The sequence below is a fragment of the Cervus canadensis genome, chromosome 13 (assembly GCF_019320065.1).
Source record: "Cervus canadensis isolate Bull #8, Minnesota chromosome 13, ASM1932006v1, whole genome shotgun sequence".
Classification (NCBI taxonomy): domain Eukaryota; kingdom Metazoa; phylum Chordata; class Mammalia; order Artiodactyla; family Cervidae; genus Cervus; species Cervus canadensis.
In genome coordinates, this window is record NC_057398.1 from 19,957,406 (window position 1) to 20,029,494 (window position 72,089).

The following is a 72,089-nucleotide window of genomic DNA, read 5'->3' on the forward strand; positions in this document are numbered from 1 at the left end:
GATTGTCTCATCGCTTCAAGCAGGATTTCCACTTTAATGGACCTGGACTAGCTAACTGTAAGACACAAGGTTTCCATGTCCAAGGTAGTGTGATTTAAGGGAGATTTGGAGGTATTTATACAAGGATGATAAGAATTTAAGACATTCCAGAGTAAGTGTTGTTTGTTGATGTAATGAAAGAACTATGAACTCCCTTTCCTTAAAATCAGAGCAATGGTAGCAGATGGAGTGAGTAATGACAGCACCTTGGGCCAGACTGTGAATTCAAGAATGAGCAGAACACACAGGGAGGCAAGAGTTTTCATACACATGGCCAAGGTTCCTCTGACCTGTAAAGGCTGCTTTGACTGAATGTTCTTTGGGTCTCCCATTCACACATAAATAATTAAACTAATCCCTTGTCTATTCTAGTGTATAGCAGAAGGAACCAAAAAAAAAAAAAAAAGCATTGCTAATGTTTTTAACTTATTTCATAGCTGGATCTGTTCCAATTATTCCTGACCTATTAATGAAATAGTAGCTGTCATCGAACTAATATTTCTGATGTGGTCTGAATCACTAGCAAACAAAGAAAATACACTAACTTAATTTTTTCATAGAATACAAGAGCAGTCAAAATGATATTGTGTCTTGTCCAGGCCTAATCAGAAACTGAATCTTAATAAATACCACCTGTTGAATGCCTACTCTCATTCACATACTGCTTAGCACCATAGATCTCATTTAATAAAAATATCAGAACACCCCTATGAAGTTATTATTGTTATCTCCATTTTACAAATGAAAAATTAGGTCTGGAAAGGTTAAATAAGATGCTCAAAGCCACACAGCTAATAAGTGGTAGAACCACTTAGAATTGGGACATAGCACTTTCTGACTATAAACTCATACCTTTTCCATATGAAGCTGCTTTTATGCATGAGAGCATGTTTATGGGTGTAGAGAGGCCAAGTTCATGACACTATGTGGTTTGATATTGTATTGAGAGCAATCTCAGAATACAAATCATAATTCTTTTTACATATTTGTTAGGCATATAAACAAACAAATGTATGGGGTGGAGAGGTGAAGTCATTTTAAAGAAATAAACATGCCATGTGGATTTTCAGAGGCGCCTTTTTGTTCTTTGGTGCTTAGGTAAGTGAACTCTGAAACAGCTTTTTTTTTTCTCCTTTTGTTATAGATTTGTTTTTGAATGAGTTGTATAGCAATGACACATTTGATTGTTATTTCTTGGGCTTGTTTTGAAATGTGTATTGAAGCCTTGTGAACTTTACAGTTCCTAGGGTCACACATTTTTTCTTAATGACTGCTAAATGATGTGTTTTTTCCAAAACTCCTAAGGGAGTATGACCTCCTTTAACCAGCAGTTCTTAACATTCAAGAAATTTCCTTTATTTTTACCCTAAGCTAGACATTCCTTTTTCTAGTTTCTCTTTCAATTTAGTAGACCTTCATGGGCTCAGCCTCTGTGAGCTGGGTAGTTGTTCTATTATCAGCTCTGCAGACCCCTTCCCCATAGCTACCCTCATTATGCTCTTATTATGGCACCCTGTTTATGACTTCTCACAATCTATGATTGTGTCATTTATCTACTTGTTTATTGACTGTCGGGCCCACAGGGTGTAAGTTCTAGAGAGTAGAGACCTACCTCTTCCTCACTGTTGAGTCCCCAGCAGCTTAGCAAGATGCCTGGCATAGGAGGCTGTGAATCCACTTTGTGGGTTTGTTTGTTTGTTTGTTTTTATTGGAGAAGAGTTGCTCCGTAATGTTGTGTTAGTTTCTACCCTACAGCAAAGTGAATCAGCTAAACATACAGAAATATCCCCTCCTTTTTGGATCTCCTTCCCATTTAGGTCACCACAGGGCACTGAGTGGACTTTCCTGTGCTTACAGTAGTTCTCAATTGTTATCTGTTTTATGCACAGTATTAGTGGTGTTTATATGCCAATCCCAGTCTTCCAGTTCATCCCTTTCCTCCCTTTCCCCCTTGGCATCCGTACATTTGTTCTCTACATTTGCGTCTCTACTTCTGCTTTGTAAATAAGATCATCTACATCAATTTTTCCAGATTTCATATATATGCATTAATATATGGTACTTGAGAATAAACCTTGTTGACTGATCAAATGAACCTAGCAGTGCCTACCACGTGATAGGTGTTCCATGAATTTTTCTTCACAAAGAGTGAATGAGGCCTGAAGTGGTTAGGGAAGATGGTGGCGTCTGATTTGGTTGAAGTATAGTAGAACTTTCAATATTTTGTTCAGAACAGACATTTTTTGGGGGAAATGATCCTTAAAATCATGTGAGGGCTACTAACTGTGAAGTGCTTCAGAGAAAGGGCACATAGCCCAAGCTGAGTCAATTTCTGTTCTCCACTCCCCTGGGCACATTGGTCCACCCCTGGATAGGCACAGGGTCCCAACAAATTCAACCAGTGCCTTGTTACCAATATCTTTCAAACTTGAGTTGGAGAAAGATATTCCTTTTTCCTTTGGTCAAAGAGCTGCAAGGATGTCCATCCAAGGCAGCTATGTCTTATACTCCCATGGAGGAAGCTGGTCTGAGAGCAAGGCGCTAAGAGGCAGGAGATGGGGAGGGAGCCCTGATGGCCAGGGTCCAACTGACAGCTTTCCAAGGCTTAGCTGTTCGGCTTCAAATCTGAGTCAGTCCAGCGTTCTCTCATAAATCACCCCCTAAAAAGCAAAATGCTTGAGCAGATAGGTTGAGTCCAGGAATCCCAACTAATACAAATGTGAGTAAGTAGACAGGAATAGGGAGGGGCTTCTGGGCAAACACAGATATTAGATTAAATACGATTTTTTAGGTAAAGCTCAGAACTGAACACTTAAGGGATAGATATTTATGACCTTCAGCCACCACCACATTTTACTGCTGTCTCCAGTATGAGCCTCGTATATGCAGTTAGCTTCGGCCATTGAAATAGGAAATGAAACGTGATAACATGAGGAAATACTTAAGACATAAAAGGAAGTAGAAAAAGATGGATACAAATAAAAGCACAGCAAGAGTACAACTCCAGAGCACAATAATGTTGTGAAAGTCACACACTGGTTTGTATCCAGTTTTAATTTACTGGAAGCTTGATGATGAACAACATTGCCTAACACTTTGAGCCTTTGGTTCTCTCACTTGTAAATCACGAATAATATTCAGTCAGGGTTGTTGACATAGTAAATTTTAAAACAGTAGGTAAAAATAAAACAAAACAAGAAAAAAATAGTAGGTAAAATCCTTAGCACAGTATCTGGCATTCAATAAATGTTACTTATATTCTGTAGGTTAAAAATAATGAAAGGTTGTTGCTGAACGATAAGACGCGGGATTCTTGGCCTCCGGAGGAGACGAATTCAATCCGGGGCCAGAGACGAGGCTGGATCGCTCAGAGCTTTTGTGTAATAAAGTTTTATTAAAGTATAGAGAAAGCTTCTGACATAGGCATCAGAAGGGGGCAAAAGAGTACCCCCCTCCTAGTCTTTAGCTGTATGTTATATAGTCACTCACAGTCTGTTAATGAAATGAAAGGAATGTCATAAAATTTAGAATGGCATCAGATAATTCATTCCAGGCCATAAAACGATTGACTTGAATCTTGTAGAAGGGCAGAATACCAACAAATAGTTCCGTTTACATAGATTAGGGGAACAATACCTGAGTAAGTAAGTTAGGCCGTTTGGCGGAACCAACTTGAAGATAGAGTCTGGGGTTCATTAACATAGCTTAAGACAACATTTCCATACGAAAAAGGCATGTATTGGTTAACTCAAAGTTTGAGAGTAGTTAGCTTTAGGTGAGACCAGGTGTCATGGCAACACAGAAAGTTAAGAGAAACCTCCTTTTAAATTTGTATAGAGAAGGAAAAACAGATCGCTGGTTTGTTTCTTCCTGCCGCTTAAGAGAGATAAAAATGTCTGGCACTTACAGCCTCTTTCCTCCATTTGGAGACCCCTGGCCTTCCTGCCTGTCACCCTCTCATTCCCCCCTTTTCTTTTAGGAGAATTATGTTGCCTAGGGAAAAGGGGCGTCGTTTTCATTCCATAACTGCTTCCGAGCTGACAAGGGGCGTTGTCCCTAAATTGGTGAGGCAACATATTCTCCTAATCCTCATAGTGAGGATGTCTGATCCAGGGGCCCCAAATAGTAGTCGGAAGAAGCTGCAGTGATAGCAGGAGTTTGAGCAACCATTTGTAACTTAAAAGCTTTCATGCGACTAGAAACAAATCCAGTTACACAGTTACAGATGCAGGGAGCAAAAAGAAAAAACAAAACAATCAGAATTAAAAGTCACGTTATGTCCATAGTTAAGGTACAAAGTATTGCACCAGTCCATTCTAGGGTTGTTAGATGTCATCAGACGAAGAAGAGGCATCACATGTGATTGTTGTCGAAGGTATTCGCATACTTGGAGAAAGTCCTTTCCTTGAAGTGGAGATGTCCACCACGGGAAGCCTTTCACTGATGAAGAGGGGAGTGCTCCGCAGACCCAGCAGTTAGACCGATTGTGGAATGCAGCATAGGAGTGAGCCCAGGACAGGAAGGCATTGTCTTGAGGATCAAAGGGCAGACTCAGGATTTTTGGAGTCAGCAGAAGTAGGCTCACATAGATTATCAGGCCCATCTGAATCATACAAAGTCAGAGCATAGAAAGTAAAACATAAAATGACATCACTTAGTTCTGGTCAGGGTGCCACCTCTTGACTTGAGTGTGATGTACCCACGAATCAATTCCTGGGACTTTGACAGCTGTGGGAGAAGAAAGAATAACCTGGTAAGGGCCTTCCCAGAGGGGCTCGAGGGATGGGCCCCCAGACCCCAGTGTTTTTATGAGGACCTCGGTTCCTGGCTCAAATAGAGGCTTGCTGGATTCAGAGGCTGGGTCAGGAGTCGTCTCCCGGAGTTCTGTTAATGCCTGTTGAAAAGCTGAGAGCTGAGTTACATAATTAGTTAACTCTAAGGCCTCAGGATCTATAACAATGTCTGTGCGTAAGAAAGGCCTTCCATAAATACATTTAAAGGGGGACAGTCCCTCCTTTTTTGGGGCAGTTCGAGCCCTCATTAAAGCTATGGGTAGGACTTTAATCCAGTTGTCCTGCGTTTCTTGAGTTAATTTTCGCAGATGTCTTTTGATAATGTCATTAGCTTTTTCAACCTTTCCTGAGGACTGGGGTCTCCAGGAACAGTGTAAGTGATATTCTATTCCTAGAGCTTTAGACACCCCCTGAGTTACAGCAGCTTTAAAGGCAGAACCATTGTCACTCTGAAGGCTCCGTGGCACCCCAAACCTGGGGATAATTTCATGGATTAAAATCTTTATAACCTCCTTAGCTTGTTCACTACGACAGGGGAACGCCTCAACCCATCCAGTAAAAGTATCTACCCAAACTTGTAAGCAAGAATATCCATTAGCTTTTGGCATATGAGTAAAATCAATTTCCCAGTCTTCTCCAGGATACTTTCCCTTTCGTTGTAATCCAGATTTTGCTAGCTTTTCAGTCTTTGGGTTATTTTTCTGACATACCTCACACCGTTTGATAATGTTCTTTAAAGTTTTCATTATATTTTTACCTTCAAACAAACGAGACGCCATCTGGTAAGTACTTTCTACACCCAAATGAAAACTCTGGTGTAAACCCTTAAGAATTTTCCACTGAGCATTTTCAGGAATTATTAATCGTCCATCCTCGGACTGTAACCATCCTTTATCAGTAATCTTTGCTCCTCTTTTCTCATATCTTTCTAATTCTTCCTCAGTATATTGTGGTTTTTCCTGTCCCACAGGACCTGTCCAGATCAAAGGCGTCTGTAGGGAGGGGGTTTCGTAAAGTGCCGCTTTTTTGGCTTGAGAGTCAGCTAACAGGTTACCGGCAGCTACTTTACTCCCATCCCTGCTGTGCCCTTTGCAATGCATAACAGCTACTTCTTTAGGACAATAGATAGCAGTTAAAAGTCTCTCAATCTCTCTGAAATGCTTAATAGGTTCTCCTTTTGCTGTTTTAAACTGTCTTTCTTTCCATATTGCAGCATGAGCATGTAAAGTCAAATAAGCATACTTAGAATCAGTGTAGATATTCACTCGTTGCCCTTTGCTTAACTCTAGAGCTCGGGTCAGAGCCACAAGCTCCGCTAACTGAGCACTGGTTCCCTGGGGGAGAGATTTTGCTTCTAAAACCTGTTCAGCAGTCACCACAGCGTAACCTGCTTTGCGCTTTCCATCCCGAACAAAAGAACTGCCGTCTGTAAATATTTCCATGTCAGGATTGTCTAATGGGGTATCTATTAGATCCTCCCGAGCTGCATAGTTTAAAGTTAGGAATTGGGAACAATCGTGATCAGGTGTTTCATCTTCCTTCTCAGGAAGGAAAGTGGCAGGATTTAAATTTCCACAAACTTTAAGGTTAGTTACTGGTCCTTCTAACAACAGTGACTGATATTTAAGAAGCCTACTGTCTGTCATCCAAATATTAACCTTAGAATTTAAGATTCCACTCACATCATGAGAAGTCAATACAGTAAGGTTTCGCCCATTAATTATTTTTAAAGCTTCAGGTGCTAATAAAGCCGCTGCCCCAATTACTCTTAGGCAGTGGGGCCACCCACGTGCAATTACATCTAATTCTTTGCTTAGATAAGCAATAGGTTGCTGGTGAGGTCCCCGGGGTTGTGTCAAAACTCCCAAGGCCATACCTTTTCTTTCAGTGACAAACAGGTTAAATTCTGACCCTGTGGGCAAACTCAAAGCCGGAGCTTGCAGGAGAGCAGTCTGAAGAACCTTAAAAGCCTTTTGAGTATCTGGAGACCAAACCAGTTTGTCGGTTTGGGCCTGCTGAGTTTCAGCTATAAGTTTATATAAAGGCCGGGCAAGTTCCCCATAGCTCGGAATCCAAATACGACAGTAGCCTGTGATTCCCAAAAATCCTCTCAATTGTCTTAAAGTCATAGGTAGGGGATGGTTTAGTATAGGTTTAATTCTCTCAGGGCCTATGGCCCTAGTCCCTTCTGAGATGATTAGGCCCAGATATCTAACAGATTGTTGACAAAGCTGAGCCTTTTTTCTTGATGCCTTGTAACCGCAGCCTGCCAGAAAGTTTAAGAAATCTTCTGAGGCTCGTGAACAAGCTTCCTCTGTCTCAGCACAGAGCAAAATATCATCTACATATTGTAACACTACCGCTTCAGAGCTATTAAAGTTTTGTAGATCTCGTGACAAACTCTGTCCAAATAAGTGAGGACTGTCACGAAATCCCTGCGGCAAAACTGTCCAGGTTAACTGGGAAGCTGGCTGTGTAGGGTCTTCAAAGGCAAATAGAAATTGACTTTCCTCTGCCAAAGGCACTGAATAGAAGGCATCTTTCAAATCAATTACTGAAAAATATTTGGCTCGTTCAGGAATTTCAGACAATAGAGTATAAGGATTAGGCACCACAGGGTGTAAAGGAACCACAGCCTCATTTATTATTTGTAAATCTTGAACTAATCTCCATTTATCATTTGATTTTTTTACACCCAAAATAGGAGTGTTGCATGGACTGTTACAGGGAACTAATAGTCCCTGTTCCTTTAAATTCTCAATGATGGGTTTTAACCCTTCCTTAACCTCAGGTTTCAGTGGATACTGCTTCTTATGTGGGAATAAGTGTGGGTCTTTGAGCTTGACAACCACAGGAATAGCATTTTGTGCTCGACCCACAGATTTTCCATCAGCCCATACTCTAGGATTCACATTTTGTTCAACTAAAGGGAGAGAAAGGGAAGGCTCCATATTCATGAAAACAGAGGCATGGACTTTGCTCAGTATATCCCTCCCCAAAAGGGGTGAGGGTGATTCTGGCACGATAAGAAACTCGTGTGAAAATAGCACAGAATCCCAGTTGCATGATAGAGAATAACTGAAGTAATACCTTTTGGCTCGTCCAGACAGTCCCATTACGGAAGCGGATCGGGAAGAAAGTGGGCCAGGGGCTTCAGTAAGCACGGAGTAAGTTGCCCCAGTATCTAAAAGGAAATTGACGGATTGGCCTCCCACCGTTATCAATACCCGGGGTTCCTCAGGCGTAATTAGGACGGGAGCTTGTGTGGGGACCCCCGGGCACCTTCAGTCCTGATTGTCTTGAGAGTCAGACCCCTGAGACCTACGCCTCTGGGGGCAGTCTCTCCTCCAGTGTGGTCCCTTGCAGACCGGACATGGAGCCGGGGCGGCTTAGATGCTTGAGGGCAATCCCGCTTGAGATGCCCCTCCTTTCCACAGCAATAGCAAGCCCATCCCTTTTCACCTGGGTCCCTCTGGGCATTTTTCTCAGGCTGCTTAAGAACGGTTTTCATAGCCATTGCGAGGGCTTCCGCCTTTTCCTTCGTCTTTTTCTGCCTTTCTTTCTTTTCCTCATATTCCCTACCATAATAGACTGTCTGAGCCAGTTGTAACAGATTATCTAAAGACTGATTTGGTCCATACGCCCGTTTTGATAACTTACGGCGAATATCTGGAGCCGACTGAGTGAGAAATTTATCTTTTAAGATCACTTTCCCTTCTTCACTTTCGGGATCAATCTCAGTGAATCTGCGAAGGGCTTCTCTCAGTCTATCTAGGAATTTACCAGGAGCTTCCTTCTCCTCCTGTTCTATGTCTGCCAGTTTGCCATAGTTTAAAGGCTTAGAACGCGCCTGTCTGAGTCCTTCAAGAATACATCTGACAAAATGACTCTGATACCATCTTCCTTTAGCAGTGTTATAGTCCCAGTCTGGTTCTGTAGCTGGGACCGCCTGACTCCCAGTGGGGAGGGCAGTTATCTCGTCCTCCCTCTTTCCCACTGATTCATTACCAAGCCACTCATCACCATAAGCAACCGCTTTCCCCAAAACTCGAGCCTTTGAGTCGGGAGTCAGCGTTTGTCCCAAGATATACATCACATCCTTCCAAGTGAGGTCATAATGCAGAGTAACACCTTTAAAAGCTCTAATATATTTTTCTGGGTCCTCTAAATAGTCTCCCAGGTCCTCTTTAATTCTTTGTATCTCTTGATAAGAAAAAGGCTTATTAACTCTCATAGACTGATAATTTCTCCCGGTGGGTACTTCGTGAAGAGGCAACAGCATGAGTGGCTGTCCCTCAGTCTCTCTGGCTGCTCTGGACATATCCCAGGGGTAGATTGGAGAAACCTGCTTTTCTTTATCTCTTTGCCTCCTGTCCTCCATCTCATCTCTTACTTCGATGGTCTGAGTTTCTACTGAAACCAGAGTAGTCTGAAGTCGTACTGAGACAGGAGTTGTTTGGACCTCTACGTGAGCAATTCGAATCTCAATTTGGGTTCCCACTGAGACCGAGGCAGTTTGAGTCTCAGTTTGTGTTTCCACTGAGACCAAAGCAGTTTGAGTCTCAGTTTGTGTTTCCACTGAGACCAAAGCAGTTTGAGTCTCAGTTTGTGTTTCTACTGAGACCAAAGCAGTTTGAACCTCAGCTTGGAGACCCGGATACGGGGGCAAAGTAGGAGGACAGGGGGGAGCGGAAGGTTTCACACCCAAATCTACACCCTTAGGACATAAGTCTGGCATATTTCGCAGAGAGAAAAAGGGCAACACATACGCTACTTCTACCCATTTCCCTTGCTTTTTACAGAACCGGTCTAATTGTAAAACAGTGTTATACTTAAGAGACCCTCCAACTGGCCACCGTTCGCCGTCCTCCAGTGGGTACCGCGGCCATGCAGTATCACATAGGAAGACCAGGTGTGTCTTCTTTAAGCCCTGGGGATCAAATCTATCCCAGTTTTTCAGGATACAGTTCAAAGGAGTGAGGCTGGAATTGTTAGCTCCCATCTGTAAGAGAGAAAAAAGCGACCAGCGCCATTTTTTCTAACGGAGGCGTCCCTCCCTGCTCTAGATGGGGGTGTAGACAGACGTTACACCAAAAGCTTTTCCTTCCTGGTCGGACTTAGTCTGTCCCTTACCGACGCAGGCGTCACACTCGTCCCTCCCGGTTCTACCACCGAGACGGGGTGGGGATGCACCAGGGGTAGACCTGATGGCATCCCTACCTGACGTCCAGCCCTTCACCTCGCTTGCCTCTGATGCCACCCGGGGTGCAATCAGAGTAACCTTCCGGAATGCTTCCCAAGCTAAGACCTCTGGGGGACACATTCATCACCTGAGTGCCTGTGCACGACCCTGAGTACATTTCTGACCGCAATAAGACCGATACAAACATGAAACTGAGATGTTCCTTCCAAGCGTCACCACACCGGTATAAGAGCCTCCTCTGGTCCACTAAGAGCCAGTGTTACCAAAGGAAAAAACCATTGCAGTTCCAATCTGAGTAACCTTTAACCTCAGAGATGCTCTGGGAGTTGGAGCTCCATTTAGCTTTCGAGCTTTTTATGCCTAGCGAGGCTAGGCGCTTCCTGACTACCAATCCAAGTTTGAGACCTAGACCACAGTAGAGTAGCAACATAGGTCACAAGTCCCTTGAAAGTCTATGATCCGATAGATAAGGTTAGTACTTCTAATTCCCAAGGAGTTATGAAATGGTCAAAGGGACCGAAAAGTTTGACCGAGAAAGGAGAGTTCGGTCCACACGCTTTGCCCGTTTCTGGTCGGTTCCTGAAGGAGACATTGGTTGCCTCTTGGCATTGGCAGGTCGGTATAAACCCCCGACAGGTTTCTGCCATAAGCCTTATGAGATCACTGCGGGAACGCTGAGCAGGGCTCCTCACTTGCTTCGCGCAGGGCGTTTCATTCATTCACACAAGCACACTGTGGAGTTAGTAAAGTACAGCGGAAAACGTGTTCGCTAGGAGAACAAAGAACTAGAGCTCCAAGCATCCTTACCTTGTCCTGAAGGTTCCCGGACGAACCCCCAAGATGAAAGGTTGCTGCTGAACGATAAGACGCGGGATTCTTGACCTCCGGAGGAGACGAATTCAATCTGGGGCCAGAGATGAGGCTGGATCGCTCAGAGCTTTTGTGTAATAAAGTTTTATTAAAGTATAAAGGAGATAGAGAAAGCTTCTGACATAGGCATCAGAAGGGGGCAAAAGAGTACCCCCCTCCTAGTCTTTAGCTGTATGTTATATAGTCACTCACAGTCTGTTAATGAAATGAAAGGAATGTCATAAAATTTAGAAGGGCATCAGATAATTCATCCCAGGCCATAAAACGATTGACTTGAATCTTGTAGAAGGGCAGAATACCAACAAATAGTTCCGTTTACATAGATTAGGGGAACAATACCTGAGTAAGTAAGTTAGGCCATTTGGCGGAACCAACTTGAACATAGAGTCTGGGGTTCATTAACATAGCTTAAGACAATATTTCCATACGAAAAAGAAATGTATTGGTTAACTCAAGGTTTGAGAGTAGTTAGCTTTAGGTGAGACCAGGTGTCAAGGCAACACAGAAAGTTAAGAGAAACCTCCTTTTAAATTTGTATAGAGAAGGAAAAACAGATCGCTGGTTTGTTTCTTCCTGCCGCTTAAGAGAGATAAAAATGTCTGGCACTTACAGCCTCTTTCCTCCATTTGGAGACCCCTGGCCTTCTTGCCTGTTACCCTCTCAATAACAACACTCACTGTTATTTAAAATTTAAAATTTAAAAACACTGCCAGAAACACATCTAAGTGTTTATAGTACTTGTGTTTGGATTTGTTGATTTTTTTTTTTTGCTAACAAACACTTATTGAATACTGGGGAACAGGGATTAGAGACGACAATGGGATACAACAGTGAACAAAGTGAAAAAAGTCCTTAACTTTGTGTAGCTCAAATTCCTGAGGGATATAGACAGTACACAAATAAATTAAATAGTGGGTCACACGACCCGAAATGCTATAGTCGGTGAGTGCCTAGTGTTCATGTGTGTAGAGATGGTCGTGCAACAATTTTAAACCCAATGTCCTGAAAAGCTTCACCGAAAAAGTGATATTTGAGCAAGACTTGAAGGTGAAGGAGGATGGCAGGACTATGGATTTTTTTTCTCCTTATATTTACTTTTCTGATTTTTTAAATGAGTATTTGGCAACTTATTTTTAGATAAAAATTTTAATGGAAACAAAAGTCTGAATCTTGCTAAAAGTATTTATTATTATAACTTATCTATGGTGTTTTAGCTTTAAAAAATGTTTTTCCTTATCACTTATTCTCAAAACATCACAGCAGTGCTGGAAGGCAAGTAATATTTTTCTCCTTGTGCTACAATTGAAAATGAATTTCCTCAAGGTCATACAGTTATTAAGTGTTAGAACAGATTCTTGAAATTCAGATATTTGTGCTCCAGATTTTACACGCTAATAAATTCCTATTTCCTATAGTTCATATACACAGAATCCTCTATCTTCTCCTGAAACTTATCTATTTATATATACCTCCAGAGGTATTGATCAATAACTTCTAATAACTCCACAGTTATTTATTATGTTCACTGGAGTGGGAACTGCAATAATAAATAGTCTCTACACAAAGGGGAGTGTACATAAGTTTTTGAGTGGAGTTATATTATTGAATAAGTCATATAGCAGTGACCTATGTATTATTTAGTATAATACTTTAAAAATTATCTTTATCTACATATTTTTTTTGCTAAATTGTTTTGCTTAGAATGAAAATTGTTAATAATACACTACTAACATCAATCAAGGTTATGTTCTGAAATAATCTGCATACAGCCACTGTGGTCATTGGTACTTCTTACCGAAATGAGAGTTGGAAAATGTGCCTTGAGTTTGTTGGGAGTGAGGGGCAAGTTGAATATTCCATTCTTCTAAAAGCTTGATTCCCACTGAATAGTACTTATCCTGACTTTCTTTGCAACTTTCCTACCCACTTCCGTGACAGTTTTAGCTCAAACCCAGCATTTTTATTGCAATTCAGAATCAAAACATACAATTAAACTAAATACAGTAGTGACATTCTAACTAAAATGTATAGTTACAATAAAATATAGTTATTAAAAATATTGGCTCAGTGTTTGGTATAATTAAAGTTTGATATAATTAACCTTATAACACAAACATACTTTTTCTACTTGTTAACAATCCTGAAAAATGTATCTGAGTCTTAGAAGCATAACATTAAGATAAAGTAAGAATGGCTTGTTTCTATAATTCATAAAAGAAAAAAATGGGAGTGAAGGAGAGAGAGAAAATTTCTTAGTTGAGAGCCAAATCGTTTGCCTCAAGAAAAGAGTCACAATTTCCTAATCTACATAGATATGTGTAGATATGGCTGTAAGTTAAATGAGATAAAATGTGTAAAAACACTTGAAACAATACAAAGAAGATGTCCCAGATCTGTTCATTGCTTCTTCATCTGAATCCACATTTGCACAGAAGGCAGAAAATTTGTAAATGATGGGACTTGGCACTCATCATTTCTACCTTTTATAAAATCTCTTTCATTACTATTTCCTCAGTTATTGACTTAGGTGTCAAATTTAATAGAGTATTTTTAACTGAGTGCCCAATATATTTTCAAAGTCTTGTATGAATGAGCACCCCTTTCATTCTTTTCCTCCCAAGCCTCAGAGAAGAGTCAGAGTTGGGATGAAGACTTTTCTAAGTCAGGATCTTTTCAGAAGGGGCATGGTGTATTCGCACTCGTCATCATCACAACTTGTGTGAAAGCGTTCAAATTTAAAAAGTAAACTACATAGTTCGAAGGACAGAGGGAAAATAGCTTTGATCCTTAAGGATTTTACCAGGAGCCATTTGTATGTTCCACTTTGCAGAGCCTGCACATTTATATGCAGATCGCAAAGCATTTTGTGAACACTAAAGCAGAAAATTGCCCAGAGTGGACCATTAATGTAGGTGCATCTTCCCTGTCCAGTCTGTCTCACAGAACTTCTCTGAACTGTAATTCTTGATTCTGTGCTTTTTAGACCTCATCGCTGGCAAGCATGGGCTCGTCACTGCTGGGAAGGAAGGATCTGAGAAAAGAAGAGGCACATGCAATACTTTCCAACCAGGCAGTTTCCAAGTTCCCTGTTGCCACAGCACCCTAGTGCTCAGCTGAAGGTGGATGACCAAAATACTGGCAGAAAATGCGAATTCACATTTGAATTTGAATTCCTGCCTTTCCGCATGTGAAATGGGGAAAGCAAAACTATTCTATCGTTCATTTTAGGGTTCAAAGACTCCATTCTTCAAATCTCTGGTGGAATGATAGTGAGGTGTGTATCAGGAGGAAGGATGTCAAGAAAAGATTCTAACCAAAAAAGGGTTGCTATTCTTCATCCTTCACACACAGCCCCCCATCCCCAATAAAACTAAAAACTTAAAACCTGAGTTGGGCTTCCCTAGTAGCTCAGTGGTAAAGAATCCACCTGCCAAAGCAGGAGACACAAGCTCAATTCCTGGACTGGGGAGATCTCACATGCAGGAGAACGACTAAGCCCACAGCTACTGAGCCTGTGCTCGAGAGCATGCGGGCTGCAACTACTGAACCCCGAGCACTCTAAGCTTGTGCTCTGCAACAAGAGAAGCCACCACAATGCCCGTGCACAACTAGAGAGTAGGCCACGCTCGCTGCAACTAGAGAAAAGCCCGAGCAGCAGCGAAGACCCAGCACAGCCAAAAATCAATCAAATAATTTTTTTTAAAAAGAAATTTCATGATTAGTAGGATAGAAAAGAAAAAACTTGGGTCAAGGGGCTTTGAAACTAACTGATCCTCCATCATTTCTTGGAATGAAGAACTAGTCTGGATTGATTCCTTAGTAGAACAGTTATACTGTGGTAATTTCAAATGCAGTTGAGCCTTGAACAATGTGAGGAGTGGGGAAGGGGGATTGGGGGACTGACCCTCCTTGTAGTTGCAAATCCACCTATAAGGCCCTTCATATCCACAGTTCAGAAACCATGGATTCAACCAATGGCAGATCATGTAGCACTGTAGTATTTACTATCGAAACAAAAATCTGCATATGAGTGGAACTGCACAGTTCAAACCTGTGTTGTTCAAGGTCAATTTTATATGAACGATCCAGGACTACTCATGTCAGATGACTTTTTAAAACTTTTTTTAAGTGACAAAATATACACAGCATAAAATTTACTACTTTAGCCATTTTTAGGTGTGCAATCAGTGGCATTATTATGTTAATTACATCCATGAACAAGTTCATTCATTCATTCAATAAATTTTAATTGAATGAGTGCTATGGAGGAGCACCACAGTCTATGAACAAAAATTAAGATTCCCTGGCTTCAGAGGGTTTCTTCATTTTAGCACATAGAGGTAGAGAACAAGCAGAAAACATAATAGATAAATAGATTTTGTGGCATGTTGGCCTGTGATAAGGGCTATGGTTGAATTCCAGGTCACAGTGTTCCCAGGTTCTGAAGGCTTCTGTGTCCTTCAAACAGCTCTGAAACCTTTGCTCATTGACCTCTTTCCCCACAAAGCCCTGCCTCCGGTGATTGCTAGTGCTTCTGAAGAGTTCACTGTTTACCTGATTGGGTAATTCATAAAGAAGATGGGTTCATCTCAACCGATCACTTTCTAAATAAATATACAACAACTCTGAAGGCAGTTGGGGCTGTCAGTTAAAAAGGGTAGAGGTCTCTGCTACACATAAATATTGTGCTTTTCACAAGAAAACACTCTTCCCTTTAAGAATGAGAATCAAGGCACCAAATTCAAACAGGAGGACTTGCACTCTTCACCAGTCAAGCCAAGAATTTTTTAAGAAGAGGGGATTGTATAGAAAGAAGTATTTGCATTTTGAAAAGTCTTTCTCCTCAGAAAGTATTTGCATTTTGGAAAGTCTTTCTCCTCAGTGGGACTTCCCTGGTGGTTCAGTGGTTAGGAATCCACCTGCCAATGCAGGGGACATGGGTTCGATCCCTGGTCTGGGAACTAAGATCCCACATGCCGAGAGGCAACTAAGCCCATGTGCCCCAACTACTGAGCCCACGTGCTCTAGTGCCTTCTTGCCACAACTACTGAAGTTCACAAAACTAGAGTCCATTCTCTGCAACAAGAGAAGCCACTGCAGTGAGAAGCCTGCACACAGCAACTAGAGTGTGGCCGCAACTCACTGCTACCAGAGAAAGGCTTCGAGCAGCAGCGAAGATCCAGCACAGCCAAAAGTAACTAAATAAAATTATATAAAGACAAATAAAAAAACTTATAGTGGCCAAAGAGGGAAGGAGTGGGAATAAAGTGGTTTATTGTGGCCTGTGATGACAGTGGAAAGGAGATCCTGAAATGCTTGCTTCTGTCAAGTGCAAGGATGCTGTCAGATGCTTTCTATCAAATGTTTAGCTTCTTCTCAGGCTTTTCAGGGCTTACTTGGTGGCTCAGATGGTAAAGAAACTGCCTGCAATGCAAGAGACCCAGGTTTGATCCCTGGATCGAGAAGATCCCCTGGAGGAGGAAATGAACAGAGGAGCCAGGCGGGCTGCAGTCCATGGGGTGGCAAAGAGTCAGAACAACTAAACGATTAACAGGCTCTTTCAGGCTGTGAGGAATATTTACATACCATAATAAATGTTTATTTTAAAAATATGTTGGGAGAGTGGTAACTAGCCTTATCATGGCGATCATTTTGAAATACATAGAAATATCTAAAATAGGAAAATGTGTAGAAATACACTATGCTGTGTCCCAGGAACTAACATAGTATTGTAGGTCAATTATTCTTCAAAAACAACCAACCAGACTCATGGAAAAAGAGATTAGATTTGTGTTTACCGGATGTGGGGGCTTGGGAGTAGAATTGAATAAAGACATTCAAAAAGTATAAACTTCCAAGTGTAAGATAAATCAGCACTAGGGAAGTAATGTACTATGTGATAAATATAACAACCACTACTATATGTTATACATGAAAGTTGTTAAGAGAGTAAATCCTAATCTTTCTTACCACAAGGAAAAAAATATATTTTTCTATTTCTTTAATTTTGTATCTATGTGAGATGATGCATATTCTTTAAACTTTCTGTGGTCATCATCTGTGGTCACCGCAGTCAAATCATTAGTCTGTGCACCTTAAACTTATACAGTGCTGTATGTCAATTGTGTGTGTAGCTTAGTCACTCAGTTGTGTCCAACTCCTTGCGACCCCATGGAATGTAGCCCAGCAGACTCCTCTGTCCATGGAATTTTCCAAGCAAGAATAATGGAGTAGGTTGCCACTTCCTACTCCAGAGGCTCTTCCCAACTCAGGAACCAAACCCATGTCTCCTGAATTCGCAGATGGATGCCTTACTGCTGAGCCACCTGGGAAGCCCATATGTCAATTATAGCTCAATAAAACTGAAGGAAAAAAAAAAAAGAATGTACAGGGAAGAAAGTAGTAAGTCCAAAAAAAACAAACAAAAGAAAGTAGTAAGTCCATGATTGTGAAACAGGACCACACCTTGCCCATAATCAAAATTAAGATGCCAATGCAGGGCAAAGGGACACTTGTGACTCTGAGGTACTCTGAAAGGATGCAACATTACTAAAATGGTACCCCAACCAGAAATGCATAACCTGGGAAAACATTAGGTAAAATCAAATGGGCGAATATTCTATGAAATAACTGAACCAATTTCTTTAAAAATGGCAATGAAAGACAAAGGCTGAGGAACAGTTACAGATCAAAGGAGACTAAAGAGTAGGGTGACCAACCATCCCTGTTTGTCTGGGACTGAGTGGTTTCCCAGGATTCAACATTTGCAAGGTTAATATGGGAAAAGTCCAGGCAAACAGGAATGAGTTTGTCACCTTCATGCTGCTGCTGCTGCTAAGTCGCTTCAGTCGTGTCCGACTCTGTGAGACCCCATAGATAGCAGCCCACCAGGCTCCCCCGTCCCTGGGATTCTCCAGGCAAGAACACTGGAGTGGGTTGCCATTTCCTTCTCCAATGCATGAAAGTGAAAAGTGAAAGTGAAGTCACTCAGTCGTGTCCAACTCTTAGTGACCCCGTAGACTGCAGCCTACCAGGCTCCTCCATCCATGGGATTTTCCAGGCAAGAGTACCAGAGTGGGTTGCCATTGCCTTCTCCTGTCACCTTCATAAGGAGACATAATAGTTAAATGCTACATGTGCAATGGGTGAACCTGAACTGGAGGGGGAAATGCTATAAAATACATTATTGGAACAAGTCACAGAATTTGAAATTTTAAAAAAATTGAGATAAAATATAAAATTACCATTTAAACTATTTTTAGGTGTATAATTCAGTGGCATTAAGTGTGTTCACAATGCTATATAATCATCCTCACTATCCATCTCCAGAATGTTTTCATCTTTCCAAATAGCAATTCCATATCCACCAAACAGTAGCTGCCCATTTTCCCCTTCTCCCAGCCTCTGGTAACCACCATCCTACTTCCCGTCTCTGTGACTGTGACTATTCTAGGTACCTCATACAAGTGGAATCATACAACATTTGTCCTTTGTGTCTGGCTTATTTCACTTAGCATCCTGTTTTCAAGGTTCATTCATGTTGTAGCATACATTAGAATGTCATTCCTTTATAGGACTGAATAACACCCCATGGTATGCATATACCACATTTTGCTTGTCCATTCATCTCCTGATGGATATTTCAGTTATTTCTACCTTTTGGCTATTTTGAAAAATGCTGCAATCAACACTGGTGTAGAAACACAGACTTTTAAAGTAGTACATCAGTGTAAAATTTCCTGAATGTGTCTGTACTGTGGTTGTAGAAGAAAATTATCTTTGTTCTAAGGCAATACACAGTGAAATATTGAGGCAAAGGAGTATGATATATGCATCCTGTTCTCAAACGCTTCAGAGAAAAAAACCGAGACACAAAGGAAATGTGGCGAAATGTTAAAAGTTGATGAATTTAGGTAAAGAGAATGGGTTCTCTCTATTAGTCTTGCAACTTTTCTACAACTCAAGAATTTTAAAAATTCATCAAAAGTAAGGGAGTGGGGACTTTATTTACCACGGCTAGGCCTCATGGAGTAAGGTAAATCTATGAAAAGCCAGCTGTCACAAAGCCTGAAATGTTCTCAGAGGAGTGGAAGGTTACTCAGGATGCATCACAGCTTAATTGGGTATCTTGTCCCTGTGAGCAGAAGTTGGCCACGGCGCCCTTTTCTAGGGCTTTGTTATGGTTTCTCAACTACTCTCTGCTGCTTCTTCAACCGTTCCTGTCCCTACCAACTAATTTCTGCAACCTGTCCTGTCCTCTCTTCCTCTTGCCTTCAGCTTGCTCATAGCTTCTGTTTCCTCCTGGTTTCCACTTCCTCTTCTCTATGTGTGTGTTGGCTGCCACTGCTGTCTCCCTTTGGTTCCAGGCAGCTGTGATGCATCATGTCGAATAGAGAATGGCAATCTTTGCATAGAAAGAGCTGCAGCCAGGACGTGTGAGCACATTGCTCAGCCAGTTCAGTCCAGCTTAACACCCCATGCCTGTAATGCTTGGTGTGGTTGGGGGAGTTGGTATTGGGGGTGCAGTGGGGAGGAAAAGCAGATCTCACCCTAGGCAATAATGATTTTTTTTTTCTTTTTACTGTGTGGCTTGCAGGATCTTAGTTCCCTGACTAGGGATTGAACCCAGGGCCACAGCAGGGAAAGCACTGAGTCCTAACCACTGGACCTCCGGGGAACTCTCTAGTGATTCATTCTTCATTCATCTTGGAAATGTGTGGGGAAAAATGGAAACTGTATATAAAAGCTCAAGAGAATTGAGGAGACAAGATGTCATTGTAGTTTAGGAGAAAATTATCAGAAAACCCTTCTTCCCTCCCTTCCTCCCACAAAAATTCTGTGAAAGGCATTATATTAATAACAGATACTTTGGGGAATCCAAATTGTGTAAGATGTGGTCCCTGCCACAAGAAGTTTACAGTCTAGGACTATGTGTCTTAAACTAAAGTTTGCGGTGGGATGTTCTGAGAGAATAGCATTGAAACATGTATATTATCAAGTGTGAAACAGATCGCCAGTCCAGGTTGGATGCATGAGACATCCAGACCTCGGGGCTGGTGCACTGGGATGACCCAGAGGGATGGGATGGGGAGGGAGGTGGGAGGGGGATTCAGGATGGGGAACACATATAAATCCATGGCTGATTCATGTCAATATATGGCAAAAACCACTACAATACTGTAAAGTAATTAGCCTCCAACTAATAAAAATAAATGAAAAAAATAAATAAACTAAAGTTTGCACCCACTTAGTATGCATTTAACTTGCATTAAAAAAAATGGAATAAGAGGGAAAATTATTAGAGTCCATCACTTTGCAATAGTCAGTACTGTTTAGTGAATATTTATCTGTGTGTGTATGTGCCCACAGGATTGTGACATTAAATGTATTTCTACTGTGGGCTATAGAAAAACTGTATGTAAGCCATTGATCTAGTAGAACTTAAACCTAGAGCTTCAGTGATCACCCATGTGCTGATTCGTATCTCCAGTATAAAACTGGTTTCTGAGCTCCAGAAATGGCTATCCAACTGCCAGCTGGACATGTCAAACTCAACCTATTCAGCATTGCCCATATCATCTTCCTCCTCAAACTGTGCCTTTTCCCTACATTGTGTGTTGTATGATATCAACATCTACCTGGCAAGTCAAATCAGAAGCCCTGGGGTTCTCTATGGCATCTCCTTCTCCACTCGTTCTTCTTCACACCCACTGACCAGTTGGCCTCCTCCTCTCCATCCTCACTAGCAGTCCTTGGCTTAGGCCTTGTGTAATTTCTCATCTGGCTTATTGCCATCCTTTGCTAACGAGTCTTCTTGTCTCCAGTCCTCTTTCATGATTCCCGAGTCTGTGTATTACATCGCTAATCAAGTGAATTTCCAAAAGTTCTAATATGGTATTTTTGTTTCTGGTTGGAAATCCTTCCGTGGTTCCCCCACTGCTTTCAGTTTAATGTCCAATCGCTCAGTTGTGTCCGACTCTTTGCGACCCCATGTACTGTAGCCTACCAGGTTCCACTGTCCATGGGATTTTCCAGGCAAGAATACTGGAGTGGGTTGCCATTTCCTTCTTCAGGAGATCTTCCTGACCCAGGGATTGAACCTGGGTCTCCTGCATTGTAGGCAGACGCTTTACCGTCTGAGCCACCAGGGAAGTCATTCATAAGAGCTAGAGTCTTTCTTGATTTGCCCCTGCTGCCTCTTCAGCCTCAGTTGCTGATCCTCAGCCCCCTCTCAGATTCTAGAGATACCAACTAAATCTGGTTCCCAAACAGCTCAGGAGCTGTCATATTTCAATGACTTTTACTCCTGTTTCACATCACTTCCTTTGCTTCTTCATTTGTGTCTAAATTCTACTGCTCTTCCTGGACACAGCTCTGGTGCCACCTGGTCTTGGGACCTGTTCTGACCACACTCCAAGACTTCCCTAGAATCCTGGGCATGCCGCTGTCCGCGCATTGACCAACCTGCATGGTCACTGCTGTCAGGATTGTCTTGGTTACGAGCTAGCTGACACCAAGCACTTTGTTTTGTCCATCTCTGTAAGATGGTCCCCTCTATAAAACATGCAACTAACCCAAAGCCTGACATGCTCAGAACTGACCATTTATTGAAAGAACAAGTGCAGATGAAATTTCCTACTGGCCTACTCCTTGATTGTAAGGATAGTATAGTGATAATGGTAAATAATTCTTGCAAATACTATAGCTTTCAAGAGTCATTAGAACCAGAAGATTACTGATTGGCCAGATGTGCTTTATCTAATTTCTATTCTATCATTCCCTTTTCCACCACCCCCTTCTCTGTCTGGAGCCCATAAAATGAGAATAGGAGAACATTACCATCTGCCTGTGGGAAACATCCAGGAATTCTCCTCCCAACATGTCTCTGTTGTTTTTTTTTTTTCAAAAAAACAAAAAAGAGGAAATATAAAGAAAAAAAGAGAGAAAGGAAGGGCGGGAGGGAGGAAGGAAAGAAAGAAATACAGGCAAGTGGGCAATGTGGATCAAGTTTATCTTAGACACTCTTTGTTGTTCTAACTGTCCATCTGCAATGCTTTTTTTATGCCTTAGGGAGGTAGGCCAGGTTCTTTTGGTGCTTACTTTGGATGGGAAACTGCTTGGAAGCAGAGTGAATTTTGAGGAAACATCCAGTCTGGACTGTGTATTGTAAATACCCAAAGCTATCATATAAATTTATTTGTTCCCCACAGATCCATCTTGATTTTCTCTTTAATCTAAGCCCTGGGGATATAGTGACAAAGATGATGTGGCCTTTGTCTATAGGAAGAAGGGACATTTTTTTTCTTTGACCCTATTCTTTTGCTGTTTCAAACTTTTATTTTCTTGGATTTTGCTTAATGTAAGTGAAATCTAGCCATTTCTAAGTTATTCAGCAATTTTGTTTCAAAGAGTTCCACCTCTCTGAGACAAGGCAGAGCTCTTTTTTTTTTTTTTAAGATAAATATCTTTATTAAAAGATATTTATTTTTATTTACTTATTTATTTGGCTGTACTGGATTTCAGTTGCAGCATGTAGGATCTAGTTCCCGCACCAGGAATCAAACCCACACCCCCTGTGTTGGGAGCAGCTGGACCACCAGGGAAGTTCCATGCAGAGTTATTCTTAACGCAAAGGTTTGGAGTCCAGAAATGGGAGCTCCAAGAGTCAATATATTCCTTATCCAAAATAAATAGACCATGGACGCAAAATATTCTCTGAGGTGTACCTTTTTAATATGTAACACGGGTGTGATGTTACCTACTGCCTTTACATGTGAGGATTCACTGAGCTAAAATAGGTGAAGCACCAGCAGAGAGATGAGTACCCAGAGATATAACGCCCACTAGATGTGACTCACTCTTCTAGTGCATCAGAAGACAAAGGGACACTGAGGCTGAACCAGGAAGTGAGTGGCACAAACACAGTGTTTGCACCACCCTTGTGATGCTGTGGTATTTACACAGCAGAGGCACAGGGAGGGATTTTTTTTTTTTTTGGATTTTTTTTCTTAACGTGCGATAAGTGGTCCAGTTGCAGGCTTGTGAATAAAGCAAATCTTAAACATCCTTTAAAGTGGTCTTTGGTGCTACATAATGTGCCTTTCATATCTTTGAGGGGAGGTGGAAGTCAGGGAACTATAACACGTTTTACAATCTAATTAGTCGCTTGATCTTAATAGAAAACTGCCTGAGTCTCTTGGGTTTTCCTGTACTCATCTAGGTCATTTCCAGCTTTTTCTCACAGTGAATCAGTTCCCCACCTCTGTTACACAACATCTGGAGTAAATATGATTTCTCAAAAGGCCAGAGTATGCATCTTTAGAGCAAAGCTAGCTAGTATTACTTTGAATCATAACAAATAGTGGTTTTAGCTACAGCAACATTATGGAAAGATTTGGTTGAAATTCTGTTGTGGTCATTTTTTGGCCGTTAAAAACCTGACATTTTCCCAACAATATCGCCAATGTGTATTCAGAATGGCCCTCATTCCCATGCCCTCACACAAGATCTGATACTCCCTGGTTTCTAGAGCATCAGTTGATGACTCCCTGACCACTGAGTAATGTGAGGTACTCTTGGCTTGGCCCATTCTCAGATTCTACCATGACCTCAAAGTTTCTGAATGTCTCAAGAGCAAAGAGCAAAAAAAAAAAATTCTTTCTGGGATTTTTACTCAAGCTATGGGAGATCAGTCCTGGGTGTTCACTGGAAGGACTGATGTTGAAGTGAAACTCCAATACTTTGGCCACCTCATGCAAAGAGTTGACTCAGGGTCATGAAAAGACCCTGATGCTGGGAGGGACTGGGGGCAGGAGGAGAAGGGGACAATAGGGGATGAGATGGCTGGATGGCATCACCGACTCGATGGACATGAGTTTGAGTAAACTCCAGGAGTTGGTGATGGACAGGGAGGCCTGGCGTGTTGCGATTCATGGGGTTGCAAAGAGTCAGACATGACTGAGTGACTGAACTGACTGACTGAAGGGAGAAATATGGTTGTTGAGCCCTTTGTCTTTTCCTAAGGCTTTGGCTGAATATTGTTCTGGTGGCAGAACTCCCCTTTCCTCCCAGTTTCAGTTTTACATGATGCCACACCTGTTACTGACACCTTGCCACCCCCTTGGAAGAGGTCATGTCCCCATCAAGTGACTCCTCTCTATGACACATTCAGCTCTGGTCTTACCCCTCCTACTTATTCAGCGTCAGTCTCTTTCTATATTTGCTCTCTGTCTCTATCAGGCTGGTTTCTTTTCATTGCCCCACAAATGCTATGGTCATATCTGGGTTTTGCTTGTGCTCTTTCCCACCTACTAAGCCCTTTCTTCTTTTTATTTTTCACCTATCCAAATCCCTCTAGCCCTTCAAAGCCCAAACAGAATCTATTTTTTTAAATGTTCCAATATTTACTATTCTCCTGGTTCCCCAAACTCCTTTATTATTAATAACCAATATCCACTCATCATTCATTCTTACAATAAAGATTTCCTAAGAACCACTATGAGTTATCACCATCCTAGAGCTCAGGATACAGTAAGACAAAGTCTTTACCCACTTAGCATTTCTTGTACACTTATTCTAGTGTGGAAGACATACATTAAGCAAGCAAGACAAGTGAGTAGTATAACTTTATATTGAGACAAGTAGTATGAGAAAAAAATTAAAAGGCAGGATAATGGCAACCCACTCCAATATTCTTGGTGGGAGAATTCCACGGACAGAGGAGCCTGGTGGGCTGTAGTCCATGGGGTCATGAAAGTGTCAGACATGACTTAGCGACCAAATGACAGCAAGGGCTAGAAGGCGACTGCAGGAGTGGAGGCCGTTTTTCATTCAGTGGTCAGGGAAGGCCTCTTTGAAGAGGTGATATTTAAGCAGAGACTTGAATTATGAGAAAGAGTCAGTCATGAGCCAACCGGAGAGAAGAGTGCTCTTGGTAGAGGGAATAGGAAGTGAAGTCCTGGAGACAGAAATGTTCTAGAATAAGAGTCCCCAACCCCTGGGCCATGGGCCGGTACTGGGTCATGGCCTGTTAGGAACTGGCCTGCACAGTAGGAGGTGAGCAGCGGGCAAGTGAGAGAAGCTTCATGTGTATTTACAGGTGCGCCCCATTGCTTGCATTACCGCCTGAGCTCTGCCTCTGGTCAGATTAGTAGCAGCATTAGATTCTCATAGAAGTGTGAACCCTACTGTGAACTGCGCATGTCGGGGATCTAGGTTGGGAGCTCCTTCTGACACCCTAATGCCTGGTGATCTGATATGGAGCTGAGGCAGTTATCACTGGGGAGAGGCTGGCACTATCTCCCATCATCCCCAGGTGGGGCCATCTAGTTGCAGGAAAACAAGCTCAGGGCTCCCACTGGTTCTGCATTATGGTGAGTTGTATAATTATTTCATTATCTATCACAGTGTAATAATAATAGAATAAAGTACACAATAAATGTAATGTGTTTGAATCATCCTGAAACCATTCCCCCAACCCCGGTCTGCAGAAAAATTGTCTTCCACAAAACTGGTCCCTGGTGCCAAAAAGGCTGGGGACTGTTGTTCTAGAAAGATGAGGAATGTTCTAGAACAGCAAAAAGATTAATGTGAGGCAGAGTGAAACAGAAGATGAGGATGTAGAGGTGAGAAATTGTGGGGCTTTAAGGGAGAGAAGAATCAAGGGTGTAGGGAAAGCCTGGGGAGGAAAGGAATAGATTTGTGTGGGCAGGGGAGATGCTGAAGTTAAAAACAAGAGTTCATTTTTAGACGTTATTAAGTATGAGATACCTTTAAGCATCAAAGTGTAGATGTTGGGCAGACAGTTGGATGTATACAAGTCTGAAACCTAATGAGAGGTCAGGCTGGAGTTATAAAAAGCCAAGGGACTAGACAACATCACCTAGGAAGAGAGTATAGATTGAGAAGAGGCCAGAGCCCTGGGGCCCACCAGCATTTAGAGGTCATGGAGAAGGAGCCAGAAAGGAGACTCACTTTGTGGTCACTGCGCTTTCCCACATATCCAAACACATCTACAGAACTGAGTGGTAGGCTTGTAGTTTCCTGTGTGCTGGACTTGTCATGACAACTGAGACTGCTAACTTTTTGTGACTGCTTTCCACAAGAGTGAAGGTAAGGATCCAAAGTGATTTATTGGTGCCTACAGTCTTGGCACGGTCCTTGTTTACTACGTATTTCTTACTGTTCCAAACCTTCTCACAGCGCTGAGTAAACACTACCAGGCTGTTGGGGGAAATATAGCTACTTCCTTTCTCAAGGACTGGATCAGTGAGTTAATTCTCACATGTTTTTTACTGGCAATAAACTGATGCACAGAGAGATTAACTAATTTACGCACAGCCTACACTGAGTCCATAGCTAGCCTGAGGCCACGCTACTGTGTTTAGAATGAGTGCTGACTGCCAGCGTCACCTGAAGTACTGGCTTTTTTTTTTTTTTTTTAATTGCTAACATATATGGGTGGTCTACTCAGTGCTTTAGATAGTAACTCTAAATCCTTACAACGTCTCCATGAATAGGCAACATCATCCCCATTTTACAGGAAATGGGGAAGCAGACATGAGAGAATTTCATATGATAAAGTGGCAGATTTGTCTGGTTCCTAATCCATGCTACTTGCCTACTGAAACAGAATATTTGGCAATAGGACACAAGAATAGTCTGTATTTAGAAAACTCTCTGGAACATTCTTATGTATATAGAAGTTTGAGAATCCAAGGTTCATGGGATCTCAGGTCTGTTCTTTGAAGTTCATGGTCATCTTAAAATTTGCTCTATTTAAGCCATTTTTAATATGTCAGTATCCATGTTTAAGTAAATTTATTAGAGTCTCATAGACTACTCTGAGTAGTATTTTGTTAAACATAGGCATAGGTAACAGCTTACTGCATAGTTTATCATCATTTCCAGAGAGGTAAAGCACATAATTTTACACTGAACCAGCTTGCATTGTCTGATACATTGACAATTACTGCTTAACAAGCCTCATGCCATGGATACTGACATAGCTTACTCTCAACAAGAATAGTTCACCTTTTCCCACTGTCTTTATGATTCTACATATTTGCCTACACAGATCCATAAACAATAATGAAACAAATCAATCATATGGCCAGCTCAAGAGCATGAATGACTCTATGCTGCAGGCTGAGAGGAGGTGGGAATGGGTTGTGTTTGCACTTCTCAGGCTAGTAAAAAGAAAACCTTTTGAGGTAGGAGATGGCCCAGAACCCTAAGAAAAATCAATCCATGGAGTGCTTTCTGACTTTTGCAGATGTTCTCAAGAGCTTATGAGATGAAAGGGAAATGGAGTCATAGAAGAATTAAAAAAAGAAAAGGAATCCAGTTCTTGGGTGAAAAAAAAAAAAAAGAAACATAGTGAATATAGAAGGCCTTAAGGTCATAGGTGACAACATCCAGTAAATTCATTTCTGTTGACAGGGAGTTGTATTTTACTGTCACAAACCACCCAGACTGACCCTCCAGTTTGCATCATTCGTACAGTGAGACTGGTTTCACCAGTTTGCACCTGTTAAACTCTTAGTCATCAGTTAAGTTGTTTAAGTCTATTTTCCCAGCAGTTTATCCTATACACAGTTTTTAATACCACAACAGAAATCAAGTATGGTTACACACTTGTTGGATATTGTCAAAGGGGGAAAAATAAAAACAATTTGGAGCAGAAATGAGGCCATTACACTAGGGAGGACTGCAATCTGAGTCTTTCATCTGAAAAGAAACAAAGAAAGAGGAACATAAATGGGCTGGAAGGTGGAGAGGGAGAATAGTGGTGGAGGGGTGGGAATTGGAATGAATTTCTAGGGTTTACATCTTGGGTATGATGTTGTCAGATTTGACAAAAAAAAATGCATGCAGAGAAGAAAAAGAAAAAATATATAAGATGCTAAAATAAATCTGAATTTCAGAAAAATAATTGATAACTTTTAGTATGAGTCTGCTTCATGTAATATGTCTGAGATACTGAAAAATTATTTGCTGTTTATCTGAAATTCACATTTAGCTGAGTGTCCTGTATTTTATCTGGCAACTTTACTGGAGTAGTGCCTTTGAATCTCAGTTTAACAAAAAATCCTTTTAGAAAACAGATGTCTTCAGGAAACTGGGTCATGGATTCAACAATATAATACTTGCTAATTATACTGCACAGCATGATGAGATGATATATTTATTTAATATAAATAAACTAGCAATTGTAATGACTGAAACTGCTATTTTGATTTGAAAAAACTTGCACTTTATTTATCTATTTGGTATGAGTAGGAATAAACTAAAAATGGACAACAGTGATTCTAAGGCTTATGGACAAGAAAACATCCATCCATTCACTCATGTACTCTTTCTTGCCTTGCTTTTTATGTATACAAAGACTTTCTGGTACATATGTTTTATGAAAGTTTATTTTAAGGGAGGGGATTTATGCATGGCTGATTCATTTTGCTATACAGTAGAAACTAACACAATATTGTAAAGCAACTATATGCTAATAAAAATTACCTTAAAAAAATAAAGATGCACCTAAGAATAAAAAAAAAAATTATTTTAGTGATCAAAATCATTATCATAAATGGACTCCTCAACCCAGTTTCTTTTTTTTCTCTTTTGTTCCTTTATTTTTTTAAAGTAATTAATTTATTTTAATTGGAGGCTAATTACTTTACAATGTTGTAGTGGTTTTTGCCATACATTGACATGAATCAGCCATGGGTGTACATGTGTCCCCGATCCTGAAATCCCCTCCCACCCCTCAGGGTTGTCCCAGTGCACCGGCTTTGAGTGCCCTGTTTAATGCATCAAAGTTGGACTGGTCATCTATTTCACATATAGTAATATACATGTTTCAATGCTATTCTCTCAAATCATCCCACCCACACCTCCTCCCACAGAGTTCAAAAGTCTGTTCTTTGTATCTGTGTCTCTTTTGCTGTCTTGCATATAGGGTCATTGTTACCATCTTTCTAAATTCCATATTGTTAACATACTATATTGGTGTTTTCCTTTCTGACTTACTTCACTCTGTATAATAGGCTCTGGTTTCATCCACCTCATTAGAACTTATTCAAATGCATTCTTTTTAATAGCTGAATAATATTCCATTGTGTATATGTACCACAGCTTTCTTATCCATTCATCTGCCAGTGGACATCTAGGTTGCTTCCATGTCCTGGCTATTGTAAACAGTGCTGCAATGAACATTGGGATACACGTGTCTCTTTCAATGTTGGTTTCCTCGGTGTGTATGCCCAGCAGTGAGATTGCTGGGTCATATGGCAGTTCTATTTCCATTTTTTTAAGGAATCTCCACACTGTTCTCCATAGTGGCTGTACTAGTTTGCATTCCCACCAATAGTGTGAGAGGGTTTCCTTTTCTCTGCAAACTTTCCAGCATTTACTGTTTGTAGGTTTTTTGATAATAGCCATTCTGACTGGTGTGAGATGGTACCTCATTGTGGTTTTGATTTGCAGTTCTCTGATAATGAGTGATGTTGAGCATCTTTTCATGTGTTTGTTAGCCATCTGTGTGTCGTCTTTGGAGAAATGTCTGCTTAGTTCTTGGGCCCATTTTTTGATTGTCAACCCAGTTCTTAAATAATTCTGCATAGTGAACTTAAAATTTTTAATTTAAAGAAATAATAGACCTCGCCAAAAACAAAACAAAGCCCCAAAGAAAGTGTCGACTTGCCACCACCACTTACCACAATCTGTCCAATTCCAATTTGTCCAGGAGGGCAATAATCCAGCACATGCAGAGGTTGAAACAATATAGGCTTAGAGTTGGGTGCTGAGATTGTGTTGGGAGGGAAAACGGAAGAAATAGCATGAAGAGGAAATAAAGTCCAAGTAAAAGAAGTGCAGTTTCCCAGGTGGCCCAGCAGTAAAGATTTGCTTGCCAATGCAGGAGATGCAGGAGACAGCTTCAATCCCTGGGTCAGGAAGACCCACTGGAGTAGGAAATGGCAACCAACTCCAGAATTCTTGCCTGGAGAAATCCATGAACAGAGGAGCCTGGCAGGCTACAGTTCATGGGGCCGCAAAGAGTCAGAGATGACTGAGCATGCACGCGTGTACACATGCACACACAAACAAAGTGCCAATGTGCCATATTCTGGCTGAGAGATGGTAAGGCAAGGATGAGGCAAAGATAAGGGGAGGAGGTCCAACCTGAGCTTGTTGGGAAAATGAAAGGATGGCAGAGAGGTGAGGAGTGAGCAAGTGTGAAGGTTTTTACATTGACCAATATTTGAGAGACTGTCAGAGGAAAGGAAATTTATTTTGTCTAGCTCTAGAGAATGAAACCAAGGTCAATAAACAGATATATCAGGAAAACAGATTTTTGCACCATTTAGACAAGAGCTTTCTAAGCTTTAGAGCTAACTGCTGATACAATGGGTCATCCCAGGAGATGTGTTAAGCAGAGGCTGGCTGAGTGGTGGGCAGGCCTGATGGAGACGATTCCTGTCTTGAATGAGGAGCAGATTAGATAGATGCTCTCCAAGGCCCCTTCCCACCTGGAGTGTATGTTTCAACACACCAGGACCTTGTGTCTTCTATCAATTGCTATATCCTTAGTGCCCGCTTACACACAGTAAGGTCTCAGTAAATCAGCACAGTCACAGGGGGAGTGCTTTCTGGAGAAGGTGGCGCTATTTTACACCATGGCCTTGATGTGAGAGGGAAAGGGAAATTAGCTCAAATTAAATCAACACAGTGGGCATCAACATTTGGAGGAGGACGGCTCTAGGGCTCTATTTTGTGTGAGCTACAAATACATGGGCTTCCTGGATGACTCAGTGGTAAAGAATTCACCTGCAAAGCAGGAGACTTGGGTTTGATCCCTGGATCGGGAAGATCCCCTGGAGTAGGAAACGGCAACCCACTCCAGTATTCTTGCCTGAAAAATCCCCTGGACAGAAGAGCCAGGCAGGCCACAATCCAAAGGGTAGCAAAGAATAGGACATGACTGAGCACACACAAATACAAAGTCCGTGCTTCCCCATCCATACCAGCCTGGTGAGGAAAAAGAGAAAAAAAATAAAAACAAATACAGCATTTCTTTGGTTCTTTCATTCTCTGCCTGCAGTATTTTCATTCCCTTCAAATTTCTCACCAGCTGGTTCTAGGAGCTTCCAGGGGATAGCGCTCCTGCCTTCTGAACATGTGGCCATAAGAGGGCATTTGATTTTACTTTTCTGTCCTCTGGCTTACTATTTTCTCTCCTGCTTTGTCATACAGTGGTGATATCTTTACATTTCTATCAGCTCCAATATGCCAAAGCTTCCATATACCCCACTAAGGCACCAGGCTGCCTGGACACCTGCCAAATATGCTCTTCCCACTACTGCCAGCGACACTGTGTACAAATTACACGTTGGTATACTTATGGATGATTCACCTTGTATGGCAGAAACCAACACAATATTGTAAAACAAATATCCTCCAATTAAAAAAAAACTATACATGTTGGGAGAGTGAATAAAAATCTTAAGGGAGAGGACACAGAGTCAGTCAGCAGCAGCAAGAGCAGGTGATGCCAACAAGAGAGTCACTGAGCCACCACGTGAAGTTCCAATGGAGGAGGACAACCAGGAGAGCAGCTGCATTGCATGAAAGAACATGGCCCTAGAGCCAGAGCAGCTGGGATGCCATTCTTCACCACTCTATGCCTCAGTCTCCCCCTGTAAGGAGCAGGGACCATGCTAGTACCTTTTGTAAGACTGTTTTGAAGACTAAGCGAGCACAGGCAGAGCTCAGAGCTGTGTCTGCTCAAGAAAGCTATCTGTCTACGAGACCCTTTATGAACAGTGCTGTCACGATGCTCTGAAGATGTCCAGTTCCCCTCCTGTTTTCCTCAGTGGCACTGTAGCCTTATCAGACCTTCTAACCTGTCTGCTGAGAAACCTGTATGCAGGTCAAGAAGCAACAGTTAGAACTGGACATGAAACAACAGACTGGTTCCAAATTGGGACAGGAGTACATCCAGGCTGTACATTGTCATCCTGCTTATTTAACTTACATGCAGAGTACATCATGTGAAATGCTGGGCTGGAGGAAACACAAGCTGGAATCAAGACTGCAGGGAGAAATGGCGACAACCTCATACATGCAGATAATACCACCCTAGTGGCAGAATGTGAAGAGGAACTAAAGAGCCTCTTGATGAGGGTGAAAGAGGAGAGTGAAAAAGCTGGCTTAAAGCTTAACATTGAAAAGACTAAGATCATGGCATCTGGTCCCAACACTTCAAGGCAAATAGATGGTGAAAAAGTGGAAATGGTGACAGATTTTATTTTCTTGGGCTCCAAAATCACTGTGGATGGTGACTGCAGCCACAAAATTAAAAGACACTTGCTCTTGGAAGAAAAGCTATGACATATTTAGACAGTGTATTAAAAAGCAGAGACATCACTTTGCCAACAAAGGTCCATACAGTCAAAGGTATGGGTTTTCCAGTAATTATGTATGGATGTGAGAGTTGGACCATAAAGAAGAATGAGTGCTGAAGAATTGATACTTTTGAATTATGGTGCTGGAGAAGACTCTTGAGAATCCCTTGGACTGCAAGGAGATCAAACCAATCAATCCTAAAGGGAATAAGCCCTGAATATTCATTGGAAGGACTGATGCTGAAGCTCCAATACTTTGGCCACATGATGCGAAGAGCCAACTTATTGGAAAAGACCCTGATGCTGGGTAAGATTGAAGGCAAAAGAGAAGGGAGCGAGAAGATGATATGGTTCAGTAGTAGCACCCACTTAATGGACATGAATTTGAGCAAGCTCTGGAAGATAGTGAAGGACAGGGAAGCCTGGCCTGCTGCAGTCCTTGGGGTCACAAAGAGTTGGACTTGGCTTAGTGTCGAACAACAACTGTAATCTTACAATAAACTTTGAAGTGTTGGACCTCTGGAGGTCCAGTGGCTAAGGCTCTGAGCTCCCAGTGCAGGGGGCTAGGGTTCTTTCCCTGGTCAGGCAACTAGATTCCACATGCCGCAAGTAAGAGTTTTCGTGGTCTGCTGTGATGAAGACTGAGGACCCCACGAGTCACAACTAAGTTCAGGCACAGCCAAATACATAAATATTAAAAAAATTGAACCAAGTGGGTTTCTGCTCCTTGGAACAGAAGCCTTATTATGACTGTAGATTTGAATCCTCGGATGAGTATAATAACTCAAATTCTCAAGTTGGAATTTTCACTATTGTTTGAGAAGCAGTAGAGAATAAAATCGACCAGGGTTTGATCACTGGGTTGGGAAGACCCTCTGGAGAAGGGAATGGCAATCCACTCCAGTATTCTTGCCTGGGGAATTTCATGGACAGAGAAGCCTGGGGGGCTACCGTTTGTGGGGTCGCAAAGAGTCGGACACGACTGAGCGACTAACACATACATACATATATAGAGAATAAAATCAACAGGTAGTGAGCACCCACAGTTATCAAATACAGCCTTCACAGAGCCATCTTTGTCTTGGCGAAGCAAAGCAAACATTCACTAAATGACGATGAAATATTTGAATATTTGTCCACATCTTCAGCAGAAGTGATGACACTTGTCCTAAATGTGTAGACTGTGGAATCTAACTGCTTTCTGGTCTTGGTGTTACAGATTGTTCAGCCACTAGCAGCAAATTCTTTTTTAAATTTTGTAAGAAATTTAAACAAAATTTTTCTTAACCCTGAGTAGATTCCACATTTTGGTCAAACTAGCCTTTTGCTTGACCTAAGTGGGCCTCAAAGAGTAACCTTTATTTTCAAATCTTCTAGGATGAAATAACTTTTCATTATTATATTTTGAACATGTTTCAAAAGTATGTAGAGCATATAAACGGAGAAATATTTGCTGGCCAATGGAAACGTAAACCTAGTATTCAAGAGAAAGCTTGGGGATATAGATACACAGACTTGGAGTTTATAGGTCATAATTAAAGCTCTAGGATAATTAAAGTGAGTGGAAAGGGGGATTGTGTAAGAGAAAAAGACAAAAGACTATTTAGGGACTTTTTCTCAAAATCCACTGTCATCAGCTTTGCATGTGGAGCCTGTTGTTCCTATGCCCAACTTGGACCCAGTAAACCTCAATGACTGAGATGAGGGAAGTCAGTCCCTATTGACCTCCTTCACCCAGTTCACCTATTCTCCACACCACAACCACCAATCTGTTCTCTGAATTTTTAAAAAGTATTTGCTTATTCTATTTATCTATTTATTTAGCTGTACTGTGTCTTAGTTGCAGCGCACGGGATCTTTAGTTGCAGTTGTTGTTCTTTAGTTGCTCAGCCGTGTCCAACTGTTTGTAACCCCATGGACTGCAGTCCGCCAGGCTCCTCTACCCATAGAATCTCCAGGCAAGAATACTGGAGTGGGTAGCCTAACCTTTCTCCAGGTTATCTTCCCAACCCAGGGATCAAAACCGGATCTCCTGCATTGCAGGCGGATTCTTTACTGCTGAGCCAGCGGGGAAGCCCCCTTAGTTGCTGTATGCAGGATCTTTTAGTTGCAGCAAGTGGGATCTGGTTGCCTGAACAGGTATCAAACCTGGGCCACCTGCATTGGGAGCGTGGGGTCTTAGTCACTGGACCACCAGGGAAGTCCTTGTCCTCTGAATCTTTAAGTTCAGGTTTTGTTTACTTGTTTCCAGATTCCACATGTCAGTGAGATCATATGACTTGCCTTTGTCTGTCTGACTTATTTTACTCAGTTTCACGCCCTCGAGGTCTATCCTATGTCCTCAAGGTTTATCCCACGCTAACAAAAGTTTGAGTCCCATAGAGCTGAGGAGAGGGTACATTTGTGTCAGCCACAGACAAGGGTGCCCAAAAAAGGCATAACAAATTGCCTCCTGGCTGGTGGTTGTGAATAGGTGTCCATAAAGGATTCTTTCCCAGATTTCTTGGTACTGGTTTTTCCCTTGGCTTGGCTACTGTCGTGCATTGGAGCCAGAGAATCAGAGGCGGTGGCAGACGCAGATGCTATGTGAAGTAAAAGGACATGGCTCACTTAAAGCACAAGTGGAAAATTGTCTCCAAGGCAGCCTCAGCCAGGCTTCCATTTTACCAGGATCGGGGCACCCCCTCCATGTCCCAAGGGGTGAGGAAGTCACATCAACACAGGCCAGCACCTGTGCTCTGTGAGAGACTGGGGGTGCCAGCAAGCCACAGGCCTCCGACCCCAACATCGCCTCTCCACAAACTGGGGAAGGGGTCACACCAGGTCTCAGGGCCGACTAGAAGTAACAGAGAGCAGCTGTAGGTGTGCTAGGCGCTGAGGTGCTGGGGAGGCACACCTGGGGAGCTTGTGTGTCAGGGGAACTCGCGGGCCCTCTGACAGAGTCTGCTCGTGCCCGCGAACTGCAGCTGGCCTTGCACGTACCACGAGGCGAGAGCTGAGTCGGGCCAGTTCTGATGACAGCACTGAAACCACGTGCGCGGCTGCTCTGCAGTCGATCCTGTAAGACTGGATCTTTTAGTTTGATGTTTTAAAAATATTTAGTTAATTTATCTAACTATTTGGCTGCCTTGAGTCTTAGTTTGCGTCCTGCAGAATCTTTCTTTGTGGGCTCTCTAGTTGTGGCATGTGGGATCTTAGTTCCCCGACCAGGGATGGAACCTGTGTCCCCTGCATTGCAAAATGGATTATCAACCACTGGACACCCAGAGGAGTTTCAAGATACTTTTTTTTAAACTTGCGGCTATTTTGTGAGAAACTCCCTCTATAATATATAGCATTTTTAATTAAGTAGTTCCATCTTTCTCTCAGGATGAATCTAAAAGAGTGACTTTTACAGAACTTGATGCTGCTGAGAAGTGACAAATTGCCAACATGCAGGCATGGGTGTGGGCTTCTTGTTACGGTGCATGTTTCCTTAGGAAGGTGACTTGTAGGGTGGCTGTGAAGGTCCTAGAATTGCTATAAACATAGAGGGGGCCATTCTGGAATAAAAATGTTTATAACTTGATCCCGGCATTGAACAATTGGGCTGTTAAATCCAACCATACATCACTGAGATAGAATTAGGTTAAATAACACAAATGTATTTAAACCCAGCCATAGATCACTGGGGCAGAATGCATGTGTTCTTCCCCATTACCTTCCTAAAAGCAGCAAATGTAAGTCTTAACTGGAGTATAACTTACAATTTCCTTTGGGAGGGAGGGGGAAGTAGGCCTAGGCAGCTTTAATATAACATTTATAATAGCTATTTTATATACCGCGGAATTTAGCGTCTTAAAATCGCTTTGCCTTCACAGAGAAAAGTACCAAAAAGAGATGATGAAGCATGGCCGGGGAGGGGTGGGGGCGGGGTGGGGGGCGGGAGTGTGCTTGTTAGTGTATTAGACATAAATGTTTATGCTCATTTTTCCTTGTTATATGGGCTCATTGGAAATATTTCTAAGATCATAGAAATATAATCCCAGCTTCTATAGACTAGCGGGGTTAGCAGCTTAAATATTCTTGAAATTTTACATATACAATCACATGGATGATGAAGAAACCACTTTCCATAAAAGGACAGGGAACATACAAAGCCCTGGGAAAACACATTCCCCGTGGGAGGGAGGAGATAAACGCTGGTAATGGGCTGTATTAACCATTCTCAGAGACAAGATGCAAACAGTCAAAGGCAGCATCGAGCTAGGGCGTGACTGCCGTGGGTAGCTAGACTTCATCCTTGCATGCAAACCAGAAGCCAAGAGATTTACCGAGCTCCCCGACGCAGGCGCATCTGTCCCTTCCTTAAATCCGATTTTCTTGCCATCTGTTCCTTTACTCCAGCCTTGGCTGTAAACATAGTTTATGCACAGGGATGCATTGTGTTGCCAGGCAGCTCTCCTTGCTCGTCTAAAACAGAGTCAGTTCTGAACTGAAAGACTGTGGGTCCCCTTATTATCCCTTTTCTCTAACAATATAAATTGTGAGAGCGTTGAGAGTAAGTTTAGAAATGACATTTTTAACTTCATTTGGTACATGTGATGCAATATAACGATCTGATTCTGTAAGGAAACAACATTTAACGCGTCGGGATGATTTAGATCATGGAAAAGGATTTCCCCTGCCGTGCAGAACAGTAAGGACATTGTTGGGGACAGTCACTGCCGCCGCAGTAAACTGATCAAGGAGAAACTGACATAGCAGCCGCAGCAGCAGCAAACTCACTGCCTCCAAGGTTACAATTTGTCATGGGGGAGGGGGGAGGAGAGGCGGGAGATGAAGATGGCTTAAAGATGTGTATCCTAGGATGTGAGGTTATGTCTCTGAGAATGTACTAGAAGAACTAGCCATCTGGCAGCTTTGGGGAGGCATCACCTGACCTCTGGTCTCCAGCTCTATTTTTTTACAGCTATATCATATTTATAATGCACTCTTCCTGGGAGAAGCTTGGAGCGAGCTACACATCTTTGAATGGATTCAGTTAATCCTTTTACGGAGTATTACTCATTAGTGAGTAATGACAGCAGGAGAGAGGAGCAAACAAGAAAAAAAAATTCCACATTGAAAGTGGCCACTGCCATGGCAAAGAAGAAAATAACATTCACTCTGCTAAGCAACACAAGGAAAAGTAAACCCTTGTGATTCTTCTCCACTGAGTCTCAGTCTAGGCAGTGGCAGAAGTGGTCAGAATTCACTTAAAGACGGTTCATTCTGATCATGCAAGTCATTGTTGATTGCAACTCACCCCATGGCGGGGAAGAGATTTGCCTGCTCTGGGGGCCCACAGTTAGGGGACAAACTTCAGGCCAGTGTGGCTGGGGGACTGGTGACATACAGGTTGTTGCTGTTGTTCGGTCGCTGAGTTGTGTCCTACTCTTTTGCGACCCCATGGACTGTGGCCGGCCAAGCTCCTCTGTCCATGGGATTTCCCAGGCAAGAAGACGCGTGGGTTGCCATTTCCTTCTCCAGGGGATTTTCCTGGGTCAGGGATTGAACCCATGTCTCCTGCATTCGCAGACTGATTCTTTACCACTGAACCACCGGGGAAGCTCGCTGCACAGGGAGGACTGCATAATTATGTAAATGCATTGAGAATTACTTGCTGTCCGAAGGGAATTATAAATTCGGAAAAGGGAAAGGCTAGAATAAATACTGTGGTGTTAAATTGGGAGTGGAGGAATCAAGGTGAACTCATAACTTTTAGGAAGACATGGATATATAATTAGGTATAAGTGAGTATAGATGTTTATGTGTGTGTATTCACATATATCATGCATGTACACACATACACATATGTCAATAGATATATACTTATATTTCCTAGTTCTATCTGCTGAGAGGGCCAGAAGCAAAGATATTCCAGTAGGAATAAGCATAGCTCGCTTGCAGAATCTGGCTTCTACATGCTATTCTTCATTTAATGGACCTAGGTTTCTTGCAGAAACAGTTGATTCTAGGGCTTGGGTAGGGGAAATAAAAGGTGAGACAGGAACATCTTGTTCTACAAACTAAGGCGATGCTCAAGAATGATGGGGACATAACAAAAGGACACAAGGCTTGCCTTCAGTGAGCTCCCACTGACCAAGTCTGGCGCGATTTGAGTATATCCTAGTAAATGACAGTTACTGATCTTACCCACTTGAATAAAATAGGAATCCATGAATCTACAATGATAAAAATTAAGGGGATAAATGGAAGATAAACAAAGTCCTATCTTACCGTAGAAGTTGAAAGACATTTTCTTCACAAAACACTTAGGAATGACTCAGCAGAGAATCCTATAAAACATCATCTCCACCAAATGTAACAAGAAAAATTAGTAATGGGACAAATTAACGTCATGTGCCTCCTGATAGGATGCAATAAGAAGAGCAAGGCATTACTTAGAGATTCTTGCTGCAAATGCATAAATCACAGGGAAATACCAGACAAACCCAAACTGCAGGATATTCTGTAAAATAACAATGTGCCTCAAGAAATGTCATGAAAAGAAGGAAAAATGGAGGAACTTTTCCAAAATGAAGGAAATTGAAGAGAAATGATAACTATAAAAGACCTAGACCTATCACCTGGTCAACAAGTGAAAATTTTTTAAAATTGAAGTATACTGATGTACAATGCTGTGTTAGTTTCAGCTGTACAACAAGGTGATTCAGCTTTTCTTTCTTTCTTTCTTTTTTCAGATTCTTTTCCCTGATAGGTGTATACAAAATATTGAGTATGGGTTCCTGTGGTATGGGTCCTTGTTGGCTATCTATTTTAGATATATTAGTGTGTATATGTTAATCCCAAACTCCTAATTTATCCCTTCCCCCCACTTTTCCCCTTTAATAATCATAAGATTGTTTTCTGTTTCACAACAAATGAAATTTGAATGAAATCTCTGAATTAGATGGTAATGTTGGATCAATGTTAATTTTCTGATCTTGATGGTTATGTTGTGTAAGAGCATGTCCCTGTTTGCAGGAAATACATGAATACACATTGAAGGATCAAGACATAAGGGGCATGATGTCTGCAACTTTTTTCTCAGATGGTTCAGGAAAAAATTTTAATGTATGTGTGTATAAAGAATAAGGCAGATATGGCAAAATGGTAACAATAGGTAAACTGAGTGAAAGATATAGGGGAGTTTCAAGAGCTACTTTTACTACTTTTCTATAAATTTTTAAATTTCAAAATAAAAATATAAAAACAGAAAAAATGCCTACTGCTAGTCATTATGTACATAGACCATAGTGAACCAAACTGAGCAGGTCAGTTCGAATGCAATAACAATGGAACTTCCTTGGCGGTCCAGTGGTTAATTAAGACTCCAAGCTTCCAGAGCAGTGGGCAAGGATTTGATTCCCTAGCTGGGGAACTAAGATCTCACACACTGTACGGCATGGTCAAAAAATAAAATGATGTTTAAACAAAAGGAGTGTGCTCCCTAAACCTATGGTGAAAGCCTGAAGTAAATAAAGTGAAAGTGAAAGTCTCTCAGTTGTGTCCAACTCTTTGCAACGCTCTGGACTACACAGTCCACAGAATTCTCCAGGCCAGAATACTGGAGTGGGTGGCTATTCCCTTCTCCAGGGAGCACTAAACAGAAAAAAAAAAACCAAACATTTGGAATAACAGTGAAGCTTAATGCAGGACACCCCCCTACTGAGTCCCTTCCCTCAGGTTGCTCACCAAAGGGGATAAAGGGTACCCTGAAAGGTTGGGCTGGGAGTGCAGGATAAACAGCACAAAGAATCAGCTGCTACAGCAATTCAAAGGAGCCCGAAGACTTCCCAGAGTTTCTGGGTGAAGAGCCCTGGACGGGATTGGGACGGGACGGGTCTCCTGCTCAGCATATAGTCACAGGATTTAGGCATTTCTGAGAACTCTGTTTTCTTTTTTATCATCATGCAGGGGCTGGTCTGTTTTTCACCTCCACACTCTTGCACCTACTGCTGCTCCTTCCTGGAAGGTGGGCAGTTTATGAGCTGGGAGGATCCACTGCATACATTTTTCCAGATTATCTCCTACTCATTTCTTTGCCTTGTTTGACTGACTTGCTCCGTTCCAGATCAAAAAGTCCTTTTCTCTGTTGTGCTTCTATCGTTCTTAGTACATGTATCATTGCACATGTGCCATTTATGGCGCTTGTCAATTTACCTATCCATCTCCCCCAGCCTGAGTCTCCTTGACGGCATTGTATCTTTGTATCTCTAATGTCTGGCATGCTGGGGAATCAGGAATTGCTAGAGTAATCAAATTAACCTGAGACTTCTCAAAACAGTATTTCTTCCTCTTCTTTCCATTTTTACTCCTAGGCTAATTAAAAGTTTTTCTTTATTCAGTGAACACATGTCATAGGCTTTTCAATTTTAGGTAGTGTAAATCCAAATTTTAGGGGAAATATTTTCTTTTCTGGGGCTTCCCTGGTGGCTCAGTGGTAAAAAATCCGTCTGCCAACACAGGAGACACGGGTTCAATCCCTGGGTCTGGAAGATTGCCTGGAGAAGGAAATGGCAACCAACTCCAGTATTCTTGCCTGGGAAATCCCATGGACAGAGGAGCCTGGTGGTCTACAGTCTGTGAGGTTGTGGAAAGAGTTGGACACAACTTAGTGACTAAACAACAACAATAGTTTTCTTTTCTACCCTGAGACTATTGGAGAAGGTGGAGAGAGAAGAACCAGCATGTCAGTAATAGCAACAAGATCTGCCACACCAGTGGTTAAATTCTCGATTCATGATTCAGTGACTAACCCACATAGAAATATGTGAACTACTTCTTAGGGTTATGTTAGGGGAGGCACCATAATGACCACAGCTGATTTGTAAGAGCCAGCCAAAATTATGTTAACCACTGATGCTTGCAAGCTTCTCACATCAAAGCAGAGTATTATATAAGCTGCTGTCTGCTGAAGGCCAGCAGAGCTTCTTGCCATAGTATTATTATAATAATAATTAGTAACCCTATAAGCATTCTTCATCCAGGCACCATAAGCACCCCACAAATGTCACAAATTCTGTGTACCCAGGCATTACTTGCCCCACAATGGAATGAGGCAGCATCAGGGAACAGAAGGCAGCTGCTTTCTACATATATCATTGAGGTTCCAGTTGCAAAGCTAAACTCCTCCTCCCCTTCTCCATGGTAATTGTGGTCTGAGGTTTGAAAGAATATCTTTTGTGCGTTGATTTCTGTTCCACCTCTTACTCTATACCATGTCTGAGACTGCTGTCTTCTTAGGAGCAGTAAATCATCAATCTGCTGCTGAACACTGAGGGGCTTCTGACTGGAGAAAGTCCCTCCTTGCTATAGTTAATGCGGAGGTGCTAAAGCGGTCCTTTGTCTGCTGTCTTTACTGGTTTTAAACATTTGTTTCAACCAAGTGCTGTTTCACCCTTGAGGGAGCAGCTTCCTCACCTCACGGGCAAGCTGGCAGCTGTTGGAAGAGTTTTCAACACCAGATTATTTTAAGGCATCTGTAAAGTGGGTGAAAACTAACTCCAGTGCAAAGCGGTTTAAAAAAAAACAAACAAACACGCAAACTTTTAGAAATAAATCAGAATAACATCCACACCTAGCAGAACAGCTGGCTCCTCAAGCACCTAGAAAGTTACTTGGTGCCTGGCGGTGTTTGCAAGATTCTATCCTGACAACCGGGTCACGGGCTTGGCTTAACAAAGAATAATATGAATCTCCTGCTTTCACATGCTATTCAGCAGGGTGACATCTGACCAGAAAGACTGTGGTAATTGCAGTTTCTGGTTTCAGCAATTTCACACTGAAGTGGTAAAGCAAAAAAAAAAAAAAGGCTCATTGGCATATGTTATATAATTTTTAAATGTGTACTTAGTAGTAAATATCAGCTTGATCTTAAAGTTTGTTGATATGGCCTTAAAGCAAATTAAAAAACCAAACAGTTTCATTCTTACACATAACAGCACAGCACATTTCTCGGTCTTATAATATCATATACCAGCACGGCTTAATATGATTGAGCCAAATTATATAGAGAAGCTTACACACCATTGCTACTATATCTGTAGCCCAATCAGCCCAACCTCACATAGGAGGAGGGCAGAGCTATTACCCTTTGTTTACAGAGGAGGAAATGAAGGCCCAGAGAAGATGCATGGCTGCCAGACCTAGAGCATGGTTCTCATGGTCCTAAATTTAGCCCATCAAGTCATGACATCTTTCCTGGTTGGGGATTACGGTTTTAAAAATGATTGCTCATGCGGCGATTCACTATTATAAATAATCTAATAATTCACGATGAAGGAACTAGAAAACCAGGGCTAGCAACAAGTGTGTGACAGCTTGAATTTTCACCAGCTGTATTCATTGGCTTCAGGCCCAGATGCCATCTGACCTTCAAGCTAGCCAAGCACGTGGGTATTTCTTATCAGCACTCAGAACCAAAAACTCACTGTGATATTTGAGAGAGCCAGAATTTTGTTAGGGAGGAGAGAGGGTGAAGACAATAAAGACGCAGTCTATTTTGAGATGGACTTGTTATTTCTTCTTGGTTATGGCTCTGAGGGTAGGAAGCATCAGTGCTGTTTCTCAAGTATATTTGAGCCCTTTCTTATATGTCTAACCCTGCATATAGATTCTGTAGAGACTAAGAAAAGGTTAAGGTACAATTTTAGGCTCAGTGGTTTTCTGTGTAGTTGTGGAGAGCAGGAGCACATAAGATGATTTCCGAGCAACATTGGCAAATTTTGGCCCATTGATCAAATTCAGTCTGCCTCCTGTTTTTGTACAGAGTGTGAGCTAGGAATGGTTTTCACAATTTTAAATGGTGGGGAAAAGATTAAAATAAGAGTACTATTTTGTGACATATGAAAATTATGTGAAATTAAAAATTCCATATCCATAAATCAGATTTTATTGGAACACAGCCACACTCACTCACTTACGTCTTATCCGTGGCTGCTTTTGCGCCACAGAGGGCAGCAGAGCTGAGTTGTTGTGACAGAGACCATATGGGCCACGAAGCCTAAAATAGTTATGAATACTGTCTGGTCCTTCACAGAAAATAGCTTGCTGACCTCACGGTTGATACTACTCTAATGGTTCTAGTGGGGTGATTTACAGTCAGTTTAAGAACCAGAGGCCTTCTACGAAGGGTGGGAGAATTTGAGGTAGAAATAAAGCTTTGACGAGAAAGTGCTTCCAAGTAGAGCTTGAGAATCAAGATATTGAGCCTTGTGGCTGAGGGAAACGCCAGTCACATATGGGCATCCACTCGGCTCTCCACTGACAGTTATATAACCTTGGTAAGTTCTTTAACTTCTCTAGCTCGGTTTCCTCAGATATTAAACAGAAGTCCTAATACCCACTCCTCAGGACTATTGTAAAGCCCATAGTAAGATTCCATACACAAAGTTAGCACATTGCCTGGTACAGAGCTGTTGTTTTGTAAACATTAGCTGTTAATAGTAGTGATTGCCATTAATTCTCACACTTGACCATCTATTAATAAAATAAGGCAAAATTTCAACTAAAAATTAAGCCCTTCAGAGGTTATTAGCAAACAAGCTGTTAAAATCTTAGAGATGAATTTGAGCAATTGAATCCCGTGAAGTGGTCCTAAAAGAATTATAGCATGTGAATATATTCCCAATATGTTCCATGAAGATATGTTTCATAAGCCATGTAATTCTATTTTGCCAGTGTATCCAGATTGGAAACTCTCTATGAGAATCTAGTGAAAGCTATCAACCCCACTCCTTGATAAATGCACACTGCACATATAGACATGTTATGCATACAATCTTAGGGCTTAATGGATCCCTTGAATTCCATCCCTGGTTTCTAGGTTAAGAACTCATGCTCTAGTCGCTCACTCATATTTATCAAACCCACAAGATATTGATATATGAAACAGAATGCTAAATTATTAATTTATGAAGAAGAAATAATGTCAAGTAGACTAAAATCCTTGTATTGGCCAATCGGCTCATTATCTTGCTATACAAAAGCTACATGAAAAGCCAAAGTACAATTAAAACTGAGAATGGAATCATAGCAAAGGGAATTAGAGAATGGTCTTAATAGCTCTTGTCGCCAGACTATCATAGTCTGATGCATCCATTTCCGTTGTAGAAGTACCCCTGCCAAGGATGATGGAACAGTCAGCCCAGACCCTCTCCTGTAGACAGTTCCTGATGTTTGTACTCTCTGCTTTTGGACACAGTAAAGGCTAACCTCCTTCTGTGGTCGCTGTTGCTAAATAAAGGTACAGCACAAGCAGTTAGACCCCCATATGCAGACATGGTCATTTTCTTACATTATACCTTGTCATTCTATTCATATGAAATATCTATGTCTGTCAATCTATTGGGAAGTTCCCTGGTAGCTCAGACAGTAAAGTGTCTGCCTACAATGCAGGAGACCCAGATTCAATCCCTAGGTCAGGAGGATCCTCTGGAGAAGGAAATGGTGACCTATCTATCTAGGTCAATCTGTCTATCTAATCTTCCATATACAGATTCCAGTTTAGGGTGAGTTTATTGTATTCATTTTGCATAATTTCTTTTTCAGAAGGGATCTTTGCTAAAAATCAGGAGGTACCTGACTGTCCCCCATCTCTCCCCTACCTCCAATCCATACTGACTATATAAGAAAAGGATCCATTGTTTCCTTTCTCCTTCCTTCCTGTCTCTCTCTTTCTTTCTCTCTTAAATAAATTTTAATTTTGAAATAGTTTAAGATATCAGTACAAGAAATTTCAAAAGTACTATAGTACATAGAGTTCCCACGTACCTTTTACCCTTGCATAATCACGGCACAGGCCAAAACCAGGGAATTACATTGGTATATTATAAACTCATATTACCTTACTTGGATTTCACTAGTTTTTACATGCACCCTGTGTGTGTGTGTGTGTGTGTGTGTGTGTGTGTAGTTCTGTGATATTTCAGCACACGTGTAGATTGAGAAACCAACATCACAAAGAAACTGTGTTACTCCTCAGTAGTCAGTGATTTTCTTTTATAAATACTCCATTTTCAGTGTTAGAAATCTTAGTCCAGGAGATTTTTACTATTTCACGCATCTGAAGTTTTTATGCAAATGATCTTGAGGGACAACAGTTGTGACCTCACCAATCCCTTCCCCTGGGGAACAATCACATTCACTATAACCAAGGCCTCAATGGCAACTTCTAGTCCCAAACTGTCTTGAGTTTTATTTCTGAATCTTTGAATAGTTTCTGTCATTGAGTACATTTTTTTAAATGTACATTCATAGAAATAGTCTAGTAGGATTTTTGAAAGTTAGGATTTCTGATTAAAATTTCTCTGACTATAGTTGCATAATAAAAAATTTCTTGGATTTCCCTGGTGGTCCAGAGGTTGAAAGTCCACCTGCCAGCACAGGGGACATGGGTTAAATCCCTGGTCCTGGAAGATACCACATGCTGCAGAGAAACTGGGTTCATGTACTGTAACTACTGAAGTCCATGCACCCTAGAGCTCATGCTTGGCAACAAGAGAAGCCATTGCAGTAAGAAGCCTGTGCACCACAACTAGAGAGTAGCCCCTGCTTGCTGCAACTAGAGAAAGCCTGCACACAGCAACAAAGACCCAGTGCCATCAAAAATAAATAAATTATAAAATTTCATAATCTGTGAGACGTTGGCATATGTGTGTGTGTGTGTGTGTGTGTATGCTTAGTCACTCAGTTGTGTCTGACTCTTTGCGACCCCACAGACTGAAGCTCACCAGGCTCCTCTGCCCATGGGGATTCTCTAGGCAAGAATACTGGAGTGGGCTGCCAAGCCCTCCTCAGGGGGATCTTCCCAACCCAGGGATTGAACCCAGGTCTCTGCACTGCCTCCTGCACTGGAGGCAGATGCTTTACTGTCTGAGCCACGAGGGAAGCCCATGAATACTGGAGTGGGTAGCCTGTCCCTTCTCCAGGGGATCTTCCTGATCCAGGAATTGAACCAGGGTCTCATGCATTGCAGGCAGATTCTTTACCTGCTGAGCTACCAGGGAAGCTTGTGTTGGTATATACCTTCACACAAATCTAAACTTGTTTCCTCTGGGCTCTGAGGTTTCCTATACATATGTCCTTCATATCCACTTTTCACCTTGGGGGGTTGCATGTGGACATATTTAGGGCCAATGTCCTCTTCTAAAAAATGCCATACAAGGTTACAGTCTTCAGAAGTCTGCTCTCAGGGAGCTCAGTTTCCTGGTGAGTTTTCAGAGCAGTAGACTGTTGTTTGCCTCAGAGTTTTCATAAGTACTTTTGCATGACCATCCCCTGAGATAGTGCAAAACTAAATGGTTATTGGAGTCAGCCCAATGAACTAAGTGATTTAAATAAATAAATAATGACACGTGCATATTGAGTGTAACCATCATAACTGTCTATTTAAGGTCATTACAGAGAATAAAGCCTAATTCAACCCAGGAGAGCATAGCTAAAACATTCTCTAGGACCTAATTAATTCTTAGGATAAAAAAACTGGTTGTTGATCAAAGATTGGATGATGTTTATTCCATGACTTGGAAAGGAGAAAGGAACCCATAATCGGTGGTGGGAATGTAAAACAGTAAAGCCACTTTGGAAAACAGCTTGGCAGTTTACAGTTAAAAGTTAAACATAAAAATATTTGGAAATTCCACTCTTACCTAAGAAAAGTAAAAATATATGTTTACACAAAGACTCACGTTCAAATGTTCAGAGCTTCATTATTCATAGGAGCCAAAATCTGCAAACAACCCAACTGTTCACCAAGTAGTGAAGAGATGCATAAAATGTGGTGTATCCATACAATGGATGTTGTGTGTGTGCTGAATGGGGTCCGACTCTGTGACCCCATGGACTGTAGCCCACCAGGCTCCTCTGTCCATGGGATTTCCCAGGCAAGAATACTGGAGTGGGTTGCTATTTCCTTCTCCAGGGGATCTTCCTGACCCAGCAATCAAACCTGCATCTCTTGCACCTCCTGCATTGGCAGGTGGATTCTTTACCACTGCACCACCTGTGAAGCCCCACAATGGATGTTACTCAGAAGTAAAAAAGGAATAAACTACTGACATATGGTACATAATAGATGAACTTTAATAACGTCATGTTCAGTTAGACACAAGAGACCACATATTATATGATTCCATTTGTAAGAAATGTCTAGAAAAGGCAAACTTATAGAGACAGATATTAAATTAATGATTGCCTGGGTTTGGAGATGAGAACAGGATGAGGGCATAAGGGATTGTGTTGAGGGGATAGAAATGTTCTAAACTGATTTATAGAGATGGTACACCACTTGGTAAAGTTACTAAAAGTAATTAAATAGTACATTTGAAACAGGTAAATTTTCCAATATGTAAAGTGTAGCTTGACAATGTTGTTTTCATTTTTAAAAAAGGGAAGTAACCCACATTTTTCTGGGAGACAGAAGGATCAGCCATGGGTAAGTGCTCTAAGAAATTCTAGGGATTTTTCAAATCTCAGTTTGGGCTGAAGCATATGTTGCCAGTCACTCTCCAGGCCTCAGCAATCCTCACTGTATTTCTCTCTTTGGAAGGTGTTCTTTCCCTCCCATTTCTAGTTTGAGACTAGAAAGCATTTCCAGTTTATGGTGCTTGAGTGGAAGAACCAGCACTTTTGTTACCTCTTATACCCTTGGCTTCTCTGAATGGGAAGGGCCATGTCAGCAGATGCCTAATGGAAAATCTTAGTGGGAGAAAGAAAAGCTTATTCGTCAGTCTAAATCTGATTTGAGGAAACAGGGAAGGGAGGGTACAGAACTGAAGAGATAGTGTCCTGGAGACATGGGGGAGAGAAGAGGGGATTGGCCTATCTGATTCCCTTGGGGGAGAGGCGCAGGGGGTGTAGGGGGCACCCAGGCTGGAGAGAACCCATTCCCCTGGGGAATCTCACTGCGATAAGAAGCTGGCCCATCTTACAGGGACTTGTGCTGCTCTCAGGTCCTGTGTGTCCATGATATTTGCACAACAGCATGGCCAGAGGAATCTGAGTGGGCTAGAGGGTAGGCAAGTGTGGTGTAGACCAGGAGAGGAGCCAGGGAGCAGAGACACAGTCCATCCAGTGTCCAGAAGAGGACAGCTTGGACTAGGAAGGTATATAGTATGAGTATAGTTATAAACTTTGCATGCATATCTATCATTTATTAGTTCTGGGTTCTTGAGCAAATTAACCCCTCTCTACTAATGATCTATTTCTATGTAAATTTTGTAGTACACTGTACTATTATATTATTCTATCATTATAATTTGCCTGTGGTGGTTGCATTCAGCTTCAGGGTCAGCTGCGGGCTGAGGTCAGCTGAGATGCTGAACCGGTTGGGCCTCCCTCACCATGTGGTTCTTTTCATCCATTAGTTTGATCTGGGAGTCTTAAATGAAGTTGGGTTCAAAGATGATAACCTCCAATGTGCAAGAATTTATCAATAAGTCATGCTTGCTGAAGGATCATTGGCCAAAGCAAATCACCTGGGTTAGCAGGTAATCATCGTGAAGGTGAGAATACTGGGAGGTCTGATTCAGGTAGGTACCAGAAGCATAACAGCCTACCACACTTCCTAAGCCTCAGTTACTTCATCTGTAAAAGGAGGATGATAATATTTCTTTTGTCTTACGCAGAATAAATGAGGTCATATATGTAAAGCACCCATGAAAAAGTCTAGCACTTAGTGATCAGTGGATACTTGTTTTTATCATTATCACTGACATCGCTTTCATTATTGCTACTGTACTTTCACCTCAGAGTATTATCAGAGCATCAGGGTATCAGGAGATTTGGGAGTGAACAACCAGGAGGGCCTGACCTAATCTAGGAAGTCAGGGAAGACTTTTTTGATAAAATATTTCAACTGAAGTCTGATAGATAAATTAAAAGTTGAAGATCCCCTGGAGAGGCACCCACTCCAGTATTTTTGCCTGGAGAATTCCATGGGCAGAGGGCTACAGTTCATGGGGTCGCAAAGAGTTGGACATGACTAAGCAACTAATACACACACACACACACACACACACACACACACACAAGCTAAAGGCATGGAAGCAATCTAATTGTCCATCAACAGAGGAATGGTTAAGGAAGATGTATAAATATATATATATATGCATGTATATATATATGTACATATATATATGTTTATCTCTGTGTGTGTGTGTATATATATATGGGCTTCCCAGTGGCTCAGCAGTAAAGGATCCACCAGCAATGCAGGAGACGCAGGTTCGATCCCTGGGTTGGGAAGACACCCTAGAGGAGAGCAAAGCAACACCCTCTAGTATTTTTGCCTGGAGAATCCCATGGACAGAGGAGGCTGGTGGACTACAGTTCATAGGGTCACAGAGTCAGACATGACTGAAGTCACACAGGCACACATGTACATATATATGCCATTGCAGCAACAAGGATGAACCCAGAGATTATCATACTAAGTGAAGTAAGTCAGACAGAGAGAGACAAACATCACAAGATATAACTTAAATATGGAATCTAAAAAATAGTACAAATGAACCTATTTACAAAACAGAAACAGATTCATAAACATATTAATAGAAAACTTATGGTTATCAAAGGGGAAGGGGAGGGAGGGATATACTGGGAGTATGGGGTTAACAGATGCATACTACAATATATAAAACAGATAAACAGCAAGGACCTACTGTACAGCACAAGGAACTATATTTAATGTCTTGCAATAAGCTTTAATGGAAAATAATTGAAAAATACAGTATATATACGTAAATATATAACCAAATCACTTTGTTGTACCCCTGAAACTTACCCGATATTGTAAATCAACTAAACTTCAATTTTAAAAAAGTTTGCTAGGCTAAAGGGATCCATGGGAAGACCATTCCAGGAGAGGAAACAGTGTGTGCAAAACCCCTGAGGCTGGGGGGAATATACAGTAACTACCACAGCCATGAAACAGATGATTATACAATGTTAGTATTGCAAACCTAGAGATATTCCCTGGATTTTTGAACAGGTCCACCTTTAACTTTTGCAGGGCCCAGAACAAGAGTACAAAGAAAGGCCCATTGACTATACATCTAAGTATTTAAAATTATAAACCTAGCTAATAAACTATCAATACAATATGTTCTATCTTCCTACCTTATCAGATACACCCCCGGCTCACCCCTGTTGACTTCACAACCCCAGCTCCATCCTGAACTGTGAACGTCGTCAGCACACCTGCACGTGGACCCCACAGACTGCATATCCAAGCTTCTCTCCAGCAGCAAATAGCCATTGCCCAGCTACCTCTCAGCATCCCTCAGAGTGTGTTCACCAGCTATGCGGTCAACTTTCAAGATGGACTAAGGCTGGAGGGCTGTAGACCATTCAAGGAAAACATTCTGGGATCTTGAGTCCCCAGCGTACGGTTCAGGAGGGAAAGTCCATTCTCTGAATGGACATATTCCCTTGGTCCAGGGGTTTGTTTGTCCTGGAAGGAGAGGCCAGTCAAAAGGAGGGTCAGAAAGGAGCTCCTGAAACACAAGGCCCAAGCCTGGGCCGCTTACACCCAGCACAAGACTGGTTTTGGGAACCCAGGGAAAATAACTGAAGCCATGGGAGGGAAAGGCTTCCTGGAGGAGGAAATGCCCAAGGCCAGTATTTCCCAGCAGAGGAAGCATCTGCTGCAAAATCGAAGTACATGGCATAATAAATCTAATGTTCCTTGATATCAAATATGAAATGTTACAACCAGGTGGCAGATGTTTTAGCTTTGGTCAAGGCATTTCTCTTCAAGCCCTTTTATTTAGCGAGATTGCCAGCGTTCTGATTAGCTGCAGTTTTAGTGGAGAAGGCTTACTCTGCTAGGCTCAAACATGGCTTAGCAAAGAGCAGAGGGGTCTGTGTGCTCATTTCGAAGCTGTTATCATGAGGATGACTAGTTTGATCTCCTTGCAGTCCAAGGGACTCTCAAGAGTCTTCTCCAACACCACAGTTCAAAAGCATCAATTCTTCAGCGCTCAGCTTTCTTTATAGTCTAACTCTCACGTCCATACATGACTATTGGAAAAACTATAGCTTTGACCAGATGGACCTTTGTGGTCAAAGTAATGTTTCTGCTTTTTAATATGCTGTCTAGGCTGGTCATAGCTTTTCTTCCAAGGAGCAAGCGTCTTTTTTCCAGTCAATTCTAAAGGAAATCAGTCTTGAATATTCATTGGAAGGACTGATGCTGAAGCTGAAACTCCAATACTCTGGCCACCTGATGCAAAGAACTGACTCATTTGAAAAGATCCTGATGCTGGGAAAGACTGAAGGCAGGAGGAGAAGATGACAGAGGATGAGATGGTTGGATGGCATCACTGACTTGATGGACATGAGTTTGAGCAAGCTCTGGGAGATGGTGAAGGACAGGGAAGCCTGGCGTGCTGCAGCCCATGGGGTCACAAAGAGTCAGACATGACTGAGCGACTGAACTGACAATCATGAGGATGAGAAAGATTTTCTTCATTTAAGGGCTTAACTATGAATATATTTTCAGTGACTCATACAATGAGATTTAAATGCAGCTCTAAGTGTGAAATGGATGGAGAAGCCTGGTGGGCTACAGTCCATGGAGTCACAAAGAGTTGGACACGACTGAGTGACTTCACTTCACTTCACTATGTGTGAAATAGCCATGTGCTAAGAATGGGGAGGGGGAAAACATAATGGAATGAACACAGACTAAAAAGCATAAACATAAGCCCTGACACATTCTTTCCCTTCCAACGCAATGCTGACCAAGGGCCGTCATTCACCCATGCCCCACTCATCCCCAAGATAGCTGTCGTTGAGACTGAAGCACTAGAATACTTGATAGATGGAAGGATTTATTCTCAATAGTTATTCACCTACCTTACCATGAAAATGAGAAGTGTGCCTTTGTGGAAGCCCAAGGGTGGCAGGATTAAATGCACTAAAGAGAGCCAGGAAATCTTACATTTTTAAATGTAACAAGCTCAGTCATTTGGCCCAGGGGGAAATAGCAATGTCAGGAATGAAGCACTAATTACCAGCAATATCCCAGAAGGGAGGCAGGGAGATTGTGTTGAAAGGGACCCAGGGGCAGAGGTGGGTGACCCATGGCACAGTCTCCTCAGCAGCCTAGTTCAAGGTCCTTGCAAGAGTAGGGCAGCCTCCCAGGGAATTTATTCCTAATTCTTGTTCCATGCAAACCCCACCAAGAAAGCAATAAATCTTGTCTGACTCTTTGCAACCCCATGGATTGTAGCCTGCCAGGCTACTCTGTCCATGAAGATTCTCCAAGCAAGAATACTGGAGTGGGTTGCCATGCCCACCTCCAGGGGATCTTCCCAACCCAGGGATCGAACCCAGGTCTCCTGCACTGTGGAGGGATTCTTTACCATCTGAGCCATCAGGGAAGCCCTATATAAAGGTAGATGAGGCCAAAATATCTGCAATGGAGGAGAATGAGTGAACTCCAAACTTCACTCATTGAACTTTGGGGCAGAGGCGGGTGAACTCCAAAGTTGCCAATTTGGAAGACTGGGAGAAAAGGCAAACCCATAGATAGATATTCAATTTAGGGAGAGTTGTTTATTATTATGTTTATTATTATTATTATTATAACTGTATTATCAATAATGAATTTTTACTCAGTTCTCACTATGTGCTCAGCAGTGCTAAAATTTACAAGCATTGGTTCCGTGAGGGACATACACACCCTATGAAGAAAGTGCTATTATTATCTTGTTTTACAGATGAAGACAAAGAAGCCTAAGGAGACTGGGTCCAGAATGGTAGAGAACATGATGGATCCATTTTGGATAGAGTGAATCAGTTCTCAAAGGGCATCCCCATGACTGTCAAAAATCAGAAATTGAACCTGGAGGATAAAGTCAGGGTGGGCAGGGAAGAAGGGCATGTAGATCTCCACTATCTGTTCAGTCAATAAATAAAAATGTAGAAATAACACAAAATCAGAAACTGAAGTTAGGAGAGATCAGGACTGAAAAAGTAGCTTTGAGAGCCAGGTGATGCTGAAGACAGGGGTGTGGATGTGAATGGAAAACCTTCAGTAATAGGAGCCCAATGTGTGATTGTGTGCTAAGTCACTTCAGTCGTGTTCAACTCTTTGCAACTCCAGGGACTATAGCCTGCCAGGCTCCTCTGTCTATGGGATTCTCCAGGTAAGAATACTAGAGTGGGTTGCCATGCCCTTCTCCAGGGGATTTTCCCAACGCAGGAATCAAGTCCGAGTCTCCTATGTCTCCTGCATTGGTGGGTAGGTTCTTTACCACTAGCCCAGTAGTAACCAGTAAACAAGAATGGGAGAGATTTTTGTCTGTTTGCTGTTTTTAATCAATAGCCAATCCGAAGCAAACTTAACACTCTCTTGGGTCACAGCTTAAGGACACTTAACAGACAAGAGTTAACTCTGGGTTTCTAGAAGTGTTTAGAAGGCATGAGAGGAGATTCTCAACCACCTGAGTAATCCAGGAAACACTTATCCTGAAGAGAAGGCTAAAGCAAACTTTTCTAAACATAGCAATAGAAACTCTTAGGAGTGATTCACAGCCCCTCTCTTCCTAGAAGCAAGTGGCTCAAGCATTTTAGTAAGAGGCCAAGGCAGATAAGCCACTGCGTGGAACTTAAATATGCATCATTTAGTTTTTTTTGCTGTTTCCCGAGTGAGTAGGATTATTAAATGTTTTATGTTTCATCTGTACCTATTGCAAGCACAGATTGGGTCTAAATGCCCCTGAGAGCAATTTCTCCAAAGTTCCAGCACTTCTAGCTAGCTCCCTGGCCAGCCCTTTGTCAGCACCAAATAAATGATGAGTGAATGGAGAGGGGAGGCACTCTTTCTGAGAAACAGTAGTCCTCTGTAGGAGAGAGATGAGAATCACAGAACATCAGCTAACAGAGGCCTTGGAGATGACTAGCACAGCCATTCTCACACCTCAGCACGCATCAGGATTTCATGGAGGACTTGTTAATACACAGGCTCCATCTCTGTCATTGTAATGATGGTAATGACAAATTTTCATCTGACTGTGCAATCAAGGTAGTATTGATAGGAATGAACTCCAGAGGCTGTGCGTGAGCAGGGAGGGAGGTGGTCATTCAGGGCCAGTGCTCAGTTGTATGACCTGTACTGCTCAAATTTTGTCCTATCTGTTAAATATATGCCATGTCATTAAATGCTTTTAAATCTTAAAAAAATGGGGGGAGGGGGCATCCCCAGAATGGGATGGGATGGGACCTGAGAATCAGCATTTCTAACAATTTCCTAGATGATGCTGTTTTATTTCATCACACCTTGAGGATCAGGCAACTAGTGCAGTCTCTTCATCTCACAAACAGAAAGCCGAAGCCCCGAGGGTGTGAACAACTTGTCCTGGGTTGCCTAGTTAATGGCAGACCTAGGATTAGAATCTTAATCTTTCTCCCTTTTCCTCATTTCTAAGTGTTTCAGCATGTATTTCCTAAAAATAAGAACTCTCTTTTGTAACCGGAGTACATTTATTTACTGTATTGTATTATAACACCATATCAGGAAATCAACATTAAAGCAATATTGTAAACTAATGTACAGACCTTAGTCAAATTTTATCAATTGTCCCACTCATGTCCTTTATTGGACTAGGACCCAATCCAGAGTCACACAAATTTAGTTGTGATGTCTCTTCAATTTGCTTTAATCTTGAATGATTCCTCAGTCTATCTTTGTTTTTAGGGTCTTGATACTAAACAGTATTATTTTGAAGAATGTCTCTAGATTTGGGTTTATCTGATGTTTTTTGTGATTAGATTCAAGATCTGCAGTTCTGGCACAAGTAGCAAAGCAGCGATACAGCGTCCTTCTCAGGATATCATGTCAGGAGCCACAGGAGGTCTATTTTTCCATTTCTCATGATAGGAACGCTGATCCCTCGGTTAAGACGGAATCTGTGGGGTATTTCCATGATAAAGTTACTATTTCATCCCTTTGTGATAAGTAAATATCTTGTGAGGAGAAACCATGAGACTATGTAGGTTTATTCCTCATCATACTTCACCTGCTGATTTTATCATTCATGAATAACTTTTCCTTGAAGCAACTGTTAAAGTGGTGGTTGCCAAGTGGTGATATTTAAATTCTATCCTTTCTCCTACATTTATTAGTTGGAGTCCTACTGTAAGGAAAAATTTCCCCCTTTTCCCCATTCATTCATTTTTTCATATCAGTGTGGGCTCACTTATGGGTTCTTTTTTATTCTAGAATCCATATCTCTTACCATCTAAGTCTGTTTTCTTTCAACTCTATGGCCTACCTGCTCATAACAGCATTATTTCAGAGATGACTTCCTAGTTCATCACATTGTTTCAAAAACTGAATTGAAATTTTATTCAGACCATAAACTTTATGATATATCTCCTCTTTCATGATGGTGCAGGGTCCAAGCTACAGTCTAGGCACACCGGTGGTCTTAAGAGTATTAGTATTATTGCCCTGGGTCACATTTTCCAAGGTCATAATAACAAGTTAAAAATTTTTTGCCTTAAAGCAATACCTTCGTCATTTCCCACTCACCTTAATTCCTCTTGGGCCATGTGTGTAATGAGTCTATCCATGCTTTTATTATGGTCCTTGAGCAAAAGAAGGATCCCATCCTTGAACTCAGAGAATGGGAGAGAGGTAGGCAGAGCTAGTCATGGCCAAACCTAGGTTTCTATGAAGGAAAAAACTGCTTTAGTTGTCAAGTTCTCTCTTTCCTGCTCCTCCTTCCCATTCCACTGTCCCTGGGGTACCTGAAGGAGGGACATCTGACTTGCATTTGTACTTGGTTGTTTGAGTCCAAAGGAGAGTGCCAACTCACAAGTCAATATTTGCCATTTTTCACTACTAATTACATGATTTTAAAAAAACCAAAACAAGCGTTTACCACATCCTTGATTTCACCATCATGTCATTGTGCAAGAAAAATAAAACAGCAGAAGCAAGATATGCCTAAAAAAAAAAAAAAAACTGCTTTCTGTTTTTTAGAAAGAAATATAGCTGACTCAAAATCATAAAGAAATGAAAATTTCATCTTCTGTTACACATACTTCTGTCCTCTAAGATGTATTCCAAGGGAAATTCCTCTCAGAATTTAGCCACTTATAACAAGTATCAGATTCTCTGGGAGTAGGACCTCAAACTGAACCAGGTTGAGTTGGAATATCTAATACAGTAGTTCTCAAACTATGGTGATATTGCCCCCCTAGGGGTATCTGGTAGAGGGTGGATGCGGTTTTCTGGTTGTCACAATGGGTAAGGTGTGGGGGAGGGACGTTATTGGCATTTCATGGGCAGGGTCCAATGGGTTAAACATCCTGCTTACATGGAACAGTTCCATATGGCATGAATTGCCCTGCCCAAAATGCCGATAACATCCATGGAGAAACAAAGAGCTTTTCCAGGAATTTGGAATTAGACTAAGAGTCCAACTCAGTGTAACAGCTGTCTTGAATTGAGGAATTGTAACCCCAGGAACTGTTGGCTGTGGGCATTATTTACCTAGTAGATTGGGCAGTAGAGAGAGCTAGTCTATAGTGAGAGGGGACCAACAGAGGTATGTAGAAAGAAATGAGGAAAAATGACAGAGTGAGATTCTTACTCACACTGTGACTCAAGCCGTTGGTTCTCATTACACTTCAAGCCCACCTATCACCCTGTTGGTTTCTGTGACACCCTGCTGCTTGCAAACAAGTGTTAACTTCGGAGAAACTAACTACCCTCTTCTGACACCTGGATGAGCAACAGAGAAAGCTAGTGTGTCCAGGGAAAGAGGGAAGAAGACTCAGAGGGAAATAGGGATGTATCATTGGAGGCAGCCTGAAAGCCTTAAGGGTCCTGGTCAGTTTCTGAGGCCCAACTGCCTGTAGACCAACCCAATGTGGCCGGAGAGGTGGGTCCTAGGAGATGGGTCTCTCCAGAGATGGCACTGTGGCTGGGGCAGGACAGGGGGAGGTGGGGAGCAGTTTCAGAGGAGGAGGAAGTGCTGGGTAGCAAATTGTACTGAGTTCACTGCACACGCAGTGGGAGGTCAGCCCAGACTGAAACTGGACTTTCTTAAATCCCTTCCACGGAAAAGACCAGAATGTGTTTGGATTAGATGAAGCTGTTTAATCTAGACCTGACTGCCAAGGGGTTGCATCTAGGAATGAGGGGTCAGTTAGGAAAATGGCCCCCAGCTGAAAACAAGAAAGTCCCTTTGTTTAAAAGGAGAACAAAACCCATTATGCTCAAGGGAAAACATCTCTTCAAATATTAACCTTGGTTTCTTAATTAGCTTTTTATCTACTTGAGTAGGATACTCAAGTTTGTGTTGAAGATGATAGGTTTCATTTCTGTTACTCCTAGAACTGCATGAGATAGAGGGGGAAATGATGGTTTTGTGGCGTATTTCTATTTCTGTGGGCTGATGCTTAATTGCATGGCTCTAGCTTCTTTAGCTTTTTGAAAGGGGAGATCAGAGAGGGAGAATATAATCCCAAGAAACTTGGGATTTACCAGCCTGCAAATCATTTAACAGTGATAAAGGCATGGCTTCAAAAGGGGCAGTTGTCATTTTCACCTGCCATTTCCAGGCAGTGAGTATAGACAGATGAAGGAAATGTGGGAGATGACACCGTGTTCTGTGACATGGGGTGTGAGATCCGAGTTTTTCCCTGCAAGTCTTCCATACAATCTTGCTTTTCTTGGCTTTCAAAGATGGTGCTGGTGTTCCCATGATTGATCAACACTATTTACTTGAGATTATATCCTTGTTACTTCCCACTCAGCATTCCCTTAATGGTTTTCTCATTCCTAACACTGTCAGCATAGGTTTAGTTTCAGAACTGGTTGCTTTAAGACATGCATCTTTCAAAAAATGTATCTCATGGTCACGAACGGAAACCATTTTAAAACACAAGGCAAAAATCAAGTCTTGTGAAATACTCATCTGATTAAGCCCCCACAGCTCTCTAAAGGAAGATGTTCCTTGTCTTAACATGTCTTCAGCAGTATAACTGCACCAAGTCGGTCATTGTTGTTACTCAATCCTGCCTAGTCTGAAAAGCTCTTGACCAGCGGGTAGAAAGTAGTTCCTGACATGTGGTGGGCAGTAAGTAAATGCAAGCTGAATTGAAGCCAAGCCTGAATTCTAACCCTATTTGTGCTACCAGTTATCAGAGTGAGCTGGCCCTTGTTTCTTGCATTTGTCATGGGGCAGATTGAAGGACTATCTTATCTGTAAGGTCTCTTGCAACTCTAAAATCTACAAGCAATAAAATGTTTTGTAGTGCAGTTAGTATTCTGAGCCATTTCTCAAGGCTTCTGTCTAACTTTTGGAGAATTCTGTCTAACATTATTGACCCCTATGCCCCGCTCCAGTTGGCTTATTACATGCTTAGTGACCTTCTCTCTGATCCATGAATAGGCCGAGTTCTCCTGACCCCAAGAAATTGTTCTTGCTGTTTCCTCTGTCTGGGTTGCTTTCCCACACTCTGCAAGGCTGGTTGCTTCTCATCACTCGGGCTTTAACTGAAATGTCTTCTTCTAAGAAGTCTTTCCTGATGACTTATCTTGGGTATCTCCCCAAGCCTGGTACTCTCCGTTACATCATCATATTTATTTCTTGTTGTTTGGTCGCTAAGTCATGTCTGACTCTTTGTGACCCCAAGGACTGCAGCACGCCAGGCTTCCCTGTCCTTCACTATCTCCCAGAATTTGCTCAAACTCTTGTCCATTGAGTTAGTGATGCCATTCAACCATCTTGTCCTCTGTTGCCCCCTTCTCCTCCTGCCCTCAATCTTTCCCAGCATCAAGGTTTTTTTCCAATGAGTCGGCTCTTTGCATCAGATGGCCAAAGTATTGGAACTTTAGCTTCAGCATCAGTCCTTCTAGTGAATACTTTGGGTTGATTTCCTTTAAGATTTATTTCTAACTGTGCTTATTACAACTTATCATTATCTTATATGTTTACTGTTTGTTTTAACTTCCTCCCCCTAGACAACAAATTCCACAAGGGCAGAAAACTATCTGTATTCTTTTTTACTATGTCTTTAGAACCGGGCTTCCAAGAACCCATATTCATATAATGCTTTTTCCAGAACCAAAAAGGCTGCCTCAGAAGAATGGATACACGTATATGTATGGCTGAGTCCCTTGGCTGTTCACCTGAAACTATCACAACATTGTTAATAGACTATTCTCCAATATAAAATATAAAGTTTTATAAAAGTGTAAATATATCATTATAAAATATAAAAAAGAAAAGCAAAGTCTTCCTCTGAGAAGACTCAGCCCCTTACTGGGCACTTGGGCTTGGTGAGCAAGGCATGTGCTGGATTTCAGCCCTTTCTAGCCTCTGGGCCAGGTACCCTTGTTCAGTGAACAACCTTCACAACTGTGTGCACTCTTTCTGCCCAGTACCATGTAAAAGGCAGATCATAGGAACATTTTAGTTGAATAAATCAACTTTATTGAGGTTCAATTTACTTACAATATAATGCACCATTTTAAGCACTCAGTTCAATGGATTTTGATAAATGCATGTACACAGGTAACCACTACCACAATCAAGGTATAGACATTCCATGGCCCTCCAAAGTTCCCCTACGTCCTGCAGGTGTCTCCTCTCCCTCACAGCACTCCCCACCCCACCAACCTCAAGCAACCATTGAATCTTTTCATTGTATTTAGTTGTAGCTCACCTCTTTGCTAAAGAATTTCAGAATGACTTTAAAATGGAATAAATATATCAAAGTCAATAAAAGGGAAGAAAAAAAGAGGACAGGGCAAGATTAAGAGGTGCAAGGCAGATACTCAAACCATAAGGGTTGATAGAGCATCTGTGAGTGAGCATGAAGTCTGAGGCTTAGCTGCAGCCTCCTTATAGCCAAGACAAGGAAGGAAAGCGGTACTTCAATTATCATCTGAAAGGAAGAAGCATTTCATTAATCATGGGGGAGACAAACTTTCCCTAGTACAAAGATCCAAGATATTCCTCACTTGGGTTACCAGACAGAACTTTTTGAAGGATGCTCTGAATGGTATCTTCAATGAGAATTTCATAGCAACGGCAGTAGGTATAGTCACTTGTCTATTTTTAATCCAGATGGTCTTCTGTTAACACTCCTATAGCAAACATTATTCCTAAATAAGATGATCTCACTGGGCTTTTTCAGATAAGTGGGATAGTAAAACATTCAAAATTATCTTTTCTAGTGAGATCTGGGACTCAGGAATCCTTTACCGTCCTTTTGAGCAGAGCACTTGCTTTGAAACCCAGGTAAACAGGTGGGAGGGTTAATGCTCAGTTGTGAAACTTTAAAGGGCTTGGCCAGGATCCCTGTTTTGATCAAAAGCCTTCCCATCCCTGCCTGGAACTGAGCTGTGAGTGGGGGATATGTCTGAAAAAAAGCCAAGATTTTCTTAAGGAATAAATTTTGGAGCTGGGTCAAAAAGAGCCAGGGCTCCAATGAGATGCCAAACTTCTATGTAGTAGAATGTTCAAACACTTGAACATGAAAGATATTGTGGGCAAGTGTTGACAGCTTTTCACCGCAGCCATAAAAAATTTCTCTGTAATGTCTTTGGAAGACTGAGTTCTAAGCCACTTCATCCTTGGCTGTTGATGGGTTAGAGAGCCCCTGAAGTTAATACACTCTTTCCTCCTGGGTTTGAATCAACTGGGAAATAAGACAAAGGGGTAAAGCAGATGGGAGGTAAAGTAACCTGTTGAGGGAAGTGTGCCTGGTGTCTCTGGGCAAATGATTTTTCCAGGTCTGATCCCCAGAATCAGGCAGCCATTCCCAACCCATCACAGGCAATACTAGGCCAGCACAGGCTTCTGTAAGCAGTGGGACAAGGAGGAGCTGAGAATATCTGCTCCATAAAGAAGAAAGCTGAGTGCCAAAGAATTGATGCTTTCAAACTGTGGTGCTGGAGAAAACTCTTGAGAATCCCTTGGACTTCAAGGAGATCAAAGCAGTTAATCCTAAAGGAAATCAACCCTGCATATTCACTGGAAGGACTGATGCTGAAGCTCCAATATTTTGACCACCTGATGTGAAGAACTGACTCATTGGAAAAGACCCTGATGCTGGGAAAGATTGAGGGCAGGAGGAGAAAGGATCAACAGAAGATGGGATGGTTGGATGGCATCACCAGCTCAATGGACATGAGTTTGGGCAAACTTTGGGAGACAGTGAAGGACAGGGAAGTCTAGCATGCTGCAGTCCATGGGGTTGCAAAGAGTTGGACACAACTAAGTGACTGAACAACATTTAAATGTTTTTGTTCAAAACATTGTTGTTCAAAACAACCTGCTCAAAACAGTAGCTTTTGTGTAACAATGTTGATGGTTGAGGTTAAACCTTTTTTTTTTGGCCTGCCATGACATGTGAGATCTTAAGTTCCCCAAGCAGTGATGGAAGCTGTGGCCCCAGCATAGGTTCTGTGGAAGCACATTGAAGCCCCCAACCTTTCTTTTTGAAAATTAGTAGTTACCAGCACTATTTTCTTTCTACTTTTCAATAAGAAGGAGAAGGAAATGGCAACCCACTCCAGTATTCTTGCCTGGAAAATCTCATGGTCAGAGGAGCCTGGTGGGCTGCAGTCCATGGGGTCGCAAAGAGTCGGGCACAACTGAGCAACTAACACTTCAATAAGAAGACTATCCCTATAGTTAATTTTGTTTGGGGGTGTGTCTATGTTATCTAAAAGTGGTCTTAGTCATTAAGATCTATATAAAGAAAGAGGAAGAGGGTGGCTCCCAAGGCCCCTTTGTTTTACACTACTTAATAATCACTTGGTTCTTCAAGGTCATTCTTGCCACCCCTTGCTTTGGGGACTGCTATTATAAATAAGATTTTGCTAGAGCACTAAGAACAGTGATCTTGATATATTCATGTTGCAGGATCTACAGGTGGTTCTGCTGGGTGAAGTGCTAGTAGATGCATTTTTTTAAAAAAGACTCCCTGAAATAAAGAAATTCTGATTTATAGTGTTTTCTGTTTTCCCTTTTCTGTGGAGTAAATGCTCCCCCCATGGTTGGTTTCAAGCTATCAATGTGACATCACCAAACACAGTTGGGAAGAGAAACACCAGGTTATGGTATTTCCACCAAACAGACACACAAATAGTCTCAAAAGAACCAATGTTACACTTTAGTTTTTAAAATTCAGTAAAGTAATTAGGAAGTGATATGTTTTGAGCATTTATTACATTTGATTTTAAAATAATTTAATTGTGAGTTTATATAATTTAATTTGTAATAATGGTTGCTTTTAACACATCAGCTTCACAAATTCCTGAAGTTTAAGGATCACCTCTCATGACATGCTAGGAGCCAGCTCCAGCATGTCACTGGTTCTGATTAACATAATTAAAAGCCAAGGAAAAATCAGTACCACTATGAGGCGAAAAAAGTACCAATCAGTGGTCATTACTGAAAAGTCTGTGTTGGACAGAGCCCCAATGCCATTTTTTTTTTTTTAGTTGAAAACCTCCTGGAAATGAGTCACTCTTTCATTTATTTATTTTTATAAATTATTTTTTAAAATTACTTAATTTATTTGATTGCGTTAGGTCTTAGCCTCAGCACATGGGATCTTTGTTGCACCATGCAGGATTTTGTTGTGGCGCACAGACTCTCTAGTTGTGGTATACGGGCTTTGTTGCCCTGTGGCATGTGGGATCTTAGTTCCATGACCAGGGATCAAACCCCTGTCACTTGCATTGCAGGACAGATTCTTAACCACTGGACCACCAGGGAAGTCCCCCAACCCTGCCAAATTTTAGGAAAAAATCCTAATGTTTTAGTGGGCTATCCAGCCACTTCAACAGGCCTATGGTTTTGAGAGAACAGAGGATTTGCCTTTTGATAAAAAATAGGATAATTTCTACTTTCAGTCAATCCATCAGTCAGAACCCAGCGACAACTGTGACAAAGACAACAAATGTTTTGACATTTGACATCAACTTGAATCTTGAGCATCCCTTGTGGCTCAGCTGGTAAAGAATCCACCTGCAATGTGGGTGACTTGGGTTGGATCCCTGGGTTGGGAAGATCCCCTGGAGAAGGGAAAGGCTACCCATTCCAGGAGAATTCGGGTTGCAAAGAGTCAGACACAACTGAACAACTTTCACTTCACTTGAGTCTTGAGCAGTTTGCTGTGTTTCAGGACACGGTGGCTGATGGGGCTGAGGATGTACTGTGCACCCAGAGGGGAGGAAAGTGGGGCCCAGCGAGGAAGGCGAGAGGGAGACCAGAGTGGAAAGGCTGCAGCAGAGTCAGAATGGATCCCCTCCTACGTTCATCAGGCCAGAGGCCGAAAGCAGAGCATCAGTAACCTCCCCAGAAAGAAAAACCTGGAAGTGTTTTCATCTCATTTTCAAGGAGGACTTTTTACCCTAAAGACAGTCAGCAAATGGAGATGGCGGCATCAGAACAACAAACTAGCATTTCTTCCTTCTTTTTAAAAAGAAACACGATTGTTTTGTCTCTGACTTACTCATGTGCAAAGCGGAAAGAGGTGTGTTTGGAGTCAGCGCTTCCTCTGAGCAGCTTTGCCAAGTCACCCAACCTCTGTTCCCTCCTGTGTAAAACCTGGCAGAGTGGGCTAAAGGGCGTTCTGTGTGTGTGTGAGGTCAGATGAGAGTGTGTGTGTCAAAGCCCCTTGTACACTCTAAGGCACTTGCAACCCTTTAAAACCAGCATGCTGCCTTTCCAAATAGATTTAAAAAAGTTTTTCTTGTGTTTTAAACATTTTTCCTGCAAGGGTGTAATGGATTATGGAATGAGAAACTTGCCTTTCAGTCCCTACTCTCCCCACTCTGTTAGCTCACTGCACGTCCTGCTAAGAACAGCCATTTCTCAGAAATGCAGCTTTCTCAACACTGAAATGGGAGGAGGACCGCTAATCTCTGGTAACATTCTAAAATCCCCTCCACTCTTTCTTTCAGCTCTTCTTACTACAGCCTTTATCTATGATTTGACTTAAAAGCCAACTCAGTTCTTTCCATGTCTGCAAGGTCCCATTGCTTAGAAGAGGCCCTCTTCACAGGGATAACATTTCTATCTTTATTTCCAGACCTTGAGTGAGGACAAAGAGGGTGATTCTGTCTTCTCCCTTAAGTTTCTGAGTCAAACCAAGGAAAACAAACACAAAAGATCCCGAATCACAGTGGGTTGTAGATACCTTAATATGGTAAAGACCCTGAAAATGACCTGGGGTTCTTCCATGGGTTTGGTCTATTTGCTGAGTTCAAGGTCATTTTGGGTTCAGCAGAATGTCATGCTGTTTTTCCAGCCTTTGGACAGAGAGAGAATGCAAAGCACATTTTGTAGTTAGGTTTTACACACAGAGTTCCAAGATAAATTCAATACATATGTTCTGATTCATTCACACTTTACTCACTAAATAACTATTTGATATCTAAGAAGGCTTCAGGGTGTTAATGAAAAATCTCTTCAAAGTATTCTTTCCTTTGAACTCAGCAGTTATATTTTCCTAAGAATAAGAATGAATAATAGCCAGTAGAGTTTGTAGGTATTTGAAACACTGCCAAAATCCCTCTTTTCTTAACTTCAGGGTTCTTTCAAGATGTATAATATATAATCATAATTTTAAAAAAATTCATGCACGTGGTATGTGTGTGTCAACTATGTGGGTATGTGCCAGAAATTTTGCTGAGCACTCTTCATACATTGTCACTAATGTTTGAACAGTGTTTGAAGGTAGGTCTTACTTCTCTTATTTATAGCCTCAGAAGATTTTACAGTTTGCTCAAGGCCAGAGCTGACAAGTCACTATGCCAAGATTCTATTGAACTCTCTCTGTGTGAATCTTAGTTAATTTTGTTCCATTCAGCAAATATTTATCGAGTGCCTCTATGTGCCAGGTGCTGTCCCAAGCCTGAGAAGAAAAACAAGGAAAGACCTTGAGATGCTCCCAGTGAAGGTCTTCTTACTTTTATCCATCAGCATGTGATTGGAGATGGAACGTCATTGGGGGCTTATGGGGTTATGTCAGTTAGGATGTATTTGTAAATAACAGGAAACTCCATCCAAACTGCCTTAAATAGTAAGGAAGACATACAGTGGTTGAGAATGCTAGTTATCCCCAAAGACTCATCTCCCCCTTCTACCAGGAGAAGAACTCACAACTTTTAGCCAGGCATATATGACCTCCCAAAATAAAGACATTTTTTCAGCCACATCTAAAGCTAGTTATAGTCACATAACTAAGTTCTGGCATCTAAACAGTGTTATACGTGTCTTCTGAGAACTGACTTTCACTTTACTCTTTCTTGCTGACTGGACTTGGGTGTGATGGCAGAGCTACGAGATGAAAGATATACTATCACAGGACTATCTCCTTGGACTTTTTTAAACCTGAGAAAGAAACAACCCTTTAATTTGTTTATGCCACTGTTATTAGGGTTTACAGTTATTTGCAACTGAACCTAATCATAACTCATATTCCCACAGATCAAAGTCCAGCAGTAGGGTAGGCTTCAGTGTTAATCTGATTCAGCAGCTCCATGATAATCAAAGGATCAGTTTTGTTCTAGGCCTTTGTTTTGCCTTGGGTGTCAATTTCATCCTATGACTGAGGCAAGATGACTGCTAACAAAAAGACCAGTATGTGCTTCCTTATCAATTTTCAGAGAGAGAGAAAGAAAGACATCTGGAAGTATTCCGATATAAACAATGAAGTCTTCCCAGAAACCCTCTGATCTCTTCTTGCTTTCCTTTGCCCTTAATTAGGTCAAATGCAGCCAGGGGAATGCTGAGTGAACTGATTGGCTTAGTTCTGATAAAACCAATCACTGTGGCAAGGGAGTGGGCTTATAATAATTGATTTAAACTAATTAGGGTCCACAGCTGGAGGTGGGGTAGTTTTCTTTTTAAATTCAGAATAACATTAATCTAGGGTCAGTACAGTTGATTCTTTGCATTGATGAATTTAACCTTCACAGTTTATACTGTCCTTGAAGGGACTCAATGGTCCATTGTGTAAGGAGTTTAGCATAACACCTTCCTTGTGTGGTTGCTAAGAGGAGTCAATGAAATGTTGTTGTTCAGTAGCTAAGTTGTGTCTGACTCTTTGTGACCCCATGGCCTATAGCACACCAAGCTTCCCAGTCCACTATCTCCTGGAGTTTGCTTAAATTCATGTCCATTGAGTCAATGTTGCCCAGGTCATGCTAGTGGTAAAGTACCCTCCTGTCAATGCTGGAGACATAGGAGACTCAGGTTCGATTCCTGGGTTGGGAAGATCCCCTGGAGAAGGAAATGGCAACCCACTCCTTTCTGGAGAATCTTTCCTGGAGAATCCCATGGACAGAGGAGCCTAGCGGGCTACAGTCTATAGGGTTGCAAAGAGTCACACATGACTGAAGCCACTTAGCACAAACCACCTCATCCTCTGCGGCCCCCTTCTCCTTTATTTCAGGAAATTGAGGCTGGTGAGGGAGAAGGAGCTGTCTTACTGCTAAGTCCAAACAATGGTACTATGAAGTCCCCAGGTAAAGCCCTTGGAAATGTGCATGGCTTGTCAATACTACCCGCCAGGTGGTATGACTGGGGAAGGGCTGCGACCTGAAAATTTATCCTCCACTCTACCTCTCCTCCAAAGCTACCTGTGCCAATAATTCCTGGATTTTGTATTCTTTGGGATGAAAATATCTTTCCAGAAAGTCCCCAGTCACCTAGGGGAAAGTAACACATTTAACCTCAACACAAACACACTGATTGATCAGAGTCCCATCCCTCCACCCCCAGCACTACCACCATCTCCTTTTATACCTGGGACACTGAGCCAGGAGGGCAGTTGGGGTGTAGTCATAGAAAAGAAAGAGTTCCCAGGTTCTAGTCAGAGAGAGCTCGGTGGGATTCAAAATGAGGGTCCTGTCCAGGGTAGGAGGCAGGGATAATAAGCGTGATCCGGAACTGGAGATAGGGGGGAAACATCAAAGTCAATTTCAATGACTGAATAATTTAGCCCAGGGCTAGCCCTGTGCTATCTATTCTGAATGACAAAACAGCTATCATTTGAGTCTGTGGCTGCTGAGAGACCACAGCTCTATTACTTCCCATCTTGGGTGCCCCCGCGGTTGCCAGAATCTTTGAAGCTTTGTTTCTCCCTCAGCGCTCTGGCCTGAGGCATGCCCACACAGTTCATCAGACAGTCTTGTTAAAATGATGGGAATCCATTCCTCTCTCCCCAGACAGATGGAGGACATTCATTCAGTACAGAAATCATGGCAGAGAAGAGGTGAAGCCAAGAAATACTGGCCTGGAAGTAGCATTAGAGGAAGCTAAGGTAGAGTGGAAAAACAAGTCTTTCCCATTATTTTCAACCAACTCTAAGAGCAATTCTACAATAAATATCTTTTTTTGGGGAGTGAATTCGTTTGAGTAACATCTTCCAACTGGACATCAACTCAATAGCTTATGTTAGTCTATCACTTAAAGCAATTAGATATCTGATTGTTGTTGTTTAGTCACTAAGTCGTGTCCAACTGTAGTCCAACAGGCTCCTCTCTCCATGGTATTTCTCAGGGAAGAATACTGGAGTGGGTTGTCATTTCCTTCTCCATGGGATCTTTCTGACCTAGGGATCAAACCAATGTCTCCTGCATTGGCAGGAGGATTGATACTTAATTCAAAACTGGCAGGACCTAACTTATTCTTCTGAGGAGCCATTTCTGAAGTTCTTCAGAGGTGTTTTGTTTTACCCTTACATGAGTATTTCTGTAAGTGTCATCCTAGACCATTCATATGCAAATCATTCGGCAGGGGAAGGGTGGTGATGATGGGGGTTGAAGAATAAAAATGCAGATCTCCAAGTTCCACCCAGAATTTACTAAACTAGACTCTCTGGGAATAGAGCCTAGAAATGAACATTTTAAACCAGTGAGTCATGTGATTTTAACATACTCCAGGGTTTAAGCACACTGATTCCTAGAGCATGCCAATCATGATACCATACAACTGATGGTGCTCTCTGCTCTGCAAAGACTTTTTCTCATTTGAGTCTCACCACAAGCCTCAGGGAAGAATATCAGAGCAGGTATTATCATTTCCATCTTATGAAGATGAGCCCACAGCTCTGAGTGGTCAAGTAACTTGCACATGGTCACACGCTCGTAAGTGGGGTAGCCTGGACTGTAACTCAGGTCTTACAGCACCAAGATCAGTCCTCCTGCCATTACCCCAATGGTAACAACATTCCAATTGGCTAAATATGGAATTTCATCTTTGGCCACTGCCTAAAGGGAAGTAGTCTGAGCAGCCACAGGAAGGAGCATCATTTGTGGAAAGAGAAAATAAAACTGAAAAACTTGGAAGATATTAACAACCAACATATCTAAGGTCGTTAATGGTCTAATCATAATGTTGAATTTTTATGAAATACAATACATAATTATTTTTATTGCATATTCAGGTGTGTCCTAGTTGACTCTGTAATTGGTTTGAGCAGGAACAATCACATTTTTATATAGTGATGAACCACATGATCAGAAATTCAAGTAAGCCACATTCATTTACCTTTAGTTATAATGGTGTTAGAAGGTAGCTATGCTCACCACTATACCACCAATACAGTTTTTGTTGTTTTTTTTTTTTAATGATAATTGTGCTGAATGAAAATCCATATGACTCAAATCTGAGTCAAGGACATTTGGGGAATTATTCATACCTAGACAGAAGCAGAAGGGGACAACAGAGGATGAGATGGCTGGATGGCATCACTGACTCAATGGACATGAGTTTGAGTAAACTCCAGGAGTTGGTGATGGACAGGGAGGCCTGGCGTGCTGCAATTCATGGGGTCGCAAAGAGTTGGACATGACTAAGCCACTGAACTGAACTGAATTTCCTTTTGTTAGCAATGTACAATGTCCCAGTTTCATTCTGAAATTTTAGTGGAATTAAATCTGAGGAATTAAAAAAACTATATCATGAAGTTTGGTTCAATTTCAATTATTAGCCAATCCAAGCCTGCTAATGAGACACACATGAGCAATTAGTTTCACAACCATAGTGTTAGGCAGATGGGTAGTCCTTGCTGAACCCCTACATACATGGTGATGGGTAATTTTATGGGTCAGCTTGACTGGGGTACCAGATATCTAGTTAAACATTATTTTGGGTGTGTCTATAAGAGGGTTTGCAGAAGAAATTAGTATTTGAGTTAGTAAACTGAGTAGCCCTCCCTAACATAGGTGAGCATCATCCATCCTGTTGAAGGCCTGAGTAGAACAAAAAGGTAGAGAAAGGACCAATTTGATCTCTGCCTGACCTTGTCTGTTGGGACATTGATCTTCTCCTGTACTCAGATTGGGACTTACATCATTGACACTCCAGGTTCTTCAGACTTGGACTGGAACTATATTAGTTTTTCTAGCTCCCTGACTTGCAAATAACTCATTGGGGGATTTCTCAGCCTCCATAATTGCATGAGCCAACAATAAGGTCAAAAAATCTCTCTCTAGAGAGAAAGAGAGGGAGAGAGAAGTGTTGGTTTTGTTTTTCTGGAAAATCCTAATATTGTATGGTTTTTTTCATCTCGATGACTCAGTGACTACACTGTGGGGTCATTTAGCTTTGAGCCCTTGCCAGCCACTGAATTTCTAACATAATAAGAAGATCTGGGTTTTGGTGTTGGGCCCGAGTAGAATTGGTAGTTGAGCTTTGCCTCACGGCCTCAGGTTTGGCAGGCATCTTGTGGTATGAGAGCATAAGTGGCTGGTTCATAGGATGGGAAAGCCCAGACCCCTTTCCAGCATCACTTCAAAAACATCCTTTGGCATGAGACACTAAAAAAAGTGAGCAAGTCCTTTGTTAACTTGAAGTTTGCACGGATGTTTATGTCACATTTGGTGAAAAATACAGATTACACTGCTGGGCTTACATCACTATAATTAAAACTTTTTGCTAATAGTCACATATGGATTAATTATAGTCGATCCTGAGTTAGAATAAATCCAGGCCATTTGGGGGCAATCTGGATACACCATATGATTGTATTTCTCTAAGTATCAGTTGAGTTGTATATTTTTCCATTAGCCCTTGGTCTAAATTTCTATCTTTTTTTTTGTATCCCAGAAATGTATCTGTCCTCTCCACTGGAAAAAATATATTATTTTGTTTTCTAATTTTCAAAATAGTTTGTAGTTGTTGTTTAATTATTCTTTGAATCACCTGGGTTTATCAAACTGTAGGATCTAATAGGTATGAACTGTTCCATGTACTTGAGGTGCAAGAAATATCACTTATTTTTATAACTCAGGATTTACTCTCTGATCCCACTAGTAATTGTTTGGGAAAGGGGTCTTCATTCTCTCTTTTCCCTCCCTGAGTTGTACCAGATCCTCAGGACCTACTCAAGTCTAGGAGCACGGGAAAAGAGACCTCTGTCATTAATCTGTTTAGTCATCAGAGAAGATGCTCCTTGCCCAAGTGGGCACAGGCCTCCCCACAGTTGGGGGGCACTGTAGCTGTACTCTCTCCTCACCAGACCAGATAGCCTGGTAGCTGTTCGCAAGCTGAGGGGCTGGTGACTGGCCTTGACAGCATCCCTGTAGCCATTCTCCACTCAAGTTTCCACCACTTCTGGGCACTGTGTGTTCCCCTCTCCTTAGGGACCTCAAACCAGAGAACCAACCACTCTCAGCCTGACATCAAGCCTCTCTCCAGACACGGCGTCGCCCCCACCCCAATCTCTACTCCCTGCCTCTTCTTGCCTGGAAATCAGTGCTTCCAAACACAGGCTTGATCCTAGAACATAATATGTGTCCTTTGGGAGCTAGGAACACAAGAACACAAAGGTTGACTGCATTCTCTGAGAGGATAAAGGGGAAAATTCCCTTTAGTCTTTGCTGATGAGTCCACACTGGCAGAAAGAAAAAAAAAAAAAAAAGCTTCCATAAAACCATAAACCACACACAAAAAAGGCAAGATACCAGATACTCTCAATATTTCACTCTAAGTATGATGTATAAGTATATACAATTATTCTCCTGTTTTTCCTATAATTTTGCTTAAATAATGTTTATCTACTATTACAGTGCTTATTCCCAATGTATTTTGTCCCTAAGACTGAATTTATTTCTGAAATATCTATTTTATTCAGTAAGTTATTTCTACCCCCTCTCACTGTTTTGATGTCAGTATCATACAATTTTCGTAAATATTTAGTTGTTATATGTTGCCAATTTTACCTCAATAAATTAAAAAAAAAAGGATTTTGTTATCCTTGACTGCTTTTTCTTTTGGACTAATTTCACATTATTTGTCAAGCTGTATAAATTCATGTCCGACTCTTTGCAATCCCACAGACTGTAGTCACCAGGCTCCTCTGTCCATGGAAATCTCCAGGCAAGGATGCTGGAGTGGATTGTCATTCCCTTCTCCGGGGGATCTTCCCAACTCAGGGATCGAACCCAGGTCTCCCACATTGCAGGCAGATTCTTTACCAGTTGAGCCACAAGAGAAGCCCTAAACTGTCTTTAGTGAACTTTAATTGCCCTAAATTTGCACACTTCTTTAAGATATATTGTCTTTACTGTATTCTCTTCTTAATCAGAAACAAGGAAAGATTGCCATATTTTGGTCTCCCTTTACTTTTCCTATTATGGTGTTTTACATTTCTTTCAACATGATAAACTGTTTTTTATTCCAAGTTGAGTCAGTAGTCAAGAATTTATGGTTTTTGTTACTCTTATAGAATGGAATCTCTTTTTCTATGTGTACAACTACTATAGAG

General features: G+C 41.7%; 1 non-coding gene across 1 annotated transcript; it reads right to left on the bottom strand.

Moving 5' to 3' along the window:
• Positions 1-20,983: 20,983 nt before the first annotated feature.
• Positions 20,984-21,056, bottom strand: TRNAC-ACA. The gene has a single exon. It is a non-coding gene; the product is annotated as a tRNA-Cys (tRNA).
• Positions 21,057-72,089: the final 51,033 nt, after the last annotated feature.